This window comes from Arachis hypogaea, chromosome 9 (genome assembly GCF_003086295.3).
Source record: "Arachis hypogaea cultivar Tifrunner chromosome 9, arahy.Tifrunner.gnm2.J5K5, whole genome shotgun sequence".
Classification (NCBI taxonomy): Eukaryota; Viridiplantae; Streptophyta; class Magnoliopsida; order Fabales; family Fabaceae; genus Arachis; species Arachis hypogaea.
Window position 1 is genome coordinate 80,260,330 of NC_092044.1, and position 72,089 is coordinate 80,332,418.

The 72,089-nt window shown below is 37.1% G+C and overlaps 1 long non-coding RNA gene and 1 other non-coding gene across 2 annotated transcripts; both read left to right on the top strand.

Annotated features, from left to right (window-relative positions):
* Window positions 1–33,475: 33,475 nt before the first annotated feature.
* On the top strand, window positions 33,476–36,283 carry LOC140174981 (uncharacterized). Its single transcript, XR_011865145.1, has 2 exons — window positions 33,476–33,665; window positions 36,081–36,283. It is a non-coding gene; the product is annotated as an uncharacterized lncRNA (long non-coding RNA).
* Window positions 36,284–55,359: 19,076 nt separating this feature from the next.
* On the top strand, window positions 55,360–55,467 carry LOC112713554 (small nucleolar RNA R71). The gene has a single exon (XR_003158525.1). It is a non-coding gene; the product is annotated as a small nucleolar RNA R71 (small nucleolar RNA).
* The last annotated feature ends 16,622 nt before the right edge of the window (window positions 55,468–72,089 follow it).

Genomic DNA, 72,089 nt, shown 5'->3' on the forward strand with positions numbered 1-72,089 from the left:
GTATTGATTTTTGGGAATTTTATAACCTTTTACCCACATTTATTCAATGAAATAGCATGGTTTTATAACTTCTCCTTTAATTGTGCTTAAGAGTGAAAACATGCTTTTTAGGTCTTAAAATGAATAAATTTAATTCACCTTGATTCCATTAGATTCCTTGATATGTTTGTTAAATGATTTAAGGTTTAGGAGGCAAAGATTGGATCAAGGGAATGAAGAAAGAAGCATGAAAAGTTGGAGAACTCATGAAGAAATGAAAGAACCGGAAAGCTGTCAAGCCGACCTCTTCGCACTAAAATGACCATAACTTGAGCTACAGAGGTCCAAATGATTCGGTTCCAGTTGGGTTAGAAAGCTAACATCCGGGGCTTCAAAACGATATAAGATTTGTCATAGTTGCTACACGTATGGTGGCGCGCACGTGCAAAGTACGCGCACGTGCCGTTGGTGCACGTGATCACTTCATGCAAACTCGTGGCTAGCGAATTTACAAGCCTTGTGGGCCCAATCCAACTCATTTCTAATGATATTTAAGCCAAGGATTGAAGGGGGAATGAACATACTTTACCATATGTTAGTTACCATTAGTCATAGTTTAGTTTTAGAAGTAGTTAGAACTAGTTTCTAGAGAGAGAAGCTCTCACTTCTCTCTAGAATTAGGATTAGGATTAGGTTTAGTTCTTAGATCTAGATTTAGATTCATCTTCTTCTACTTCTATTCTCTCAATTCCTTGTAGTTACATTCATTCTTCTCCTACTCTTTTGGTGTAATCTCTTTTATGTTGCTCTTATATTTTGTTGTAGATCTAGTATTGTTCCTTCTACTTTCTTTCAATTCAATTCAAGGTAATTCATAATAATTGTGTTTCTTTTGATTGTTGTTGTTAATTTCTTTCAATAATTGTTGTTAGATTCTCTTCTTGTTGTCAATTTGCTTTGCTTTTCTTTTGTGCCTTCCAAGTGTTTGATGAAATGCTTGGTAGGATTTTAGTGTAGCTTTTGTTCCTCTTGGCTTTGGTTGAGTAATTGGTGACTCTTGAGTTATCTAATCCTTTTGTTGATTGATAATTAGAAGTTGCTAATTGATTTGAATATCTCTAAAGCTAGTCTTTCCTTTAGGAGTTGATTAGGACTTGAGGAATCAAATTGATTCATCCACTTGACTTTCCTCCATGGTTAGAGGTTAACTAAGTGGGAGTAATGGATAATTTATTATCACAATTGAGGAGGATAACTAGGATAGGACTTCTAGTTCTCATATTTTGCCAAGAGCTTTATTAGTTGTTAGGTTATTTCCCTTGCCATTTATAATTCTTGTCTATAATCTCAAAAACCCCAAAATAACTCACGACCAATAACAAGACACTTTATTGTAAATCCTAGGGAGAACGACCCGAGGTTTAAATACTTCGGTTATTGATTTTAGGGGTTTGTACTTGTGACAAACAAATTTTTGTATGAAAGGATTATTGCTTGGTTTAGAAACTATACTTTACAACGAGATTTCATTAGTGAAATTCTAAACCGTCAAAAATCCAAGCATCAATAATCCGAGACACCTCCACAAAGCAAGCTTTCAAGCCTTCCTTGCCACAATTCAGCGCCTCAAGTTTCCAATCAAGCCTCTAGTATATTCAATTCTTACTCCATCTCACATATACTTAAACACCTAACACAATGGTCATATATGCACATACCCAATTTAATTTCCAACTCACTAAATCCAAGAATTAACTAGGAGTTAATGATTCTTACCGTACCCAAGTGCCAAATAAGCAAGAGTGAGCGTTTTTCTCAAGCTAATCGGGTCCTATAACACAAGAGGACCAAAATCTCAACACTCAAATACATAATTTTGAAAGTCAATAAGGGCAGAGAATCTGAATTGAGAGAGAAGCTTACTAATAAAATTGATCGGATAGAATCGTAGAGCTTGACGCGCTGGATGCGTAGCCGCAAACGGTACCGCGATCGGAGCTCGGATGAAGAAGTTATGGTGGATGGAAGTGGGAGTTAGGGTTTTGGTCATTACCTTCCTCTCTCCATGGCTGCTGGAATGAAATGAAGAATGGAAGGAAGTGATGAGCTGAAGCTCATTTTATTTAATGAAACGATTGGGCCTACGGGCCCGGTTCGGGTCCGGTTCAACTAGTTCGGCCTGTTCGGCTCAATCTTGGGCCAAATTCTTTGAAATTGGTATCAAAATTCTCATTTTGAAGAGCTCTATCCTATTTCTATATTAGATTTACATTTTTTATTTTTTATTTAAAATTCGATTTATTGACTAATTATTTACTAATTTTACGGAGTTTACATAATACCATGAAATGTGTTGGTAGACTAACAGAGTTAATCAATAATCAGTGATGTGCATAAAGCTCTAACTCTTGTCATCCGGACAAGACCTACAACATGACAGATGCTCAAAGTATGCAACGAAGCATAGTTAGTCCATTCCTCAAGCTCTACAAAAAAGACTGCTCTAATAGCATAATGTAACACCCTCGCTATCAGAATGTCACGCTTCCAGATGCGCTACTCCGATAGCGAGGATATTACGACCACTCAATTATATATAACTATAATAAGTAGGAACCTTTACTTGAAATTCTTGTTGACTTTTCTTTTCCAATAAACCAGTATGTCTAATTTGTTTTTGTACAAACATGCATAAATATATACATAAAGACATCACAATTCATGACTACACTTTTACTTACAATAGTTCATACAAATAATATATAAACATATATAATTACAATTCCTATACCTCTTTATAAAATGAGAAATAACAACAACAAAGGCGAGGGAACATCTATCATAATAAAACAAATAAAGTACGTCCAATGCTTGCCTTATTCGTCTGTTTTCCTAAAAAATATTGGATGTAGAAAGTGAGAACCAAACCACACGGTCCTCCACAGGAGAAGGGAATGCCATAAATTTAATAGAAATAAATGCACCTGGTCAACGCTCATAAACTCCAGTGCACATATTTTCTAAACTTTTGAAATATTCCAAATTCGTAAAACAAATAACCCCTACCTCAATTAGTCGAAACTCAGAAATTAAACGCGACGAACCTCCTTTTATTTTTAATTCACAGCAGTGGAAGCAACCTCATGGTTTCTAGACAACAACACAGTGATAGAACTAGCAGTTCTAATAACCCCGCAGTACCAGCAGCTAACTCAACCTTACGACATCAACACCTCAAAATCCTTAATAAACTAATAGCTAAACACTAACAACAAGGACTTCAGAACAAGGATACTTACTATAATTAGAGAAAAACAGAAGAATGAAATAGTAGCAGCTCCAGTGACCCTCACCAGTGGGAATAGAACTGGCATGAACAGGGCAGAACTAGGGCGACTTGGCCGAGGTTTTGGTGGTGGCTTTTGGTGATGTCAGCGCTGTTCCAGATGACAAAGAGCTCCCTATTCTCTCTCGCATTCACGCTCCTCTCTACGGTGGACCCAATGGTGGTAGCGGCGATCGAAGCTTCAATAGCAACAAACTGTTTCTCCTTCTTTGTGTTCCTCTCTCTTTCTATGACCTGCTCTTTCTTCGAAGTCGCAGTCTGTAGCCGCAACCACAACCATGACAGCAACGATCTGCGACAATGACGACGACGAGCCATCCTTTATCACACTCTTGTTTCTTGCACCTTCATTCTCTCTATCTTTCTCTCTCTCACGCGCATTTTGCTCTCTCTCAATCTTTGGTTTTTGTGCTTAGCAGCGATGTGGTGGTGACGGCAGCGACAGTTTCCCTCCATCGGTGCCCTTTTCTTCCTCTTTTCCCTTTTCTTCTTTTCTTTGTTCTCTGCACCAGGGTTGTGAACATGAGTGGCGGCTGAGTGAAAGAGGCATGAGATAAGTGTGTTTGAAATTAGGGTTAGGGTTATTGCGAAGATTATGGATTTTAGGGTTTGGTAACAGGGATAAGGGTGGTGTAGTACTTTAAAACTAAATTTAACCCAATAAAATTATTTTAACAATATTATTTGTTTATCAACTTTCTAATTAGTTTTCAAATGAGTACTCTAATTTAATATTAGAACTAATATAATTAATTTTCTTTTATTCATATAATTAAATTCAAAATTTCAATATTCAAATTAAATATAAAATTATCATTATTTTTTAACTACTAAAACTTTAAATTTTAAATAAAAAAAACTCAATTATTAATTTCAATTAAGTAAAATATCTAATTAAATAGAATAAGATTCTTAATAAATATAAACTCATTATCATAAAAATTAATTTAAATACCTTCAATAAGAATAATTTTTATAATAAAAAATCAATTTTATAAAATAAAACCTAACCTATTCATGATTAAATTTTTCAAAAATTAAAAAAGTCTTCAGAACACTCTTCTCATGTGTATCACTCGAATGAGATCACTCGTGTTTGCACTTAATTTGTGAATTTCATCCTCTTTAGAACTCACCACTCTTATCTTTTTTTACTCTTAAATTGCTTTAACAAATTGCACTTCAAAAATAAAAAAAATAGAGAGACTAAACTAAAGCAATCTAAATAATATACACTTTTCAATTTGACAAAAAGATAGCCAGAGTATGTAATAAAGAAAAAAAAACAATGAGACATGAAAGTTCCAGGAACTAAATTTTTTTTAATCCCATTTGAAACTCAAAGTAAAGTGATACAATGCTAAAATTTATACTCTATAAAAATTGAAAATTTTGAATCCCAAGTTTCAAAATAATATTGAACAGATCTAGAATATGAATTTTGGAAAGTTAAAAACAAGAACCTTCTGATTCAAGAACACCTCTTCTTCTTTTTTATATAAATTTTTTATTTTGTTTTTAAAATTTTTCTTTTTTTTTTGTTGGTGTTTTTTCTTTTGGAATTTTTGAGTGTTTTATTTAATGCGATTATAAAATAAATTTGTAGAAACAGAAGAAAAAAAATAAAGAAACGAAATAAGAATCCGAGAACGTGTAGATAAATAAGAATTTACTTATGATCTATAACTGATACCAAATGATAAGAAGCTACAGATGAAATTAAAAGGAATAAGAAAAGACACAATGGAAATACAAAGAGATAGATAAAGGTTTTCTATTAGATTTCTAAAAAACCTTTCTTAGTAACCTAGGTTACTAGAGGAAATTTTTTCTGCTAGACCTTTAAAGAACATGTTCTTGACAACCTAGATTAAAGGGATAAAAATTGAAAGAACTAACACTAAGAATTACCTTAGACTAGATCATTCAAATTTTTTCATATAACAAGCAAAACAAATCACTCACCTCATTTGATCATACATAAAAAAGCGTGCATAAAGCAATTTATTCATAAAATAATGAGCCATAAAGAGGATTTAAATAGGCCTTTAACAGCCTAAAGTAGGCCAATATGATAAGATAGTTTATTGGATTAGATAAGATAACTTAATTTAAATCTCCTAAAAGATAGGATAATTTAATTTAGATAAGATTTGATTTTATTGGATTAGATCATATTAATTTAAATTTAAAATCACCAAAAATACTACTAAATAAATCAAAACTAAATCCAATCTTCTAAACACACTCTAACAACAAAATAAACTAAATATAGATCTAATAAATTCGAAAATAAATAATTTTGTGATTCCCACTTAACTTAAAAAGTATGGAAAAAGCTCTACATCCATGTAAAAAATACATGGATATTATCCAAGTAACTTCCTCCACACACACGTTCCCCCACCCCACAGTCGTTTGTTATACACGTGCCTTATATAACGTATCGCGTTTTCGTTCTTCTTCTTCTTCTTCTTCTTCTTCTTCTTCTTCTTCTTCTTCTTCTTCTTCTTCTTCTTCTTCAACCTAATAAAATTTGTCGTTTTCCTCTGTTTGCGTTTTTCTTCTCTGCTAGTATTCTTTATTATTGATCTGCATTGAATTCAATGTGATAAGCTCTGTCATTCTTCTTCTTCATTTTCTTCTTCGATCTACACTTCTGAATGGAAACAATGAATGATTTAACTTCAAATCAGTTGAATGAGGTTATTACGTTGAGACAGCTAGGGAATGATTGCTGCATGCTCTCATAATAATCTTAAACATTGAACAAAATAAAAGGAGGCCACCGAACCAAACAACATTCATTTGGTGAACCGAAATCACAAAGGCCACCGAACCGAACAATGTACATGTGGTGAATAAATGGTGATCAACTTTCAATCAACAAGAATAGTATTTCTTCTTCTTCTTCTTCTTCTTCTTCTTCTTCTTCTTGAACCTAATAAAATTTGTCATTTTCCTCTATTCGTATTTTTCTTCTCTGCTCGCATTCTTCATTATTAATCTGCATTGAATTCAACGAAATAAGCTCCGTCGTTCTTCTTCTTCTTCATTTTCTTCTTTGATCTACACTTCTGAATGGAAACAATGAATGATTCAACTTCAAATCAGTTGAATGAGATTATTACGTTGATTGAAAGTTGATCACCATTTATTCACCACATGTACATTGTTCAGTTCGGTAGCCTTTGTGATTTCGGTTCACCAAATGAATGTTGTTCGGTTCGGTGGCCTCTTTTTACTTTGTTCAATGTTTAAGATTATTGTGATGCATTTCGGAAGAATAATCTAAATCGCATTCATTCAATTGATTTTGAAGTTGATTCATTCATTGTTTCAATTCAAAAGTCCATATCGAAGAAGAAAACGAAGAAGAAGATGAACCACAAAGCTAATTACGTTGAAATCAATTCAGATCCATAACGAAGAACGCAAGTAGAGAAGAAGAAGAAGAAGAAAAAGAAGAAGAAGAAGTAATGTTTTTTTATAATGAGCGGATACGTATTTTCACTCTCATTAATGCGCGTGACTCTATTTGAGATTGAGCCAACTTGATTACATAAATGTGTAACGCTCCCCAAAAAAGTATTAATGAACTTTTTGCTGTCATAACTTAACCTAATAGATCTTATTTTTTTTTCCTTGATTAGCAATTGATGTATCTCCTCATGTATGAATGTTGCCAAATTTCCAAAATTCTTTTTATCTTTTTTGAACGTGCTCTAATAATAGACTTTCTAAAAAATGTAAAATCTTCATTTTGTCCTTTTATCTTAGAATGCCCAAATTATTCTCCCACACATATATCAACAACTATAAAAAATTATACAAGAAAAATATCCACCAACAAACCTAACAAACTTAAAAACTAACCAGAAAACTAACCACTACTGAACTAGCTCTAATTAACTAACCTTTACCACCCTTAATAAAGTATACAAAAATATTTTATAATTTTATTTTTACAATAAATTTTCTTTGAAGAGTCTTAGAAAAGTTGACTCTTAAATTATTAATATTGTTTGCATTCTATGACCAGGAATCTATTACCATGGGAACCATAGCACCCCAATTGTTGGCAAAGTTAAATATTGCAAACGCACTCCAAAATTATTATTATTATTAAACAAAAACTAATAAATTAAAGTTATGCTGAGAGACGGGTTACCCGTTGCCAATAATTAAATAAATCTCCCCATTTTCAATGAGTTTGTTTAATTTCTTCGTTTGAATTCGTATGACATTAAGTCCAGTGTACTAGATAGTTGATACAATGCGTAAAACACACAATTACATTAGGGTGTAGAGCCAATCAAATAGACAACTGAATCGAGATGATTACCGATAGCAATAATAGATGTACGATAAATAATAAATATTTAGGTGCGATCAAGGGGTACAACGTACGTAATATGAGTTTGTTCCTTTTATTTTTGGTATTTTGTTTTGTTTTATTTTGTTTCTTTGTTGCTCTACGTTTTGGTGTGTCCAGAATTTCTGAACCATAAAAATAAAAAAGATAAAAATAATGCTAAAAATAAGTGTATGTCACAGTGCTTTACAAGACGCTGCTGATAATAAGTTATATTTATGCCTCTCAAGTCTCAACATGTAATAAATTAAAGTACAACTTATTCCCTAAGCTTATTACTTAACCTGGATTTAGCATGGTTAGTATAAATGTTTAGTACAATTTTTAAAATTAATTTGTAGTTTTTTAAAAATTTATTTAAGTGTTTATAAAAAAATTAAAAATAAAAAATTCTCTCATAACAAAAATTTTTTTGTTATATTTCTTTTAAAATAAGTATTTTTAAAACTAAAAAATCAAATATAAAATAACTTATTTATAAGTTACTTTTAATATAAATATTTATTGTTTAAACTATTTTTTTTAAAAAAAGTTTAATTAAATTGTTTATCCAAACTAGACCTTAAGAATGAAACAACATACATCAATCTTCTAAGCCCTTTAATTAAATTCGTTTTAAAAAAAAATAGTGTATGTTCATATACTCTGTATGAAATAATACATAAAATTATATAAAAAGTTTTATTAAAAAATTAAATAAAAATATGTAGTAATTATTATTATAAATATTTTATAAAGTTATAATTAAAATTAAATTCTTAAAATTTTTAATATTAAAAATAATTAGTATTTGTCTTAATTAATTTGAGTTTGTTGAGTGATCATCTCACTCGTCCGCTTAAGCAACTATTAGAAGCTAGAATCTCACCTTGTGTGTATAGCAATTCATCGGCTAGCAGTAAACCCTTAATAAATGGAGCATCAATATATGATTAGACTTGGCAGGAGTACCCGAATATGTAGGTACCCGACCCGTCCATACCCGGTTGGGAAAGGGTAATAACTTGACTTGAGTCAGGCAGATTTTACTCATGACAAGGCATGGTCGAGTTTAGGGTGTACTCGACCCGGATGTATACATAGAAACACCTTTTAAGAATTAGGATTTGCCTCACATCACAGATTCAATGATTCACAGCTTCAGTCCATACTTTATAGTCATGCAAGAGAAACCCAATCATCCTTACCCAAAGTCTTCTTCTTCTCAGCTTATTCACAAAAAACCTCATAGCTCCCATCATCGTCGTTGCTGGGCCCATCGCCGCCTACCATTTCACAGCTCCCATCTTCCTTCACAGCTCATGTCACCATCGTTACTTATCCTGTTACTGTCGCTGTTGAGCCCGTCACCACCTTTCTCCTGTCGAGTATCTTTTCTCTAGGTAAATTCTTCTCTCTCTCTCTCTCTCTCTCTCTCTCTCTCTCTCTCTCTCTCTCTCTCTCTCTCTCTCTCTCTCTCTCTCTCTCTCTCTCTCTCTCTCTCTCTCTCTCTGAGTCTATTAATTTCTTCTCTTCTTCTTCCTTAGACTCATCACTTAGTCGCCGTCGGTATGAACCGGGGCGTTGCCGTTGCAGTTTCATTTGAGTCTGTCACCGAATAAAATAGAATTTTTATTCAACTTAGACCAGTTAAAAATAGGCATGCATGAGATCAATTTTTCATGTAATTTCTGAATTTTCTCATCCAAATTTGATATATATGGTTGAGTATTTTAGTATGGCGATCATTATGGTTTCATTGCGACACTAATGTGATAAAAGTTGTAGTAATTTCATAACTAATATATGAGACAGACCACATTATGAAAGTAATCAGAGAAATAACATTCAGATATGCGCATAAAATTTATAAGATGTGATTATCTCAGGAAAATATGTATGTATAGCTCAAGTGAAAGATTGTTAAAAAATTATTATTTCTTAATATATTTACGAGCAATACATATATTAATTATAATCTCAAACTGAGTAATTTCACATTAAATGACTTATAAAACGATGACCTCATTTATTGCCATAAATGATGAGTTAAATAAGTCATTATTATTTTTGATTTGGATAAATGAGATTAAAATCATAGATACTATTTTATTTGAGTTTTAGGGTTTAATAAGTGTCACACTCAAATATAAATAATGACTTCAAGATTTTGGTATCCGACACATCAAACTCGCCTCCGTAACTCTTTTTCCACAGTAGAGTTGTGATTCAGCCCTATTAGGGATACAGAAGGTTTTGGTTGACGAAGATTGCCAAAGAACCACAAGTGTCAAGTTCTCTTATCTCAATCATGCTCTTGAATGAAGGGACGCGTTCGCGCTCTCAGTTATATTTCTTAATGATTTAACATGGATGATCTTGTAGTTGAAAAATTCTAAAATTTTCTGATAAAATAGAATTTTTATTCAATCAAATGATGATAAATAATTTTATTGAATTAAATTATATTAATGTGATCACTGAATGATAAAGAATGCTAGCACAATAAATAAATAATATTTTAAGAGTATAAAAATATTAAATTGTCATTTAAATTTACTTTTTTTAATCAACGGTAATAAATATCTTGAATTAATTAAATTTTTATAAAATATTATATACCTAAAATTATTTTATTTCTTTAAAAATCTTTTGAACATACAATGGTTCAATGAGAGGTTAACTATTGAGAACTGAATATAATATTTTTAAATTCATATTTTCAATATTTTTAGTTTTATCCATCCTAAATAATTTTATATTCACTATTACTTATCCATCTAAATAATTCTAACATTGATAGAATATTATTTTTAGATGCAAAAAATTTAAAATATATTTATTCTATTTCAAAAATTAATATTCATTTCTTAGAATTTTAACAAATATGTCAAAAAATTACATTTTTCAGTTCAAAAAGTAAAATATCTCTAAATATATTTTTGTGCTTTAGCTTTAGATTTTTCAAAAAAATTAGACAAGTTAGTGGAATTAAATCATATTTCTATGACATATATAAGAATGTATATTATACATAAATAAAAAATATTAGGTGTAATACAAACAAATACATAAATTAAAATAAAATTAAGAAAAATAAAAACTAATAAAATATTGAAAGAAAAAAATATAAATAGAAGAAAAATAAAATTATTCGACGAAAGAGAAATAATTTAATAAATTTTATGTGTATATAAAAGAGGAATAAAAAAATATATAGTACCTTATTTAATTAAGAAAGATTTATGAGAGTAAATACATAGAATAAGGGAATAAAAAATAATAATAAAAAAATTAAATATCTGAATTAATATAAAAGATAAAAAATAATAAAATAATAATAATTCATCATAATCTTAATAGTTTAATATAATTAATTAATAACAATATAATTAGTCAACCATAATCTTAATATAATCTTTTAATATAATTAATTCTAATTTAATATTCAAATAATTAAATATAAATATGTCTAATATAATCGTATAAAAAAAGTAGATTTTTTACACACATGCACACATGCACATCCACTCGCGCACGCGCGCGCACGCATACGCACGCGTGCGTCCACACGCGCGGGCACCCACACATGCGCGTGCACGCGCATCCACCCACACACAATTAAATATTAAAATTGTATTAATGCATTAAGTGAAATGCATTATTAAAATAAAAAGTTGTAAGAATTAAAATAATTGAAATTTATTAACTTTAATTAGTTAAATTAGCATAAATTAAGAAATAGATTATTAATCAGATTAAATAAATTAAAAAATATTATTGAGTAAAACAAATGTCACAATAATTATATTACTAATTAAAAAAATCATAATTCAAATTTTTATTTAAAATAGATAATTAAAGATCAAAAATGAATAAAAATAAATGCGATATAATAAAGAATAATTTTGGTAGTATAAATAATAAAATTATTATATATAATTTTCATATTTTACCTTATTATAATTTAAGTTAATATTAATGGTAAAAAGCTAATTTTAAATAGTTCTAATTTGTATTTTACAACATAATTAAAGCAAAATTCATAATTTTTTATTTGTAATTAATTAACATTTTTTTAAATTTTTTGGTTAAGTTTTCTATATTTTATGATTGATAATTTTTTCTACAAAATACAAATTTGTGATGAATTATTACAATCATAATTAATTAAGAAAATCTAGAAAAAATTATAAAATAATCAATTTTGTTACTCACTTCAACTTTATTATCCATTTATATCCAAAAAAGTATATAATGTCACACTTATTTCAAAAAAAGATGAAACTCTTTAAATACATGGTATAATGTATAATTTAAGAATAATGAGATAAAAAATATCTAAAATTTTATAATAGTATTTAAAATTTTCAATAACTATAATACAAAGAGTTTAAATCTACTAAATAAATTATAGATCTCAATTCAATAGTTACCTTTTGCATATCTTATTTAAATTTTAAATTTTAAAATGTAATTTGTATCTTTTGTTTTTCTCCTAATATAAAATATTTTTGACAAGAAATAGAGAAAAAAATCTATTAGACCAAAAAGAATATTCTATCAAAGAATTATTATAAGAAAATTTATAATTAGAGATAAAAATAATAAAAACATTAATAATAATAAAAAAAGAAATGAAACTCATATTAAAGAATGTTAGAAAAGAAATAATAAAGTTCATATTAATAATAATAATGGTGAGGAATGATATTGTTGCTTTAGGCTTCTAGCTTCTGCCTTTGACCATCGTTTTTTTTTGCTTTTTTATTTAAATTATCAAGTCATAAAAAAAATAATTCAAAAAAAACAAAAACAGCAAGATCAATAGTAATTATACAAATCAAAATATATAGGAGAAAAATAAACTATTATATGATAGAATTAACATGAGTATATTTCATCGTTAAATAAACAAAGTTAACACACACACACACAGAGAAGACTATAAAACAACAAACTTTTAACTAAATTAAATTGTATTTATTATTATTAGAAAGGGTAAGATAGAGTAGTAGAGAAAATATTTGAGTGTATTTAAGTTGTGTAGAATGATACAATATAGAAGGGTATTTATAGGTGCTAAGAAAATCAAAATAATAAAGATGTAATATCCTATAATAAAATATTCAGATATGTTAAATAATGCTAATTGATATAATTGATCTAAATTATATTCTAACACCACTTGAGTTTGAAACTTATTTGAAATAACTAAATAAAAAAAATGCATTAAATAATAGAACAGGTGCAGACGGAACTGCCTGAAGAAAGTGCGGAAAGAACTGTTAGAATGAAATGCAGATGGAACTGTCGGAAAAAAGCGCAGACGGAATTGCCACAAGGAAACGCAAATAGAACTGCTCGAAGCGCAAATGAAACTGCCCAAAGGGAACCCCAGAAGGAAACGCAAACGGAACTACCGGAAGAGAACGCAGACGGAACTACCGCAAGACACTACTAGAAAATGGACTAATACAGACAGATTTACAGAAAGATTTAGTCTTTATTACAGACGGCTTTTTGGTTATCGACGGATTTTGTCCCTCTGTAAAAGCCTTGTCGAAAATTATTTACCGACGGATTTTTCCTCTGTAAATTCTCCATCCATTTCCCCTAGGCGACGAACTTTTCGATGGATTTTTCTTCTGTAATTACAAATGAATTTTCCATCGGTAATCACAGACAGATTTTTCGACATATTATCTATCTATAATTTGAATATTGAAAAATCATCTCACACTCTGATTATAGACAGAAAATCCGTCTGTAAATCTATCGGTAAGGTAAAATAGATTTTTTTTATTTTTCCAATTACAAAATAAACTTGTTTTCATACAAAATAAATATAAATTTAATACAAATTTTTATCTAATTTGTATTTGAATATTTATAATATTTCAAAAAATAAACAAATTCATCGTATTATCAAAACATAAACGAAGTGTATTGATACATCAACTATAATCCTCAGTGTATTGTCCAGTTGTACTAAATTTATCAGCTATACTTCATAACATTGTATTATATGAGAAAAATTACATTATGCAAATCTCTACAAGCCAATCAACTAGTATCCGGCACATGCTTTGAGTAATGTCGTGTTGTTTTATATCTCTTATTGCAATTGAAAAAGGGCTACACTTCTTGCCCGATATTTCAAAGTACTGTATGTCAGTAAAAGTACACAGCAGTAAAAGGTGCTGGGGATTTGAAACACGAGCAGAATCAACATTCCTTAACGAGCCACCCTGACACTCCATTCAATCTGCACAGAAGCAATTTCAGGTGCTCATGCTTCTTGCCACCAGTTGTGGGGTGCTTTTAGCAGCTTAAAGGGACCATATGAATGAACTAATTTGCCATGAAATGAAACTAGTAAATTATTTCTCAATTCAAAAGTTGAAAATACAAAAATCTGGCCTTCTATATATTTTAATTCATTTACTTCCAACAAAAATTTTTAGAAGTTGCAAAATTAATTTCTAGGACTAGGTCTAGGAACAATTCTAATATACAATGCAAGGAGTAATAATTTTCATAGCCCAACTAAGAACAATTAAGCTATTTTCAATCAGCCAATAAGCTATACAATGCACTAGTAGAAATGGGGCAACTCACTTCAGAGGAATTTAACAAAAGAATAAGGAGAGAACAAGAACATTACTTTCATATAATATATATAGAGAGAAAGAGAGAAGAGCGAGAGAGACAGACAAAAAAAAATAAACGTAGAAAGAACAAAGAAGCACCGTGAAATATATCTTAAAATAATAAATGAATAAGAAAGAATATATTCAACTACCTTCTGATGTAAGCCAGCCATTCATCATTACTTACTAGATATTATGAGCAAGACCTTCAAACACACAAATATCCAAGTTAGGCTTATACAGTATAAGGCGAAAGTGAATGTTTCGTAACCAGTTTTGGTTGTGCAGTTTCCTTCTCAATGGCTGTGGCAATGGCAGGTTCCGAGGGAGCCGGATCACTGACGGCTACAGCATCCGATTTCTGCATAATCACAATAAACAATGAATCATAAATTATAGCTTAGTATAGTTATAGCAGTGAGGTAAATTTTTTTCTTTGTCATAACTTGTAATGTAAGAAAGGACATACCTTTGGTGAAGAAATGTAAGGTCTTTGAGATGATATCTTTGCAAGAAGCTCCTCCGTGGGAGTCAATGGCGCAGTTGTCTCTGCTACTACCTCCACTATTTTACAATATGCAAGATCAGGGTTCTTGGCCATTACTTCCATAAGTTCTGCCACCTATCATGAAACAGAATTTGTTACTTTTGCTCTGTCATTCATAAGACTAGTTTTACAAAATTGGAAATCAGCACAAAAGTTTACATGTTAGGTTATGAGTTTGAACTTCTTGTTAAAATATGATAATATCAGAAAGAATTTCATTAATGCTCACTTGAGAATAGCTGCAGGTAAACCAAATTTATTTGTTCCCAATGAAGTAACCAATCTTCTTCCCTCCACTTGTTCCATCATCAAGCTTCATTTTCTCAACACTTTGCATATGTTCTATATCTTAATGCACATCCTTTTCATATCAAGCACCTTAGTCAGAGCTATGACATTAGCTTGATGAACAACATTTGCTAGACTTGCAAGTTGTAGATCATATTAGTGTTCTCAAAATATAGTTATGCATCAATTTAAGGAAATATCTGTAATAAGCTTATTAAGAGAATAAAACAATGAAACTATAAGAATGAAGTTGATTACCATAACTGAAATAGTCATATCTTTTTAATAGAAATTCTGGATGATTTTCATCATTAGTTCTATCCGATCCAATAACTTCATCCTGCAAGACAAGAAGCCGACTTTCAAGCACAAAACTGTCAAATCCAAAATTACTTGTAATTAAAAAAATTATTCACTACCCCTTTATCCATCAGTAGCTTTTACCCTTAAATCACTAAAAGCAATCCAATGAATGTTGTATATTGGCATTATTTCTCTAAATTTTGAACATCCTAGCATTTTTCAATTCTATAATGCAGCATGTAAAAGAAGCATACCTCTCCTTCAAATATGAAGTAAAGCCCATCTACAGGTTCTCCCTCACGAACAACATACTCTCCGGGCTCTACACAATGATAACCCATCATTCATCAATCAAAAGCATAAAATCAATGTATCTATTGGAACACCAACCAATTTCCTTCCAATGAAACATCCGTCCAAGTTCGAATGGATTATTGAAATTCAGTATTTCATAAATTTTCTTTGAATAATCCTTTTTTAAATAAATTTTGAAGTTGAGAGGTGAAAAGCCAACCATAAAATAGGCTCAACACTGTCAAGAATCTTAGTTGCATAAGTGGATATACATGACTAGATTAGGAATGAATTTTTTAGCTAGACAGCTGGTGTAGCACCTATTATGAAAATTTTGGCATGCATCGAAATGGCCTATAGAAGCCATTGTAATGAGAGTAAAGATGGAGGTAATTCAATAACTAGAAGATCTAAAAATCCATAAATGAACCCATTAAAGGAAATTTACATTTTAATAGTTTTAATATAAACATAATTTGTAAAAGAAGTTAACATAGCTTCAATAATGCAGAAACTATATTACAAAAAAAATCAATAATCAATTAAATGAGTGCCGGTCATGTTTATATTCATGCAATTCCTCGTTCAGGTTAATGAAAACAAAGTCAAGAGTTTGTTTTCATATTTCAATGTTTTCTAATTCTAGGATTTTGTGAAAGATAAATTAATAACAAAATATGACCAAGAGCGGGGCTTAGCAATAATATAATGTTCTCAAAAGAAATAAATCAATATCTTGTAGAACCTTGTGCAGTATAAGTAAATGAAATTATTATCAATAGCATGTGAGGATTGCTGGAAAACATGTAGCTAAAGTGGAAGAAGCATACCAAATTCAAAAAGCTGCAGATTAACAGGAAGATTTGAGGTGATGGGAGTGTTGAGTGAAGTGTGAAGTTTGGATTTTGTTTCCCATGAAAATCTTGAGAGGGCAGTTCTTGTGGTTAGTATATAAAACTCCCATTAAGTCACACTAATACAATATATGTCAAAAACGGGGAAAAATGATCTAGGAAGGTTAAAGCAATTGACCTTGTAATCAAAGTTGACCATCCCTTGAGACATGTGTGGCTCATTCATAAGCTGGAGAAGCAACAAGAAATAGTAGGTTATGGTTAGCCAAAAGGAGAATTAGTAATAAGAAACATGAGAATGGGAAGGGGGTTGTCATAGATCAAATATTGGATGAATAAAAATGAACATAATGCTCATTCAACAACTCTTGCACGTTATCAAGTTAAAGTTGAATCTGTACTCAACAAAACAAAATAGCACTAAATTCTTGTAAATATAAGGTGTAGCAGAATATCAAAGGCTCATAAACAACAGAAAAATTGTGGCATTTCCCTTATAATAGAAAAGGAGCACAAATACCTGAGCATTGGCTTTAAGAGTGAGATTTTCAGAGACGTCGCACTTGACTCTTGCACTGAGCCTTCCATCAGTCAATATTCTCCCCAACAGCATCAACTAAACCAAGAACAATAATATCATCGTCAATGAGTGTTGGAACTTACAACAACGAAACGAGACTAAGCAAAATTAGAGGGGGAAGCACCTTGGGATGATCAATGAAGGTTGCACCAAACTTATAGTTAGCGGTAGAGATCTTAATGGTCTCCGTTGACTGAGAAGGGATCTCAGTAGGCCCCATCGAAATGCTGGTCGTAATCAGATTCCAACCAAGAACCAAATAAACAAATTAGATAAATATTTTTGCATAATTTAATTTGAAGTCAGCTAAAAGATATGAAGAGGTACCTGTGATTGAGGGAGAACTTCTGGTTGAGCATCTTGGTGAAATCAAAGCGCATACCTTCGAAAAGTTTTGGCTTCAAAGATACTGAAAAGAGATTGAAGCAAGATGAATGAAGAGTGAGATGCAAAATGAAGAATCTGGAAGAGAGAGAGAGAGAGAGAGAGAGAGAGAGAGAGAGAGAGAGAGAGAGAGAGAGAGAGAGAGAGAGAGAGAGAGTGAGTGAGTGAATAGACTGAAAGCTTCACGGTGGAGCTCTTCGAAGGGAATAGGACATGGGAGGTTGAAGTAGTCGACCTTCTCATCGAGCTTGGTGTTGGTAGGAGGCGCCTGAGCCATTGTGGGTGTAGAATGAGAGTGAGGTGTGAGGTGTGAGGTCTGATGTATTGATAGAAAAGCAGTTCTAGGCATGAAGTTAGGCAAACCAATCAATTTAGCTTCCTGTAGCTCCCTAATCTCATCCATGAGAAAGTCTTCTGTGGCCTTTTTTTCAGAGAAACACTGAAGATCATTAGAGTATGAATCCAGCAAATCGACTAACCTTGCTGTGCAGTGCATATTCTTTTCTTCAGGGTACTCATCAAACTCCCCTCTCAGAAGAATCTTCCTCAATGACTCTTTCGATAAACCAATGATATGCATAAATGCAGTCATAGCATCAGAAACACAAGTAAGATTCACATGCAACTTATCCAACTCAGATAAATTGTAGGTTAGCTTCTCATTGACTTTCTTTACAATTTCGGAAAGAGTTTTGGATATGATCATGCCTTGAACTTGAACTAGCCTCTGTGCCAGAACAGGAACACCAACAATGGATTTGTCAATCTTTGAAAGCATTGGATGAGACTCAAAAAGCCTCTCTTCTTCAATCCTCGCCTCCTCATAAGATTCATCGCCAATCCTGTTCCTGGCACAGACATAACCAAGACCAATGTTAACATCATCAGCAGTTACCTTCTCCAACAAGCCTTCAGGAGACTTATCAACCTTTGTTACAACAGCCAAGGTTTTCAAACTAGTTTTATCCACAGATTGAGACATTCTTATGGATACACAAGTAGTAAATCAATGGTAGCAGAAAGAACATTCAGAATAATGCTCTCTTCAGGCCTAATATACTCCATGATAATATCCTTGATCTGATCATATATATTTTCAGGTTGGCCATGAATAGGAACCCTAGTTATACCAGGAAGATCCACCATTGTCAAGTTTCCTCCCAAACTAATACTGACAAAATATTGTACACAGTTATAATTCAGATTCAAACCAATCATAGTCCTCAATCAAAAGTTTGAATTAGAAACTAAAAAAGAAACTGAAAAAGCACATAGATCACAATAATCAATGATAAAGCACAGCAATTACGATAAGCAAAAAAAATCATATGAATTTTGAGTTGAAGTCTAGGAAAAATATAATGCTGCCATTACGAAGATCACATTGAATTTAGAATGCTTGAGAATAGGAGCATCGCCAGTGGCTCTCCGATGAACAACCACTGCCACAAAACCAAAACCCTAGTTCACACACCCTATCGGTTCGAATAGGGGGAAACAGAGAAGTAGAACCGCGGCTGACGGTGGAACCGATTTTGGTCGCCATGGAGCTAGGGCTTGGGCAAAGGTATGCGAGCCAGAACTGAGGGGGATAAAAAGAGAGAGAGGCGCGACAGTGGTGGAGCTTGAGCTTGCTTTGTTCTGCGAATGAGAAGGAACGAGAGAGACAGGGGCTATATTCTACTAGTTCAGTGTTTAAAGAAGAGGAGAAGAAGGAGAAGGTAGTTGCAGCGGTTAGAGTGGCCGGCGGTGGCTCTGTGGGTGGGGAAAGGAGAAGAAGAAGCTCGTCGGCGGTGGCGCTGTTGGGAATGCTAGGTTTGATTTGTGTGCTGTGAATGAATGGAGCGCGGGCATAAACTTAGCCCCAATGATCATAAACCTAAAATATCAACATTTCCGACGGAAAATTTTAAATTACAGATGGATTTTCTGTCTGTAATAATGTAATAAAACGCAATATTTTGTTTATTTAATTACAGACAGATTTTTCGTCTGTAACTATTTTTTACGAAAAAAATAATTTTTTCGACAGAATTATCGACAAATTCTATTTTCCGTCTGTAATTTATGCTAATTCATTTTTTTTTGTTTTCCGACAAAATATTTCCTGAAATTCCGTCTGTATTTTCGTGGGATAAAATCTGTCGGAAATATTCGTCTGTAATAATTAGTTTTCTAGTAGTGAGAGTGGTCAACTGCTAAAAAGATGGCAAATTGCTAAAAAACTGCTGAAAAGTGACAAAGTGTGAAGAGATGACAAACTATCGGAAGGTGATGAAAAATATATGGTTTCTCCATAAGAATAAGTAAGTAGTGGATGAGCTAATCAGTAAGGTAAGAAAAGCATCAAAGTATTGACAAAAGAGAAGAAAAATATGGTACAGAAGAAAAGTATGAAAAGTACGATAATTTCACCAGAAGAAAATTAACTTATCCTACTCAAAGATGATACCATGTCTCTGATACCATGTTTAAAGGAGAGAGAGAGAGAGTAATAGGGAAAAGGTTTGTGAGTATTCAAGTTGTGTAGAATGATACAATATAAAAGAATATTTATAGGTGATAAGAGAATCGAAATAATAAAGATGTAATATCCTATAATAAATATTCAGATATGTTGAATAATGCTAATTAATGTAATTAATCCTAATTATACTTTAATAATTATATTCAATTAATTGATATACATAATATTAAATTGTGTGATATTTAAATATCTAATCAAATTAATTAATTAGAAGAGAAAAGACCTAAAAATTGGACTTCTATGAGTTGGCGGGTTGAAATTACTTGGACCCGGGTAGGTTTTCTTCGTATTATCAATTCTATATCAATTCTTTATAATACTATGTAATAATATTATCATTAATACTATATGATACCAAAACACTTAAAAATGTACTGTTTTAAATTAAATATTATCTATACTTTTTAAAACACATTTAAATCTATTTTTCTGTGTGTATATAATTTAAAATAATTTACAATTTATTTGATTGAATATTATAATATAAAATAATTTATAAATTATCGTTAATTCATATATAATATATAATTAAATTTAATAAATTTAATTAGAATAAACAATAAATTATTTATTTTATTTTAGACTTCATAAATAAAAAATCAATTCGCTAATATAACGAATTATAATTAATGTAGTATAATTAATTAATAAGTAATATAAATTATAATAAATTATATTGATATTTAAATAATTAATCAAATCAATTAGTTGATATAATTAAGTCATTGTAATAAATTGTATTAAATGAGTTAAAATAATTAAATTGTAAAACACTCTTCAGAGCATGCCACGTCAGCTTTATTATTAAGTGCAGAAACTCGATTTTTATATAATAGAATAGAATAAATAGAATAGATAAATATGTAAATATTAAAGTGTCAATTTAATTTGTGGCATGAAATTTCCAATAATTACGAAATAACCAATGAACCTGGCCTTTTTTTTTTGGAAAAGGATTTTAGTTGATATATATACTAGTGTATTTATAAGTACTAAAAATTTATAAAAATGTGTATAAAAATAATAAAGATTGAATTAGCTTAGATGACAAATGATTTATAATTTAATTAAAATATTATGATAATTAAGTTGAATTGGTTTAGTAATTAACTCATTAGTCTAATTAAGATAGTCTTAGATGTTTGAATTCGAGAGAGAGATAGAGAGAGAGAAAGAGAGTTATAAACGTGCATGCAATTAGAATCCAAAACAAGAAAACAAAAAATATAAAAAGGACTAAAGGTGTGGAAAAATATTAGAACTGGAATTCCATTATTATGCCATTTTTTAATACATATTTTTGTTAATAAAATATGTTGGAGCTTTATTAGGTAATAGCCAATTAATTAAGATGGTGCGACTGAGATTTGCACTTGTTTATATTAATTAATTAGCTTCACATAAGGCACGTATCTCTCTTAAGTGGGGAATGACGCATCAGCATGATATATAATTATATATTGTTTGATCATATCGCAGTTTATTCTAGCTAACGCAAATATCCAAAAGTTAATTTATAGAAGAAAATAGAAAAGGATCTAAAAGTTTCAACTTATCCTAGTTTTAAGACTTCTTTTGATGTTTTTTTTTTTTTTTTTTTCTGTGTACTTGTTGGATGATTTAAACAAATGAATGTAATATTCAAATTTTGTTTTTTAATATAATTACAGTTTTATGTTTAACGTAATGATCTCATGCGTCATTCCAAAGTTTGTTGTGAACTTTTATGAAATGAGGAAAACTATTTTGTCAGTTTAATTTAAATAATTATAGTGTTAAAATGTTACATTTTAATTCAGTGTAATCAGGTATTTTTTTGTATTATTTTTTAGAGAGAAAATAAAAAATAAGTAATTTTTTTAAATTTTTTAAACAATTGATACATAAACGTAGATATTTAAATTAATTAAAGAGATAATGTTTAAAATGGTTTTTGAAATTCTCAACTCGCTTCGAATTATTTCTTTACTTTTTAAAATGACCAAATAAGTCCTTCACTCTCAGAATCGTGAATCTCCGTTAGTTCAAAAGTTACTAGACGTTTTAACGACGCTGAGGTATACAATTTTCATTTATAAAGTTCTAACCCCAAATGTTCATCTTTGTTTTTCGTGTTCATCTTTGTTCTTCGTCTCTACTTATCTCCTCCTCATTATTGTTGTTCTAGCCATAACAAACTTTACACATTAGAATCATAAGTAACAAAACACAAAAAGAAAGAAGAAAGAAAATTAAAAAAAATAAAAATATTAAAACAATTTTCTAATTTCTATGTTTGTGGAATTTGAATTATTCTGAACTTTCAAGTTTCTTCCCACACATACATCACCTTTGTAAGCAAGAAACAACATCAAAGAAAGAAAAATCAAACCTTGAAAATAAACTAATAATTAATAAAAACAAATCAAATGCACCCTTATTCCAATCAACGCAATAATGGATCCAAAAGTAGTATCACTATTTGGTTGATCCTAACCACCATCTTACTCTACATTCCATATTCTTCCAACTTTCTCCTCTTCAACAACAATGACTAGCAAGATTGCCCCCCATCACCACCACCACCAGATTCGACAACACCGCAACACAACAAATTCTTCAAATAAGTACTGACAACAACACATCTATAACCACATCAACTGAAGAAGAAGAAGCTTCCAATAAGAATACAAAGAAAGAACAACAACACAAAGCTTCCAATGACAAAAAAAAAACGAAGACGAAGAACAAGCGATTACATCGTCAGAAGAAGAGGTGAAAAATAACTACCCCATGGTGGTTCGGTTAACCCATAACAAATGGCACAAACAACCTAAACAAAATTGAAGCACGCTGTTTTTGGGATTGTCGCATCATCAAACTTGTGGGGAAAAGAATACATCAAGATATTGTGGAGACAAAAAAAACTAAAGGAGTTGTTTGCTTGGATCAGAAAGCAACAACAACAAAAAACAAAAGGTTATCGGAGATTGAATATCCTTTAGATTAGTGTCAAGATCAACAACATCAATAAGAATGAGAGGAGTGAAGACGAAGAACAAAGATGAACATTAGGGGGTTACAGTTTTATAAGTAAAAATTGGATCAATTTGGGCATTTTAATCAAATTTGGAACACCAATTTGAGTTGAATTCATTGTCTGTCCACATCAGCGTGCAGTTAAGTGCCAACTGTACACCTCAGCGCCGTTAAAATGTCTAGTAACTTTTGGACTAAAGGAGATTCACGATTCTGAGAGTGAGGGACTTATTTGGTCATTTTAAAAAGTGAGATACTAATATGAAGCGAGTTGGGAATTTCAGGAACGATTTTGGCATTATCTCATTAATTAAATAATACTAAATTCTTAAAAAACGCAGACTAACGACGGAAAGTTAAAGGACAACTAATATTTTTTATTTTTTAATTTTAATTCTTTGATATTGTAAAATATTTTACTCAGTTAATCAATTACATGCATTTTTTAGATGATCATTTATGCAGTCAATATAAAACGTAGTTATTTTTGTAAAGTGACATTATTAAATAATTAGATGAACATATAAAACTGTATTACATTGATAGTGTACCAAATTAAAGTTAAATTCTTTACAAAAGATATTTTTCATAGAACCTACCACATATCTCCCAAGACAATTGAATGTTTGAATAAAGAACGAAATCTTTCTAGTAAATCAAAGAGAGATGAAGAGAAGAAGAATAATAAAAATAATTAAATCCATCAAATAACAATAGAGATCTTTTTCCCAATAGAAAGAGTTAGTAATTCATAACTACAGTATTTACAAGTAAGAAAGGAAATGGAAGAGAAGAGAAGTGTCGAAGGGAGAAGAGAGAGTCCGAAGAACCCCCCAGTGGTGTTGTCTAGCCCTGAATTGTGTGTGAAACTAATACCTATTTAAAAGCTAGCCTAAATTACAAATTGAAATGAAATTGAAAACAAATTACAATCAAATGAAAATTAGCTAATTCTAGATGATTCTTGTGGCCTTGATTGGTTGACAATTGTAGGCTTGCTTGCTTGAACTTTGAAGTGGACTTGAGAGAGAAGTGAATCAGATTGAGGTCCAGGGTGACTTGGTGTTGCTGCTGGCATTAGCACTGGCGTTAGTCATACTAACGCTATGACTTGCTCCCAAGTTGGTGTTTTTGAGCTTAAAGATACCTATTGTTTGTTCTCCAAATTTATCCCCACTATAGACTATTATACACGGTTGGAAAGCTCTAAATGTCAGCTTTCTAATGCAATTAAAAGCACCTCAATTGAACTTCTATAACTCAAGTTATGCTCTTTTGAAGGGGACAAGGTTGCTGGCATTGTTGCTGGCGTTAGTGTGCTTAACGCTGGCGTTAATAACGCCAGGTTCTGAATCTCAAACATAATGTCCACCCCATACTATTATATATTTTTAGAAAGCCCTGAATGTCTAATTTCCAATTCCTTTGTAAGCGCATCATTTGGAGCTTTGTAACTCAAGTTATTCTTGTTTGAAAAGGACATGATCAGGCTGTCAGGTGTTAGCGTTAGCGCTGGCGTTAGTGGCACTAACGTGGCCACTAATGCAACCAATCTTGCCTTGTAACACATTGTCGCTGGTGTTAGTGGGCACCAACGCCACCATTAACTCCACCAATCCTCCCTTAGTCATGTTACCACTGGCGTTAGTGGCACTAACGTTGCGACTAACGCCACACCTTCCTTGATGCTATGACATCGCTGGCGTTAGTGGGTGGCTAACGCTGCCACTAACTCCACTTTTCCTTGCCTTGCCCATGTTAGCACTGGCGTTAGTGGCACTAACGTTGCCACTAACTCCACCTTTCCTTCCTTTGCTTCACATTGGTGATGGCGTTAGTGTGCCTAACTTGGCCACTAACGCCACCTTGTCCTCTGGTTCTTTTTTTCTCTGCTTCACCTTTTAAGCTTTTGTTCTTTCATGCTTGTTTTGTACTTTTTGCTTTTTTTTTTCTACCATTTTCTACAAAATTGATCAAATCAAATGGATCAAAGAAATATATGACTTAAGCACAAAAATACTCAATAATTAAGCATTATGAACTAATTTATTATATGAAAAAACATAGAAAAACACAACATGATGCGCACGTATCCCAACACCAAACTTAAACTTTGCTTGTCCTCAAGCAAATAAAGAATCATGCAATAAATTTTGACAAACCAATGTGAGAAGAGTAGCAATTTGATGTTCATGGTTTGGCTAGTTTCTTATGCATGCCACAATCACAAAGGAGATTCAAATGATTGATGCTTCTATCTAGCTCATTTTATGAAATCTTTTTCTTTATGTTTCTTCCTTGAAACAAGCTTTTCATTCTCTTCTTAGCTTATCCTTTTGGGTGCTTTGCACCATGAGTTGAAAGCTACAACTCTAAATGGTTTGTTTTCAAGTATTACCACTTGATACATAAGCACCACAAGCATTTAATTAGAGGATTCTTTTAGCTCATTTGTTTTTTTTTTACTTCTCTAATCATTGATGCTCAGAGCCTTGAGCTTTGAGGGAGTGTTTTGCACTTAGCCTAGCCTTGACTTTAAGTGTTTTGTTTTCAAACTTTTTGTTTGAAACATAAACACCACAAGTACTTGACAAATGAATTATCATTGGTACTCAGAGCCTTCAGCTTTCTCATTCTTTCTCTTTTCTTTTAATTGCCTTAATTGCATTTGTTTCTTCAAGGTTTTTATGATTTCAAAAATTTCATAAAATGTCCTAGATGAAAACTTCAGTTAAACAAGTTCAAATGTAATTGAGCAATAATAATTAATCTGGCTAGCCTCCCAATACTTATATGCTCATGCTAGTTTCTTCTTTAATTACCTTGTTTGTTTATGATCATGAAACTTAATTACTTTGACTCACAAAAGTTCAAGATGGTGATCATGATATCATAGCAACATGTTACAATTCAGCAATGAAGCTATGCTTGTTCACAACATACATGCATACAGAGAAAATAAGAGACACTCATGCAATTGAATATTCTGGGAACAAATAAGAGGAAAAAGAACTTGACTACCTTGTAGTTCATCTTCATTGTTATTGTCACTTTCCTCCTATTCTTCCCCTTCCCACACCAAACTTAGAATTCTTGCTTAAACAGTGTTGATGGAGGGTTTATGATGGGTCATAAGTGTCTTAAACAATGAAATGTGAGTAATTCATGTGCTTAAGTAAGCAAACTTAAAGATATAATAAAGGCACAAGAAAGGAAACAGAGGTAATATGATTGCATTAATAAGTGGTGTGCATGGTACTCTGCATGAAAGATAAGTGGTAACATCAAACTTAGTGTGACACTTTCATTTGAAATTGATGCAAGTGCCCAATAAAGATTGAAAATCAATTTGTTGCATGGCAACACCAAACTTAGAATGCAATCATATGCCAAATTATTGAAAGTAAATTAAGCAAGGAAAGAAAATGTTACCTACTATTGGGTTGTCTCCCAACAATCGCTCTTTTAATGTCATTAGCTTGACATGTTGTTCTTGACTTTCTTCCTCTTCTTCCAGTTGGTTAAGAGGAATGACCTCAAGGGGGAAGAAGAGCAAGTTGATGTCCCCTGTTTTGGCCTCTTCCCAGCAAGCTTTCTTTTGTTATTGGCTTGATTTGCTTTGCTTGTTAGGGTAGGGGTGGGATTGCTCTTGGTTGACCTTTTTTTCTTCATGGATATTGTCCTTCTTATCTTGGTCACAATCCTCCTTTTAGTGCTTGTCTTTATTGCCTTTACATTTTTTATATCAAGACTTGGGTGTTGTGTGATGGTTGGAGCATCATCTTCTTCATCAAGAGCTTCTTGAATTGGTGGTTCAATGAACCCACCCTCTATGCAACTCTCTGTTTCATTTTCTTGATTGATTTTCTCCCTTTCTTTTGTAAGATCATGCATTGCTTCCTTTGGGAGTGAGTTTGCCTGTTCCTTTTTCACCCTTAGTAGCCTCTATGGGTATGGAGCCCTAGGCTTATATACTCTCACAACCTCCTCATTCTTCATAGGAATCTCACTTGGTATGGGTGCCTCTTTTTCTTGTTCTTCCGATTCCTCCCTTGCACCCACCATTTGGTCCTCATCCTCCTTGCTAAGCACTACTTCACTCCCTGAGCTAATGACATTGGATTCTTTCCCTAGCCAAGGAAAGAGATCGGTTAATTCTCCAACAAAGGGTTGTGCTAATTGTTTCATTTTTCTTCATGGTCCCTTTTTGCTATTTTCTCTTTTTCTCTAGATATTTCGTTGACCTTTATGAGTTCTTCAAGGAGGAGTTCAATCCTAGCAAGTACATCTAAAGGAGGTTGCGTAGGATGTGATGGTTGGTTGGGGTTGGCTTGTGAATGGAATTGGTTGTTTTGTGGTTGCATGTTCTGGGAGTGGTATGAGCTTTGTGGGTGATAAAATGAGTTTGTTGGACTGTGAAAAGAATTTTGTGTGTAGTGGAATGAATTTTGTGAATGGTGAAATGAATTGTATGGATTTGAGAAGGAATTTTGTGCTGAGGCATGCTCAAGTGATGAAGAATTTGGACATGTAAAACTAGGAGGTGAGGTTGGATAATTAAGAGGTGATGGCTCTTGATGAATGGGGTATGAATGAGTGAAATCTCTTTGAGTTTGATCTTCCCAACCACAACTTGAGTAGTAATCAAATTCATCAAAATATGGACCATTTTGTGACCCTGAAAAAGATCTCCTCATTCCTTGTTCTTGATATTCCCAGCCACCATGATCATAGTAACTTGAATTATTTTGTGGTTGTAAGAAATACCCCATGTAATTCGCTTGATCAAAAGGTGATGGAAACTCTATTCTTCTTTAAAATGCTCTGTCTCAAACAACAATCACCAAAAAAAGTTGGAATCCCCCTTGTCACAAATGAGGGATTCTTAGTGGGGCAATAACACAAACACTTAATTGGCACAATAAAAGAAAATATTAAAAACAAAGAAATGACTAAAACAAAAAATGTCTAATCTAGGTAATCAATCAACCGGTAGTTTATTAATCACAATTAATCCCCGACAACGACGCTAAAAACTTGATATGGAAAAAAATTAATCTTCCGTAATTAACTACCGGCAAGTGCACCGGGTCGTATCAAGTAATAAAACTCATAAGAGTGAGGTTAATCCCACGAGGATTAAAGGATCAAGCAATCAATAGCTAATTGATTATTATAGTTAGACAAGCATAATTGGGTGATGAGCAACAAGAATAGTAAATGACATAAAGGTAAAGGAAAGTAATAAAATGCAAGGAAGTAAATGGCAAGAAAAATAAAGTGCTGGAAAATTAAAGAGCAAGAAAAGTAAAGTATGGGAAAGTAAAGTGCAAGAAAGAAAAGTACAAGAAAGTAAATAACTAGAAGTGAAAGAAAAGAAGAGCATTAGGATAGAAAGATATTGAATTCTCCGGATCAATTGTTTTCATCTCATCTTCAATCATGCAACTCATTGATCTCTTGGCAATCATGAGTGATTGAATCCCAATTCCTTGGCAAATCAATATCTCTAAACTTGGACGATTGCCAATTCCTTGATCAAATTGCTCATGAGAACAGATGAAGTTTGGTCACTGATTATACCACACACCTTCATAGATCCAAGTATTGGGAGAATTACATGTCACTATATCCGACCAACCCCAAACCTAATCCAATGTGAGAAAGATTTCAAGCACGGTTCTATGATTCCTTTTCCAAGGTAATCACAAAACCCAAGTACATTCAATTTCTTTTATAAGACAATTAAATGCTTGAATGAAGAACGAAATCTTTCTAGTAAATAAAAGAGAGATGAAGACAAGAAGAAGAATAAAAAAATTAAATCCATCAAATAACAATAGAGCTCTCTTTCCCAATGGAAAGAGTTAGTAATTCATAACTAGAATATTTACAAGTAGGAAAGGAAACGGAAGAGAAGAGAAGTGTGGAGGGGAGAAGAGATAGTCCGAATAACCCCCTGCCCCCAGTGGTGTTGTACAGCCGCAAATTGTGTGTAAAACTAATACCTATTTAGAAGCTAGCCTAAATTACAAATTGAAATGAAATTGAAAACAAATTACAATCAAATAAAAATTAGCAAATTCTAGATGATTCTTGTGGCCTTGATTGGTTGACAATTGTGGACTTGCTTGCTTGAATTTTGAAGTGCACTTGAGAGAGAAGTGAATCAAATTGAGGTCCAGGGAGACTTGGCATTGGTGCTGGTGTTTGGACTGGCGTTAGTCATACTAACGCTATGACTTGCTCCCAAGTTGGTGTTTTTGGGCTTAAATATACTTATTGTTTGTGCTACAATTTCATGCCCACTATAGACTATTATACGCCGTTGAAAAGCTCTGAATATCAGCTTTTTAACACAACTAGAAGCACCTCAATTGGATTTTTGTAACTCAAGTTTTGCTCCTTTGAAGAGGACAAGTTCACTGGCATTGTTGCTGGCGTTAGTGTACTTAACGCTGCCACTAACGCCAGCGTTAGCGGCGTTAATAACGCCAGGTTCTGAAGCTCAAACTTAATGTCCACTCTATACTATTAAATATTATTGGAAAGCTCTGAATGTCTACTTTCCAATGCCTTTTGAAGTGCATCATTTTGAGCTTTGTAGCTCAAGTTATTCTTGTTTGAAGAAGACATGATTAGGCTGCTAGGTGCTAGCATTAGCGCTGGCGTTAGTGGCACTAACGTGGCCACTAACGCCACCAATCTTGCCATGTAACACATTGTCGCTGGTGTTAGTGGGCACCAATGCCACCACTAACACCCCCAAGGCTCCCACGTTAGCACTGGCTTTAGTGGGTGGTTAATGCTGCCACTAACGCCACTTTTCCTTGCCTTGCCCATGTTAGCACTGGTGTTAGTGGCACTAACGTTGCCACTAACGCCACCTTTCCTTACTTTGCTTCACGTTGGTGCTGGTGTTAGTGTGCATAACTTGGCCACTAACGCTACCTTGTCCTCTGCTTCTTTCATGCTTGTTTTGTACTTTTTGCTTCTTTTTCTACCATTTTCTACAAAAATTGATCAAATCAAATGGATTAAAGAAATATACGACTTAAGCACAAAAATACTCAATAATTAAGCATTATGAACTAATTTATGATATGAAAAAGAATAGAAAAACACAACATGATGCGCACGCATCAACTGTACCTCTTGAAATTCAAAATTGATCTCTTCACTTGTGAATTTTTACTAACCCTTAGCTCTAAGCCCCACTAATGATCAATTTAAGGCCTCTAACACCAATCTACACTAATTTCACATAAACACTAGGGTTCATAAAGCATCATAAACACAAGGGAAGTGGTTCTTACCTTTTGTGCATCAAAATATATGATGAGACCGAGCTAGAACTCGCTCTAGAGTACCCCTAAACCATCAAAATCACAAGATTTCTCAATACCCAAAGCTTAAATTTGAATTTAACATGTACTGCAAAAATAGGGTAAGAGAATTAGAAAATATTATCAATCTATTTGAATAGAATTGTAGAGGATGAGATGGTGATGCATAGCCACAAACGGTGCGGCGATTGGAGCTCCGGAGAGAAAATTATGGCGGTTTAAATGTTTGGGGAGCTAGAGTTTCATTCTCATCTCCCCTCTCTTCTCAATTCAGCATGAAGCACCAAATGAATGGGTGTTGGTGCTGAAATGGTCTTAGTAAGAGCATATATATGTTGGGCTTCAACCCAACTTGGGCTCGGTTCACTTATATGGCCCGTTTGGCCCAATTTTGGACCAAAACCTTTAAGATTAACATTTTAATTCACGTTTTAAAATTTTTACTTTCTCAATTATAAAGTTTAATCTTTTAACCTTCGTTACTCATAATTAATTTCCTCAACTGCAGTATCAGACAGATTTATGCCGGTACTACTGGTTAAATTTTCACTACATGTTTTTACGCTGAAAACTATGCTTTTTCACTCAAAAAATTCTGACTCCAAATATTATTGTTAAATTTTCAAATTATGATTGCTTAATTTTTCAACCTTTCTTTCTCTTATTTAATTATGGTTTGATCGAATTTTACATCTTTCGCCAGAGAAACACCACTGGAGCTACTGCTACTTCGTTCCCTCACTCCTCCCTAATTATAGTAAGTTCTTCTTGTTCCTAAACCCTCACTGCTAATATCTTGTTATTAGTTTGTTATGGAATTTGAGGTTTTGGTATCGTAGGATTGAGTTACCATAATTGCATGTTGTGATTGTTGTTGTCGCTGCTGTGGAGAGTCATCGAAACTACTAGTACTGCCCCTGTTGTGATTATAATTGAGAAATTACCATTGGTTCAATCACGTAGTTAAGTTACTTTGAGGTAAGAGGCTTTTTCTTAAACTTATTTTACTTTAAGAAATTGTTATAAATCGATATCAATGTGAACATATATTTTTGTGATAGTGTGAGTCTTATTGAATTAAATTAGACTATTTTGGAGAAATAGAATTGGTTAAATGAGGATGGATATTAAAGTAATAAAATGGATTAGAAACAACGGCTGAAGCCTCTGGGTGGGTGGTTAGGATTTGGACAAATTGTTTGTTGCCCTAATGTGTAAGAATTTAATAACTTAAAGATAAATTAAAATAAGAAAATAAATACATTGGTTTTGGAAATTTGATTTGTATATGTTAAGGAATTGTTTGGTATTGGAAAGGTTGAGAATGGTTTGAGAGATGTTTGGTTTGGATAGAACCCTTGAAGGGTGGAAAAGTAAGAATTTTAGGGGAGGATCTGCCAAAATTTTTTTAAGATTTGAATTAAATTAATAATAAAAATGATAAGAGATTTTGTCTTTGAGTTTAATTTGATTAATCCTAATTAAAGGATTATGTTTTGGGGTGCTTTAACGAATTTAAAGTAATGAAAGTAATTGTTTAACGATAAATGATTATGTTCCAATTAAGATTATGATTGGAAAATAAAATTATTTATGAGTCTTTTGGAAAAGTTTTAAACTTAAAATGAAGTTGGAGTTTGTAAGACCCAAAGCTTTTGAAAAGTCTTATTATGATCAAGCCTCAAATCATATGGTTATTTATAGCCTTAATTTCAGAAATTATTTTATTAAAGATAATTAAGGCAAGTTTTGATTTATTGGATTTGAGATAAGTTATGATTATTATCTAATTTCACAAATTATGGATTATTTTCTATATTCAGAGTATAAAGTTGGTAGTTGTGAAATAATAAGGATTTCTATATGATTTGGATTAAATAATTAATATTTTAAATATTAAAATTGCTACTTTGGAAAATAAAGGATTTAATTATATTATTTCTAATTATTTTGATTTGGGCATTTTATGGAAAATAATTTGTGAAATTGATGAGCAAATAGTATTTTCTATATATATAATTACTATTGGATTTAATTTGGGTTTCAACTACTATATTGTCCACAATTTTATCGGAAATTACCATAATGCCCCTAACCCTAGCTTTTGAAAATAAAACCCTAAGTCTTCCCCAAACTTAGCCGCCGCAGCCCATTCCCCCAAATGAGGCAGCAGCCTCATCCTCCCTCAGCCTAGCAACACACTCGAGCTGCAGCAGAAGCCTCCAACCCCTTTCTCCCCCCAAAACGCAAACACACACCCACAGAGGAAAGTGCGTCGGCCAGGAGGGTTGCTGTCGCTGCCAACCGGTCACGGTCGATGCCATCACTGGCGTCGTTGCCAGCCGTGCCACCCGAGGAAGCGATCGGGCAGAAAGGGGGAAACAAGGGAAGGGACCGCGGAGAAGAGGAAGAGAGGGAGAAGGACTTGGCGCCGCCGCTGTTTCTGTGTTCCCCGATGGCGCTGCTGCACACGAGCCGGAGAAGCTCGTCCCTGTTGAACCACCGCCACCACCACAAGGGTTTTTGTCGCCGTCACTTGCGCCACCGTCAGCAAGCACGAAGAGAGAGGGAGCATGACAGGGGAAGCCATTGCCGCTTGTCACCGTCGCGTGTCTCTGCTGCGTCACCACCGTGCTGTTGCCGCTCCTGGTTGCTACTGATGAAATCGCTCCCGCCGCCGCTGTTACTAGGGCTGTCGTTGTCCTCACCAGCTTCCGAGAGGAAGTCACGATGGCGCTCTGCTTCTGTTTCTCTTGCCCACCGAGAGAGGAGCTCATGGGTGGGGTAAACGCCTCTGCTGTGTTTCTCGATCACTAGTGATGGAGCTCGCATCACCGTCAGCCATGGCCGCTGTGCCTCTGATTGCCGAGAAACGCCACCGCTGCCGCTGCCGGGAACCGCCACTGGAATCGGTGTCGTTTGGTAAGCTTTAACTTGTCTTCAGTTTCCTTCTCCATTAAAGTTCATCTTTACCATGAGAATTGTGATGCGGCTGTGTGCTAGGAGTTGCTGCAAGTTGCCGCTGCTGGAATCACTACCAGGGCTGCCGCTTCATGGTTCAGTCACTTCTTATTTGCGAGTTGATGTGGTTACTGCAAAAGTGAGCAAAGCTGTGGTTCAAGCTGCCGGTGATTTCGAGATGAGGCGGAAAGGACTCTGTGAGACGTTTGGGTTATGGTTTTGCGTGTTGAGGTAGGGGCGCTTTCCAAAAACTATGCTTTATGTATTGGAATTATTACATATGGATACTGTTGTGAGAAAATGTGTATTTGGTGATTGTATCGGCCTTATGTATAATTTGATTGTATCAAATGATTATGAATGTTTGTTTGGCTGAATTGTTGTGCGGCTTTGTGAAATGTAATCTTTGGAAGTTGATTCTTTAAAGATTTGAAATGAGTTTAATCCGTTGAGGATTGGTTTGAATTGAGTCAATTATTTGGATGATGTGAAAGATAGAACACTCTTGAAATTCAGCCTGGTTTACTTTAATTGACTTGGTTTTGGACAAATGATTTGTTATTGAGCCATTTCCTTAAAGCTTTGGAAATGAGTTAAAACAGTTAATATTGAGTTGATTTTTGAAATGGTTTCCCTGAGATATGCCACTGAGGCAACTGTTGGATTTAGGTTGCTTTTGAATTAATTTCTGGTTTTGAGATGTTGAAAAGGAATGAGAAACGGTTTAGTTGGGACCCGAACTGGGTGGCAAAAGTCCAAGTTTTAGGAGAGGTGCTACCGAAATTTCTACAAAATCCTAGTCTTGTTTGAAAAGTCATTTAAAAAGGGTTGGATTTGAGAAATTGTATTATTTGATTTATTAAAAGAATATTTATGTTTTCAAGCTTAATTTATTTAATGAACTTTATGCGTTGAGTTCGGCTTATTTAGAAATGAACTATTTTTACCGTTTGAATCACTAAAGGAAAGAATGATGCTCTAATATTGATTTCAATATAAAAAGGAGCTTTTAGTGATTTTAAAGGAATCTAGACTTTTGATTGAGTAATTAAGTTTGAGGCAATTTGGAAGAGTTAGAAAAATGGGTTCCAAAAAGAAACTTGAAAGTGGTTTGATTCAAATAAACCGGTTCTATTTCAAATGAGTTGATTTTTGGACCGGGTTGGAACTTGTGATTTGGTATGGCCGGTTTTACAGTAAATTCAGTTTTATTTACTTGAACCGAGAATCTATGATTTTAAGAGTTTCAATGAATTTTAAGAAATTGATATAGGTTGACCTTCCCTAAAAACTTGGGACTCTGCCGAGAAACTTTTGTTATAAAATCCCATTGTTGGATGGGTGATTTTGAATGCTTTGAAATAAATCCTTAACTTGCCATGGTTTTGGAAGTTTTGGAAAGAGAATGCCGAGAGTGGCTTTGTTTTAAAAAGGGAACTTACTTCGAGTAAATTTGGCTTATGAGCCTGAGATGATTTGAAAATGAGATCTTCAAAGCCAAGGCTGAAAAGAGTTAAAACTTGATTTCAAGGTAAGATGATTTGAGAAAAAGTGATTTATGGCTTAAATGCCGATTTTATGAATTGATGATGTTGAATGTGGAAGTGTTGTTTTGTTGTGAGCCGGAATGGCTGTGTATGATTATAAATATTGGTTGGTTCTGGATTGAACCGTGAGCCGGAATGGCTGTGTATGATATGAATATTGGCTGGTTCTGGACTGAACCGTGAGCCGGATGGCTGATATGGATGTTGATCCATGGATGAGAATTAATGCATGTATATGCTGAATTATTGATAATTGTGATTTGCACTTCCACTATCTGAGATACGAGTTTCCCTGGGTAGTAGCGGTGGCTAGCCACCACGTGCTCCAAGTTGAGACTTGATACTCTATTGACCCTATGTCGTAAGTGTGGCCGGGCACTGTGAAAGTCCCGGATGAGCTCGCCCCCGTAAATATTCACCAGTGAGGGTGATGGATATGGATCATGTTTATGATCAAGTTTATGATGAGTATAACTCGAGTTGGGGATGCGCGACAGAGGGACAGTCTAATGGTTAGCTACCAGGACTTGTCGGGTTGGCTCTATAACCGACAGATGATATCATCAGCCACTAGGGACAGGCATGCATCATATGCATCTATGTGAAATTGTTTGGGTGTGCATATTGTATTTGGTTTGCCTTTATGATTAACTGCTAATTGTTCTACTTGCAATAATTGTTTGTTTGTGCTTGCATCTTCTTATTTGTGTTTGCTACTGGGATTCTGTTGGACTGTGGTGATTGGTTGATGGTTGGATTGTTTGGGCCTAAAGCCGTGGTTGGAATGAGATGAACCGATGGTTGATTTCGGTTTGTATTTTTGGTTTGGAATAAGATATGAAAAGCTATTTTGTTTTAACGTAGATAAACCGCCTTGAAAGGCTTTTGAGTTTTTGAGAATTGAATGGTTCCTCTTTCAGAAAAGATTTCCGACTTTACTTTTATTGTAAACTGTTGTTTTTGAAAAGAGGCATAGGACGGTTATTAATCACTGGTACGATTTATCTTCATGTATCCTATTACAGTAATTCCTAAAAACCCTCTACTGAGAACCCTTTCGAGGATGATGTTCTCACCCCTTACATTTTTCTCCTTTCAGGATATGGACGCAGAAGTTACGAAGAATTTATTTAGTTATTGTTGTGATGCTTTGTATGGCCTTAGTTATTATTTATTGTACCCTCGCCTTTATCTTGATATATTCTACAAGAGGGATAGGAATTGTATTGGTTAATGTTTGTAATATTACTTATATATATGTATGTATATATATATGGATGTATCTTTTAAGAGTTTTTGTAAGTTGTATGGTATCTATGGATGTACTTTGTCGAACGAAAGTATTCTTGGGAGAGGTTTTGCGGTTTAAAGTTTTTAAACATGCTCATATTTTAGTATTAAATAGTACAAGTGTCGTCGTAATATCTGAGCTATCATAGTTGCGCAGCCGGAAGCGTGAGCTTTGGTAGTTAGGGTGTTACATTATGGTATCAGAGCAGTCCTTCCTGTAGAGCCTGAGGAATGGACCAACTATGCTTCAGTTGCATACTCTGAACGTTTGTCATGTATTAGGTCTTGTCGAATGACGATAATTAGAGCCTTATGCACATGACGATCTATTGAATAACGCTCTTAGTCTTGCATTGCATAATTCTTGGTATTAAGTTTGGCCGGCTTAATACTAGTGAACTATGTACATGAAAGCACTAATGGGTTATCATAGATAATATGCGAGTTTTGAGCAAAGCGAATCGCGGGTTTTGGGAATGTTGGAAACTATTTCTCGAGGCTATTCAGTTGTGTGTTTTGGATTTTGTTCGAGTCGACCTGTTCTTTCATAGCCTAACTTGAAGTTCTTGTTTGCTAATCCCCTTGAAAAGTAATTTGATGTTTCTGCTCTGTTTCTCTATTCATATGCAATCTTGTTTGATCTTAAGTGCATATGCTTGCTTAAAATCCTTGTTGCATCTATCTTCCTCTATTTGAATTCTTCTTGATTCATGTATTCTTCGATATGGCTTTGAACTTGTCCTAATGCGCTGTGCATTTTTAACTACGTGATTTCGAGTCCATTCTTAGAGAAATTGTTGATTCGGTTTTTCTCTTATTTGACAGTGATTACAGCCAGTTTTGAGACTTTTATGAAAATTGCTGTTGAATAGATGTATACTTATCTATATATGAAACTTTGAAGATTTCTTACACAGTTTGACAACTATTTATTTCTAATACCTCGCCTGTATTTTACTGGTTTACGGAACTGCATTTACTTTAAAATTACAATTTGACTTTCTAGTAAATTTTACTATAGTTCCAAGGCGCATCTTCATTTGATTATGTATTTGGGTATTTTTCAAATTTTGAAAGAAAGGATTTTTCACTTTTATTCCTGTTGAGTTTCAGTTGATAAGCTTTACTTAACTTATTTTGAATTGAGTTTGATTTAGCATGCTATATGGTTTATGCCATTGTTGTTCTTTTTGAAAATGTTGGACTCATAGCTTTCTTCTTATGAAAGGACTAAATTCTTTATTAAACCTTTCATCTCTATGAATGTCATGCTTGACTTTATTTTTAACTAATCTTTTACAATTTGTGAACATTACCATTGATCTTGGTTTTTTTTCCAATCTTGTGAATTTCATTTTTATATGAGTCAGTTTGATTCGTTTCAAAATAGTGCATCGTTTATCTTCTCATTGTCTCTAACAGAGTGTTTAGTAAAAAATTTATCCCTGAGAAATTACTAATGATTGAGTTGTCTTTTTCTATGACTTTTGTATTCTTTGGACCAATTGAACGCTTGTTGATGACTCAAGCCTAGTGGATCTTGTTTGAACTATTTTGGTTTAAGATCTTTTCTTGTATGGCTTGACTCCTTTTTAGTACATCTTAAACTTCTTGCATGTTCTTTTAAGATGGTGATTTCAAAAACACTTTTGGAGTCTTGTTTTGAACTTTTAAAGAAGTTTTGAATTCTCTTTGAAGAAATTCTAAGTTGAATCTATTCCCTGTTACTTGATTGAGAGTGAAACCATTATTCGATTTTGACGAAATTGTTCTTAAAGTTGGCATGCGCTATTTTAAATGAGGTTTTGAAAAGTTTCCTTGTTTAGTGGAAACCGATTCGTTTGTAACGCACCACTTATTTCCTTTACCAAATTGTAAACAAATTTTTACTTCGGAGTTTCTTTTCTAAAAAGAGTTTAACTTCCTCTTTTGTACTTGCTATAAATGTTATACACGCTTGTTTGAATATGAAATTTTGAGAATTATGAACAAGTATTTGATTACTTCCGAGTTTTTATGAACTGCCTTTGGTTAAGTTGTACACCTAATTATCTTTCTAAAATATTTGAGGAGATATTTTAGCCTTTAGCCAAACTTGTGTGCACTTTGTTTTTTTTTTAAATTCTACATGATCTGTTTCAACATGAAATTGTATTACAGTAAAGCCACGTTTATGCTTTTGTTACTCTATTGAAGAATGTTTATTACTTGACTTTCTTCTAAACTGCGAAGTGATTTTTCCGCAAGTTTTCGATTCTTTTATGAACAATGTGTTCGGGAGTATTTCTAATCGTGCTCTTGAGTTATGTGAGCTTTGTCTTGGGTCCGAGATATTCTTTTCATTAGACCTCACACTTCTTTGACTCAGCTTGAATTTGTTTCAAACTAATGCGCTGAACCTTATCCTTATTGATCCTATTGGATTTCTTTGATTCAAGGGTTATCTTTGAGGTTGTCAATTGAATTGTGTCTAGCAAACTTCATTGCTTAAGTATCCTTGGTTATCTGGGATTGGATACATTCTCTCAAATCTATTATTGTTATCCTTGACATTGTCTCTCCTTTCTAAATCTGGTATCCTTCTGAGTAGACTCGAGAATTGTTTTGATGTCACGTGCAACTTGTAGACGTAGTAGCGTGATGCGTTAGTTCTTTAAGACTTGATACGTGTATACGAAAGTTGAATCGGTAGGTGTGCAACGTTATGAGTTGTGGATGTTTTGTTCCTTGCGAACGGGTTTGCGGTTGCTAGGCTTATGATCGGATATGGGGATTGAAAGGTGCTTAATGGAGTTGGGAAGTTGAAGCTTTGAGGTTGAGATGAGATTAGTGTGCGGATGTTGAGCACGTCGTTATAACCTCATCCTATTTTATAACCTTCAATGCCTTGCTTTACTACCACATGCTTGAACCATGACATCTTTTGCAGTTGAGCCTACCTTGTAATGTTTGCTTTGCACTCACACTTCTACCTTTGCATCCTTATGCATATGACAATCAAAGTATTTGAAAACCGTATATATGTTTATATGTTGAGATATTTTTTCTTATTCCTTAAATGTGTTCAAGAATGAACTGTTATGAAATTTCTTTCGTTTTGTATCAATTTTTGAGGGCGAAAATTTTTATAAGGTGGGTAGAATGTAAGACCCAAGGCTTTTGAAAAGTCTTATTATGATCAAGCCTCAAATCATATGGTTATTTATAGCCTTAATTTCAGAAATTATTTTATTAAAGATAATTAAGGCAAGTTTTGATTTATTGGATTTGAGATAAGTTATGATTATTATCTAATTTCACAAATTATGGATTATTTTCTATATTCAGAGTATAAAGTTGGTAGTTGTGAAATAATAAGGATTTCTATATGATTTGGATTAAATAATTAATATTTTAAATATTAAAATTGCTACTTTGGAAAATAAAGGATTTAATTATATTATTTCTAATTATTTTGATTTGGGCATTTTATGGAAAATAATTTGTGAAATTGATGAGCAAATAGTATTTTCTATATATATAATTAGTGATGGATTTAATTTGGGTTTCAACTACTATATTGTCCACAATTTTATCGAAAATTACCATAATGCCCCTAACCCTAGCTTTTGAAAATAAAACCCTAAGTCTTCCCCAAACTTAGCCGCCGCAGCCCATTCCCCCAAATGAGGCAGCAGCCTCATCCTCCCTCAGCCTAGCAACACACTCGAGCTGCAGCAGAAGCCTCCAACCCCTTTCTCCCCCCAAAACGCAAACACACACCCACAGAGGAAAGTGCGTCGGCCAGGAGGGTTGCTGTCGCCGCCAACCGGTCACGGTCGATGCCATCACTGGCGTCGTTGCCAGCCGTGCCACCCGAGGAAGCGATCGGGCAGAAAGGGGGAAACAAGGGAAGGGACCGCGGAGAAGAGGAAGAGAGGGAGAAGGACTTGGCGCCGCCGCTGTTTCTGTGTTCCCCGATGGCGCTGCTGCACACGAGCCGGAGAAGCTCGTCCCTGTTGAACCACCGCCACCACCACAAGGGTTTTTGTCGCCGTCACTTGCGCCACCGTCGGCAAGCACGAAGAGAGAGGGAGCACGACAGGGGAAGCTGATGAGCGGATAATTTATACGCTTTTTGGCATTGTTTTAGTATGTTTTTAGTATGATCTAGTTAGTTTTTAGTATATTTTTATTAGTTTTTAGTTAAAATTCACTTTTCTAGACTTTACTATGAGTTTGTGTGTTTTTCTGTGATTTCAGGTATTTTCTGGCTGAAATTGAGGGACCTGAGCAAAAATCTGATTCAGAGACTAAAAAGGACTGCATATGCTGTTGGATTCTGACCTCCCTGCACTCGAAGTGGATTTTCTGGAGCTACAGAAGCCCAATTGGCGCGCTCTCAACGGTGTTGGAAAGTAGACATCCTGGGCTTTCCAGCAATATATGATAGTCACCCTCAGAATTCCCAAGATTTGATGGCCCAAACCGGCGTTCAAAGTCACCCTCAGAATTCCCAGCGTTAAACGCCGGAACTGGCACAAGAATGGGAGTTAAACGCCCAAACTGGCATAAAAGCTGGCGTTTAACTCCAAGAAGAGTCTCTACACGAAAATGCTTCAATGCTCAGCCCAAGCACACACCAAGTGGGCCCGGAAGTGGATTTTTATGTCATTTACTCATCTCTGTAAACCCTAGGCTACTAGTTCTCTATATATAGGACCTTTTACTATTGTATTTTCATCTTGGTTCTTCTGGTTCCCTCTCTGGGGCCGAAGCCAATGATCACACTATCACTTATGTATTTTCAATGGTGGAGTTTCTACACACCATAGATTAAGGTGTGGAGCTCTGCTGTACCTCGAGTATTAATGCAATTACTATTGTTCTTCTATTCAATTCCGCTTGTTCTTGTTCTAAGATATCACTTGTTCTTCAACTTGATGAATGTGATGATCCGTGACACTCATCATCATTCTCACCTACGAACGTGTGCCTGACAACCACCTCCGTTCTACCTTAGATTGGGTGAATATCTCTTGGATTCTTGATACACGATGCATGGTTGATCGCCTGACAACCGAGTGCTCGCCTGACAACCGAGCCAGCCATTCCGTGAGATCAGAGTCTTCATGGTATAGGCTAGAACTGATGGCGGCATTCAAGAGAATCCAGAAGGTCTAACCTTGTCTGTGGTATTCTGAGTAGGATTCAATGATTGAATGACTGTGACGAGCTTCAAACTCCTGAAGGCGGGGCGTTAGTGACAGACGCAAAAGAATCACTGGATTCTATTCCGGCCTGATTGAGAACCGACAGATGGATAGCCGTGCCGTGACAGGGTGCGTTGAACATTTCCACTGAGAGGATGGGAGGTAGCCACTGACAACGGTGAAACCCTTGCATAAGCTTGCCATGGAAAGGAGTAAGAAGGATTGGATGAAGACAGTAGGAAAGCAGAGAGACGGAAGGGACAAAGCATCTTCATACGCTTATCTGAAATTCCCACCAATGAATTACATAAGTATCTCTATCTTTATCTTTATGTTTTATTCGTATATCACCCATATCCATTTGAGTTTGCCTGACTAAGATTTACAAGGTGACCATAGCTTGCTTCATACCAACAATCTCTGTGGGATCGACCCTTACTCGCGTAAGGTTTATTACTTGGACGACCCAGTACACTTGCTGGTTAGTTGTGCGAAGTTGTGTTTATGCCATGGTAATGAACACCAAGTTTTTGGATTCATTACCGGGGATTATTTGAGTTGTGAAAAGTATTGATCACAATTTCGTGCACCAAGTTTTTGGCGCCGTTGCCGGGGATTGTTCGAGTATGGACAACTGACGGTTCATCTTGTTGCTTAGATTAGGTATTTTTTTCCAGAGTTCTTAAGAATGAATTCTAGTGTTTCAAGGTGATGTTCTTATCATCACCAAAGCTGATTGATTTTCATCAATTTAGCTCTTGAATGCAATGTCCTGCTGAAGCTTGTTCAGCCATGTCTAATTTCTTTAGACTAAAGCTTTAGACTAACATTGCATGATTCCTGGAATTCTCATTAAGAATTTTGATACCTTCATTTTTTTTCCACTTAATTTTCGAAAAAGCACAAAAAAATTTAGAAAATCATAAAATCCAAAAATTTCTTGTTTGAGTCTAGAAGTCTCATTTTAAGTTTGGTGTCAATTGCATGTTTCTGTTTTTCTTGCATTCATTCATGTGTCTTAGTGATCTTCAAGATGTTCTTGATGATTTCATTACTCTGATCTTTAATTCCTCTTGACTTGAGTGTTTATGTGTCTCATATGCATTCTCACTAGTGTCAGTAGTATACAAATTGCTAAGTTTGGTGTCTTGCATGCATTATTATTTGATTTTAGTTGCATTTTGATTATTCCTCACTATTAAAAATCCAAAAATATTTTTAATTTGTGTCTTTTCAAGTCAATAATACAGAGAATTGAAGATTCAGAACATTCAGCAGAGGAATTGCACAGAAAAAGCTGGGCGTTCAAAACGCCCAGTGAAGAAGGACAGACTGGCGTTTAAACGCCAGCCAGGGTGCCTGGCTGGGCGTTTAACGCCCAAAAGGGTAGAGTTTTGGGCGTTAAACGCCAGAATGTGCACCATTCTGGGCGTTTAACGTCAGGGTGGCACAAGAGGGAAGATTTTGTTTTCAATGCAAATTTTTTTCAAGTTTTCAAAATTTTTCAAAATCAAATCTTTTTCAAATCAAATCTTTTCAATCAAATCTTTTTCAAATTCAATTTCTTTCCATTTTCAAGGATACTTGCTATCAATTGATGACTTGATTCAACATATCAAGTATGTTACCTTTTCTGTTGAGAAAGGTTTAATGTTTGAATCATATCTTTTCTTGATAGCCAAGTCATTAATTTTCAAAATCAAATCTTTTAAATGTTTTTCAAATCATATCTTCTCAATCACATCTTTTTAAAACCAATCATATCTTCTTAACCACATCTTTTTCAAAATAACTTTCAATCAAATCTTTTTGATTTCTAATTTCAAATTCTTTTTCAAAAATCACTTGATTTCTTTCCCACTTTTATTTTCGAAAATCAATTAGTGTTTTTCAAAATGTTTTCAAAATCTTCTACTCAATTTTCGAAAATTACTTCCCTTCTTCTCACATCCTTCTATTTATGGACTAACACTATTCCTTAATGCACAAATTCGAACTCCATCTTCTCTGATAAGTTCGAATTTTCTACCTCTGTCTTCCATTTTTCTTTTCCTCTGACACCTCAAGGAATCTCTATACTGTGACATAGAGGATTCCATATTTCCTTGTTCTCTTCTCTTTCATATGAGCAGGAGCAAAGACAAAAGCATTCTTGTTGAGGCTGATCCTGAAACTGAAAGGACCTTGAAGCGAAAGCTAAGAGAAGCCAAGGCACAACTCTCTGTAGAGGACCTAACAGAAATCTTCAAGGAAGAAGAACCCATGGCAGCCGAAAACAACAACAATGCCAACAATGCAAGGAAGGTGCTGGGTGACTTTACTGCACCTACTCCCGACTTCTATGGGAGAAGCATCTCTATCCCTGCCATTGGAGCAAACAACTTTGAGCTTAAGCCTCAATTAGTTTCTCTAATGCAACAGAATTGCAAGTTCCATGGACTTCCATTGGAAGATCCTCATCAGTTTTTAGCTGAGTTCTTGCAAATCTGTGACACTGTCAAGACTAATGGGGTTGACCCTGAGGTCTACAGACTTATGCTATTCCCTTTTGCTGTAAGAGACAGAGCTAGAACATGGTTGGATTCACAACCTAAAGAAAGCCTGAACTCTTGGGAAAAGCTAGTCAATGCCTTTTTGGCAAAGTTCTTTCCACCTCAAAAATTGAGTAAGCTTAGAGTGGAAGTCCAAACCTTCAGACAGAAGGAGGGAGAATCCCTCTATGAAGTTTGGGAAAGATACAAACAATTAATCAGAAAGTGTCCCTCTGATATGCTTTCTGAATGGAGCATCATAGGTATTTTCTATGATGGTCTCTCTGAACTATCCAAGATGTCTTTGGATAGCTCTGCTGGAGGATCTCTTCATCTGAAGAAGACGCCTACAGAAGCTCAAGAGCTGATTGAAATGGTTGCAAATAACCAATTCATGTACACTTCTGAAAGGAATTCTGTGAACAATGGGACCAATCAGAAGAAAGGAGTTCTTGAGATTGACACTCTGAATGCCATACTGGCTCAGAATAAAATATTGACTCAACAAGTCAATATGATTTCTCAAAGTCTGTCTGGAATGCAAAATGCACCAAGCAGTACTAAGGAAGCTTCATCTGAAGAAGAAGCTTATGATCCTGAGAACCCTTCAATAGAAGAGGTGAATTACATGGGAGAACCCTATGGAAACACCTATAATCCTTCATGGAGTAATCATCCAAATCTCTCATGGAAGGATCAACAGAGACCTCAACAAGGTTTCAACAACAATAATGGTGGAAGAAATAGGTTTAGCAATAGCAAGCCTTTTCCATCATCTTCTCAGCAACAGACAGAGAGTTCTAAGCAGAATGCCTCTGACTTAGCAACCATGGTCTCTGATCTAATCAAAACCACTCAAAGTTTCATGACTGAAACAAGGTCCTCCATTAGAAATTTGGAGGCACAAGTAGGTCAGTTGAGCAAGAAAATTACTGAACCCCCTCCTAGTACTCTTCCAAGCAATACAGAAGAAAATCCAAAAGGAGAGTGCAAAGCCATCATCATGGTCGAATTTGGAAAGGAGGAAGAGGCAGTGAACGCCACTGAGGAAGACCTCAATGGACGTCCACTGGCCTCCAATGAGTTCCCCAATGAGGAACTATGGGAATCTGAGGCTCAAAATGAGACCATAGAGATTCCATTGGACTTACTTCTGCCATTCATGAGCTCTGATAAGTATTCTTCCTCTGAAGAGGATGAGTATGTCACTGAAGAGCAAGTTGCTAAATACCTTGGAGCAATCATGAAGCTAAATGACAAGTTATTTGGGAATGAGACATGGGAAGATGAACCCCCTTTGCTCACCAAGGAACTGGATGACTTGTCTAGGCAGAAATTACCTCAAAAGAGACAGGATCCTGGGAAGTTTTCATTACCTTGTACCATAGGCACCATGACCTTCAAGAAGGCCTTGTGTGACTTAGGGTCAAGTGTAAACCTCATGCCTCTCTCTGTAATGGAGAAGCTAGGGATTTTTGAGGTGCAAGCTGCAAAAATCTCACTAGAGATGGCAGACAATTCACGAAAACAAGCTCATGGACTTGTAGAGGATGTTCTGGTAAAGGTTGAAGACCATTACATCCCTGCTGATTTCATAGTCCTAGAGACTGGGAAGTGCATGGATGAATCCATCATCCTTGGCATACCCTTCCTAGCCACAGCAAAATCTGTGATTGATGTTGATAGAGGAGAGTTGATCATTCAAGTGAATGAAGAATCCTTGGTGTTTAAGGCTCAAGGATATCCCTCTGTCACCATGGAGAGGAAGCATGAAGAGCTTCTCTCAAAACAGAGCCAAACAGAGCCACAACCAAACTCTAAGTTTAGTGTTGAACCCCTACATTCAAACTCTAAGTTTGGTGTTGGGAGGTTCCAACATTGCTCTGAGCACCTGTGAGGCTCCATGAGAGTCCTCTGTCAAGCTACTGACATTAAAGAAGCGCTTGTTGGGAGGCAACCCAATGTTATATTTTATCTATTCTCTTTTGTTATTTTATGTTTTCTGTAGGTTGATGATCATGAGAAGTCACAAAATCAATGAAAAAAGCAAAAACAGAAAGAAAAATAGCACACCCTGGAGGAAGAACCTGCTGGTGTTTAAACGCCAGTGAGGCTAGCAGATGGGCGTTTAACGCCCAGTCTGGCACCATTCTGGGCGTTTAACGCCAGAAATGGGCACCAGACTGGCGTTAAACGCCAGAAAAGGGCAAGCTCTTGGCGTTAAACGCCAGAAATGGGCACCAGCCCGGCGTTTAACGCCAGAATTGGCTCAAAACGCATTTTTGCATGCCATTTGGTGCAAGGATGACTTTTCCTTGACACCTCAGGATCTGTGGACCCCACAGGATCCCCACCTACCCTACCACTCTCTCTCTTCTTCACCCATTCACCAATCACCTCAACACCTCTTCCCCAAAAACCACTTTCCCTCCCAAACCCACCCATACATGACCGAACCATGAGCCCCCCCACTCCTATATAAACCCTTCTTCACTCCTTCATTTTCACACAACCTAAACACCACTTCTCCCCCTTTTTGGCCGAACACAAAGCCATTCCCTTCTTTCTCACTTCTTCCTCTTCTACTCTCTTCTTTCTTCTTTTGCTCGAGGACGAGCAAACCTTTTAAGTTTGGTGTGGTAAAAGCATTGCTTTTTGTTTTTCCATAACCATTTATGGCATCCAAAGCCGGAAAAACCTCTAGAAAGAGGAAAGGGAAGGCAAAAGCTTTCACCTCCGAGTCATGGGAGATGGAGAGATTCATCTCAAGGGTGCATCAAGACCACTTCTATGAAGTTGTGGCCTTGAAGAAAGTGATCCCCGAGATCCCTTTCAAACTCAAAAAGGGTCAACTTTGATCAAAGGTTGGACCAAGTCCTCACAGTCATTTGTGAAGAAGGCGCTCAATGGAAGAGAAACTCAAGAAGGAAGCCAATTCAACTAAAAAGGCATGACCTCAAGCCCATCACTAAGAAAAGGATGGAGCAAACAAGAGACCCCTCTCATCATCAAATCCCTGAGATGCCTCAAGGGATGCACTTTCCTCCACAAAACTATTGGGAGCAACTAAACACCTCCCTAGGAGAATTGAGTTCCAACATGGGACAACTAAGGGTGGAGCATCAAGAACATTCCATCCTCCTCCATGAAATTAGAGAAGATCAAAGAATCATGAGAGAGGAGCAACAAAGACAAGGAAGAGACATTGAGGAGCTCAAGCACTCCATAGGATCTTCAAGAGGAAGAACAAGCCGCCATCACTAAGGTGGACCCGTTCTTTAATTTCCTTGTTCTTTACTTTCCTGTTTTTCGAATTTTAGTGCTTATGTTTATCTATGTTTGTGTCTTGTGATCATTAGTGTCTTAGTGTCTATGCCTTAAAGTTATGAATGTCCTATGAATCCATCACCTCTCTTAAATGAAAAATGTTTTTATTACAAAAGAACAAGAAGTACAGGATTTCGAATTCATCTTTAAAACTAGCTTAATTATTTTGATGTGGTGACAATACTTTTTGTTTTTTGAATGTATGCTTGAACAGTGCATATGTCTTTTGAATTTGTTGTTCATGAATGTTAAAATTGTTGGCTCTTGAAAGAATGATGAAAAAGGAGACATGTTACTGAGGATCTGAAAAATCATAAAAATGATTCTTGAAGCAAGAAAAAGCAGTGAATACAAAAAAAAATCGAAAAAAAAGAGAAAGAGAAAGAAAGAAAAGAAAAAAAAAGAGGGAGAAAGAAAAAAAAAAGAGTTGTGATCCAAGGCAAAAAGAGTGTGCTTAAGAACCCTGGACACCTCTAATTGGGGACTCTAGAAAAGCTGAGTCACAATCCGAAAAGGTTCACCCAATTATGTGTCTGTGGCATGTATGTATCCGTTGGTAATACTGGAAGATAGAGTGCTTTGGGCCACGGCCAAGACTCATGAAGTAGCTGTGTTCAAGAATCATCATACTTAACTAGGAGAATCAATAACACTATCTGGATTCTGAGTTCCTAAAAGAAGCCAATCATTCTGAATTTCAAAGGATAAAGTGAGATGCCGAAACTGTTCAGAGGCAAAAAGCTACTAGTCCCGCTCATCTAATTAGAGCTAAGTTTCATTGATAATTTGGAGTCTATAGTATATTCTCTTCTTTTTATCTTATTTGATTTTCAGTTGCTTGGGGACAAGCAACAATTTAAGTTTGGTGTTGTGATGAGCGGATAATTTATACGCTTTTTGGCATTGTTTTTAGTATGTTTTTAGTATGATCTAGTTAGTTTTTAGTATATTTTTATTAGTTTTTAGTTAAAATTCACTTTTCTTGACTTTACTATGAGTTTGTGTGTTTTTCTGTGATTTCAGGTATTTTCTGGCTGAAATTGAGGGACCTGAGCAAAAATCTGATTCAGAGACTAAAAAGGACTGCAGATGCTGTTGGATTCTGACCTCCCTGCACTCGAAGTGACTTTTCTGGAGCTACAGAAGCCCAATTGGCGCGCTCTCAATGGATTTGGAAAGTAGACATCCTGGGCTTTCCAGCAATATATGATAGTCCATACTTTGCCCAAGATTTGATGGCCCAAACCGGCGTTCAAAGTCACCCTCAGAATTCCCAGCGTTAAACGCCGGAACTGGCACAAGAATGGGAGTTAAACGCCCAAACTGGCATAAAAGCTGGCGTTTAACTCCAAGAAGAGTCTCTACACGAAAATGCTTCAATGCTCAGCCCAAGCACACACCAAGTGGGCCCGGAAGTGGATTTTTATGTCATTTACTCATCTCTGTAAACCCTAAGCTACTAGTTCTCTATATATAGGACCTTTTACTATTGTATTTTCATCTTGGTTCTTCTGGTTCCCTCTCTGGGGCCGAAGCCAATGATCACACTATCACTTATGTATTTTCAACGGTGGAGTTTCTACACACCATAGATTAAGGTGTGGAGCTCTGCTGTACCTCGAGTATTAATGCAATTACTATTGTTCTTCTATTCAATTCCGCTTGTTCTTGTTCTAAGATATCACTTGTTCTTCAACTTGATGAATGTGATGATCCGTGACACTCATCATCATTCTCACCTATGAACATGTGCCTGACAACCACCTCCGTTCTACCTTAGATTGGGTGAATATCTCTTGGATTCCTGATACACGATGCATGGTTGATCGCCTGACAACCGAGTGCTCGCCTGACAACCGATCCAGCCATTCCGTGAGATCAGAGTCTTCGTGGTATAGGCTAGAACTGATGGCGGCATTCAAGAGAATCCGGAAGGTCTAACCTTGTCTGTGGTATTCTGAGTAGGATTCAATGATTGAATGACTGTGACGAGCTTCAAACTCCTGAAGGCGGGGCGTTAGTGACAGACGCAAAAGAATCACTGGATTCTATTCCGGCCTGATTGAGAACCGACAGATGGATAGCCGTGCCGTGACAGGGTGCGTTGAACATTTCCACTGAGAGGATGGGAGGTAGCCACTGACAACGGTGAAACCCTTGCATAAGCTTGCCATGGAAAGGAGTAAGAAGGATTGGATGAAGACAGTAGGAAAGCAGAGAGACGGAAGGGACCAAGCATCTTCATACGCTTATCTGAAATTTCCACCAATGAATTACATAAGTATCTCTATCTTTATCTTTATGTTTTATTCGTATATCACCCATATCCATTTGAGTTTGCCTGACTAAGATTTACAAGGTGACCATAGCTTGCTTCATACCAACAATCTCTGTGGGATCGACCCTTACTCGCGTAAGGTTTATTACTTGGACGACCCAGTACACTTGCTGGTTAGTTGTGCGAAGTTGTGTTTATGCCATGGTAATGAACACCAAGTTTTTGGATTCATTACCGGGGATTATTTGAGTTGTGAAAAGTATTGATCACAATTTCGCGCACCAGAAGCCATTGCCGCCTGTTACCGTCGCGTGTCTCTGCTGCGTCACCACCGTGCCGTTGCCGCTCCTGGTTGCTACTGATGAAATCGCTCCCGCTGCCGCTGTTACTAGGGCTGTCGTTGTCCTCACCAGCTTCCGAGAGGAAGTCACGATGGCGCTCTGCTTCTGTTTCTCTTGCCCGCCGAGAGAGGAGCTCATGGGTGGGGAACGCCTCTGCTGTGTTTCTCGATCACTAGTGATGGAGCTCGCATTGCCGTCAGCCATGGCCGCTGTGCCTCTGATTGCCGAGAAACGCCACCGCTGCCGCTGCCGGGAACCGTCACTGGAATCGGTGTCATTTGGTAAGCTTTAACTTGTCTTCAGTTTCCTTCTCCATTAAAGTTCATCTTTACCATGAGAATTGTGATGCGGCTGTGTGCTAGGAATTGCTGCAAGTTGCCGCTGCTGGAATCACTACCAGGGCTGCCGCTTCATGGTTCAGTCACTTCTTATTTGCGAGTTGATGTGGTTACTGCAAAAGTGAGCAAAGCTGTGGTTCAAGCTGCCAGTGATTTCGAGATGAGGCGGAAAGGACTCTGTGAGACGTTTGGGTTATGGTTTTGCATGTTGAGGTAGGGGCGCTTTCCAAAAACTATGCTTTATGTATTGGAATTATTACATATGGATACTGTTGTGAGAAAATGTGTATTTGGTGATTGTATCGGCCTTATGTATAATTTGATTGTATCGAATGATTCTGAATGTTTGTTTGGCTGAATTGTTGTGCGGCTTTGTGAAATGTAATCTTTGGAAGTTGATTCTTTAAAGATTTGAAATGAGTTTAATCCGTTGAGGATTGGTTTGAATTGAGTCAATTATTTGGATGATGTGAAAGATAGAACACTCTTGAAATTCAGCCTGGTTTACTTTAATTGACTTGGTTTTGGACAAATGATTTGTTATTGAGCCATTTCCTTAAAGCTTTGGAAATGAGTTAAAACAGTTAATATTGAGTTGATTTTTGAAATGGTTTCCCTGAGATATGCCACTGAGGCGACTGTTGGATTTAGCTTGCTTTTGAATTAATTTCTGGTTTTGAGCTGTTGGAAAGGAATGAGAAACGATTTAGTTGGGACCCGAACTGGGTGGCAAAAGTCCAAGTTTTAGGAGAGGTGCTGCCGAAATTTCTACAAAATCCTAGTCTTGTTTGAAAAGTCATTTAAAAAGGGTTGGATTTGAGAAATTGTATTATTTGATTTATTAAGAGAATATTTATGTTTTCAAGCTTAATTTATTTAATGAACTTTATGCGTTGAGTTCGGCTTATTTAGAAATGAACTATTTTTACCGTTTGAATCACTAAAGGAAAGAATGATGCTCTAATATTGATTTCAATATAAAAAGGAGCTTTTAGTGATTTTAAAGGAATCTAGACTTTTGATTGAGTAATTAAGTTTGAGGCAATTTGGAAGAGTTAGAAAAATGGGTTCCAAAAAGAAACTTGAAAGTGGTTTGATTCAAATAAACCGGTTCTATTTCAAATGAGTTGATTTTTGGACCGGGTTGGAACTTGTGATTTGGTATGGCCGGTTTTACAGTAAATTCAGTTTTATTTACTTGAACCGAGAATCTATGATTTTAAGAGTTTCAATGAATTTTAAGAAATTGATATAGGTTGACCTTCCCTAAAAACTTGGGACTCTGCCGAGAAACTTTTGTTATAAAATCCCATTGTTGGATGGGTGATTTTGAATGCTTTGAAATAAATCCTTAACTTGCCATAGTTTTGGAAGTTTTGGAAAGAGAATGCCGAGAGTGGCTTTGTTTTAAAAAGGGAACTTACTTCGAGTAAATTTGGCTTATGAGCCTGAGATGATTTGAAAATGAGATCTTCAAAGCCAAGGCTGAAAAGAGTTGAAACTTGATTTCAAGGTGAGATGATTTGAGAAAAAGTGATTTATGGCTTAAATGCCGATTTTATGAATTGATGATGTTGAATGTGGAAGTGCTGTTTTGTTGTGAGCCGGAATGGCTGTGTATGATTATAAATATTGGTTGGTTCTGGATTGAACCGTGACGTGCATGATATGCATAATTACAGAAGTCGCTGGTAGAGATTCTGGGCCGCATTTCAACCCAGTTTTTGGCCCAGAAATACAAATTAAAGTCAAGGAACATGCAGAGACTCAAGACATCACTGGAGATCTCCAGTTATTCACTTTTCATAATTTAGATGTAGTTTTTAGAGAGAGAGGTTCTCTCCTCTCTCTTAGGTTTTAGGATTAGGATTTCTTTTAGTCATTAGGATTGCTTCTTCGTACCAGGTTCAATAATTTATGTTTCTCTTCTATTTTTGTTTACTCTGAAGCTTTTATTTGTATTTGATTTATGTTGCCCAATTGTCTTATGAACTTTTCCATGTTTGAATTGACATCTCCATTCAATATAATTTGAGGTATTCCAGATATTTATGTTTTTGATTTAGCTTTCCATATTCTTAGTTGTCCCATGTTGGAACTCAATTCTCCTAGGGAGGTGTTTAGTTGCTCCCAATGGTTTTGTGGAGGAAAGTGCATCCCTTGAGGCATCTCAGGGATTTTATGAGGAGGAATTTCCTCATGCTTGCTCCATCCTTTTCTTAGTGATGGGCTTGAGGTCATGCCTTCTCAGTTGAACCGGCTTCCCTCTTGAGTTTCTCTTCCATTGAGCGCCCTCTTCACAAATGTTTATGAGGACTTGGTCCAACCATTGATCAAAGTTGACCCTTTTTGAGTTTGAAAGGGATCTTGGGGATCACCTTCTTCAAGGCCACAACTTCATAGAAGTGGTCTTGATGCACCCTTGAGATGAATCTTTCCATCTCCCATGACTCAGAGGTGGAAGCTTTTGCCTTCCCTTCCTCTTTCTAGAGGTTTCTCCGGCCTTGGATGCCATAAATGGTTATGGAAAAACAAAAAGCAATGCTTTTACCACACCAAACTTAAAAGGTTTGCTCGTCCTCGAGCAAAAGAAGAAAGAAGAGAGTAGAAGAAGAAGAAACGAGGAAGAAGGGAATGGCTTTGTGTTCGGCCAAAAAGGGGGAGAAGTGGTGGTTTGGTTGTGTGAAAATGAAAGAGTGAAGATGGGTTTATATAGGAGTGGGGGGGCTCATGGTTCGGTCATGTATGGGTGGGTTTGGGAGGGGAAGTGGTTTGAATTTGAAGGGTGAGGTAGGTGGGGTTTTATGAAGGATGGATGTGAGTGGTGAAGAGAAAGATGGAATTTGATAGGTGAAGGGTTTTTGGGGAAGAGGTGTTGAGGTGATTGGTGAATGGGTGAAGAAGAGAGAGAGTGGTAGGGTAGGTGGGGATCCTGTGGGGTCCACAGATCCTGAGGTGTCAAGGAAAAGTCATCCCTGCACCAAATGGCAAGAAAAAATGCGTTTTGAGCCAATTCTGGCGTTAAACGCCGGGCTGGTGCCCATTTCTGGCGTTTAACGCCAGCTTCTTGCCCTTTTCTGGCGTTTAACGCCAGTCTGGTGCCCCTTTCTGGCGTTAAACGCCCAGAATGGTGCCAGACTGGGCGTTAAACGCCCATCTGCTAGCCTTACTGGCGTTTAAACGCCAGTAGGTTCTTCCTCCAGGGTGTGCTATTTTTCTTCCTGTTTTTCTTTCTGTTTTTGCTTTTTCAATTGATTTTTTGACTTCTCATGATCATCAACCTACAGAAAACATAAAATAACAAAAGAAAATAGATAAAATATAACATTGGGTTGCCTCCCAACAAGCGCTTCTTTAATGTCAGTAGCTTGACAGAGGACTCTCATGGAGCCTCACGGGTGCTCAGAGCAATGTTGGAACCTCCCAACACCAAACTTAGAGTTTGAATGTGGGGGTTCAACACCAAACTTAGAGTTTGGTTGTGGCCTCCCAACACCAAACTTAGAGTTTGACTGTGGGGGCTCTGTTTGGCTCTGTTTTGAGAGAAGCTCTTCATGCTTCCTCTCTATGATGATAGAGGGATATCCTTGAGCCTCAAACACAAAGGATTCCTCATTCACTTGAATGATCAATTCTCCTCTATCAACATCAATCACAGCCTTTGCTGTGGCTAGGAAGGGTCTGCCAAGGATGATGGATTTATCCATGCACTTCCCAGTCTCTAGGACTATGAAATCAGCAGGGATGTAATGGTCTTCAACTTTTACCAGAACATCCTCTACAAGTCCATAGGCTTGTTTTCTTGAATTGTCTGCCATCTCTAGTGAGATTTTTGCAGCTTGCACCTCAAAGATCCCTAACTTCTCCATTACAGAGAGAGGCATGAGGTTTACACTTGACCCTAAGTCACACAAGGCCTTCTTGAAGGTTATGGTGCCTATGGTACAAGGTATTGAAAACTTCCCAGGATCCTGTCTCTTTTGAGGTAGTTTCTGCCTAGACAAGTTATCCAGTTCTTTGGTGAGCAAAGGGGGTTCATCCTCCCAAGTCTCATTTCCAAATAACTTGTCATTTAGCTTCATGATTGCTCCAAGGTATTTAGCAACTTGCTCTTCAGTGACATACTCATCCTCTTCAGAGGAAGAATACTCATCAGAGCTCATGAATGGCAGAAGTAAATTCAATGGAATCTCTATGGTCTCATTTTGAGCCTCAGATTCCCATGGTTCCTCATTGGGGAACTCATTGGAGGCCAGTGGACGTCCATTGAGGTCTTCCTCAGTGGCGTTCACTGCCTCTTCCTCCTCTCCAAATTCGGCCATGTTGATGGCTTTGCACTCTCCTTTTGGATTTTCTTCTGTATTGCTTGGAAGAGTACTAGGAGGGAGTTCCGTGATTTTCTTGCTCAGCTGACCCACTTGTGCCTCCAAATTTCTAATGGAGGACCTTGTTTCAGTCATGAAACTTTGAGTGGTTTTGATTAGATCAGAGATCATGGTTGCTAAGTCAGAGGTATCTTGCTTAGAACTCTCTGTCTGTTGCTGAGAAGATGATGGAAAAGGCTTGCTATTGCTAAACCTATTTCTTCCACCATTATTGTTGTTGAAACCTTGTTGAGGTCTCTGTTGATCCTTCCATGAGAGATTTGGATGATTTCTCCATGAAGGATTATATGTGTTTCCATAGGGTTCTCCCATGTAATACACCTCTTCTATTGAAGGGTTCTCAGGATCATAAGCTTCTTCTTCAGATGAAGCTTCCTTAGTACTGCTTGGTGCATTTTGCATTCCAGACAGACTTTGAGAAATCATATTGACTTGTTGAGTCAATATTTTATTCTGAGCCAGTATGGCATTCAGAGTGTCAATCTCAAGAACTCCTTTCTTCTGATTGGTCCCATTGTTCACAGAATTCCTTTCAGAAGTGTACATGAATTGGTTATTTGCAACCATTTCAATCAGCTCTTGAGCTTCCGTAGGCGTCTTCTTCAGATGAAGAGATCCTCCAGCAGAGCTATCCAAAGACATCTTGGATAGTTCAGAGAGACCATCATAGAAAATTCCAATGATGCTCCATTCAGAAAGCATATCAGTGGGACACTTTCTGATTAATTGTTTGTATCTTTCCCAAGCTTCATAGAGGGATTCTCCTTCCTTCTGTCTGAAGGTTTGGACTTCCACTCTAAGCTTACTCAATTTTTGAGGTGGAAAGAACTTTGCCAAGAAGGCATTGACTAGCTTTTCCCAAGAGTTCAGGCTTTCTTTAGGTTGAGAATCCAACCATGTCCTAGCTCTGTCTCTTACAGCAAAAGGGAATAGCATAAGTCTGTAGACCTCAGGGTCAACCCCATTAGTCTTGACAGTGTCACAGATTTGCAAGAACTCAGCTAAGAACTGATGAGGATCTTCCAATGGAAGTCCATGGAACTTGCAATTCTGTTGCATTAGAGAAACTAATTGAGGCTTAAGCTCAAAGTTGTTTGCTCCAATGGCAGGGATAGAGATGCTTCTCCCATAGAAGTCGGGAGTAGGTGCAGTAAAGTCACCCAGCACCTTCCTTGCATTGTTGGCATTGTTGTTGTTTTCGGCTGCCATGGGTTCTTTTTCTTTGAAGATTTCTGTTAGGTCCTCTACAGAGAGTTGTGCCTTGGCTTCTCTTAGCTTTCGCTTCAAGGTCCTTTCAGGTTCAGGATCAGCCTCAACAAGAATGCTTTTGTCCTTGCTCCTGCTCATAAGAAAGAGAAGAGAACAAGAAAATGTGGAATCCTCTATGTCACAGTATAGAGATTCCTTGAGGTGTCAGAGGAAAAGAAAAATAGAAGGCAGAAGTAGAAAATTCGAACTTATCAAAGAAGATGGAGTTCGAATTTTGCATTAAGGAATAATGTTAGTCCATAAATAGAAGGATGTGAGAAGAGGGGAAGTAATTTTCGAAAATCAAGTAAAAGATTTTGAAAACATTTTGAAAAATAGTCTTTAATTTTCGAAAACTAAGTAAAAAAAAATGATTTTTGAAAAAGATTTTGAAATTAGAAATTAAAAAGATTTGATTGAAAGTTATTTTGAAAAAGATGTGGTTAAGAAGATATGATTGGTTTTAAAAAGATGTGATTGAGAAGATATGATTTGAAAAACATTTTTAAAAAAAATGTGATTTTGAAAATTAATGACTTGGCTATCAAGAAAAGATATGATTCAAACATTAAACCTTTCTCAACAGAAAAGGCAACATACTTAAAATGTTGAATCAAATCATTAATTGATAGCAAGTATCTTTGAAAATAGAAAGAAATTGAACTTGAAAAAGATTTGATTGAAAAGATATGATTTGAAAAGATTTGATTTTGAAAAGATTTTGAAAACTTGAAAAAAATTTGCATTGAAAACAAAATCTTCCCTCTTGTGCCATCCTGGCGTTAAACGCCCAGAATGGTGCACATTCTGGCGTTTAACGCCCAAAACTCTACCCTTTTGGGCGTTAAACGCCCAGCCAGGCACCCTGGCTGGCGTTTAAACGCCAGTCTGTCCTTCTTCACTGGGCGTTTTGAACGCCCAGCTTTTTCTGTGCAATTCCTCTGCTGAATGTTCTGAATCTTCAATTCTCTGTATTATTGACTTGAAAAGACACAAATTAAAATATTTTTGGATTTTTAATAATCAAAATGCAACTAAATAATAATGCATGCAAGACACCAAACTTAGCAGTTTGTATACTACTAACAAAATGAGAATGCACATGAGACACATAAACACTCAAGTCAAGAGAATTCAAAGATCAGAGTAAGAAATCATCAAGAATTACTTGAAGATCCTTAAGACACATGAATGAATGCATGCAATTGACACCAAACTTAAAATGAGACACTAGACTCAAACAAGAAACATACAATATTTTTGGTTTTTATGATTTTGTAATTTTTTGGATTTTTTCGAAAATTAAGTGGAAAAAGAAAATAAAGGTATCAAAATTCTTAATGGGAATCCCAGGAATCATGCAATGTTTAGTCTAAGACTCCGGTCCAGGAATTAGACATGGCTTCACAGCCAGCCAAGCTTTCAAAGAAAGTTTCGGTCCAAAACACTAGACATGGCCAAAGGCCAGCCAAGCCTTAGCAGATCACTGCTCCAAAAGCAAGATTGATAGAAATCAACAAGCTCTTGTGATGATAAGTTGAAACCTCGGTCCAATAGAATTAGACATGGCTTCACAGCCAGCCAGACTTCAACAGATCATCATGAAACACTAGAATTCATTCTTAAGAACTCTGAAGAAAAATACCTAATCTAAGCAACAAGATGAACCGTTAGTTGTCCATACTCGAACAATCCCCGGCAACGGCGCCAAAAACTTGGTGCACGAAATTGTGATCACTACAACTTCGTACAACTAACCAGCAAGTGTACTGGGTCGTCCAAGTAATAAACCTTACGCGAGTAAGGGTCGATCCCACAGAGATTGTTGGTATGAAGCAAGCTATGGTCACCTTGTAAATCTTAGTCAGGCAAACTCAATGGATAATGGTGATATACGAATAAAACATAAAGATAAAGATAGGGATACTTATGTAATTCATTGGTAGGAATTTCAGATAAGCGTATGAAGATGCTTATCCCTTCCGTCTCTCTGCTTTCCTACTGTCTTCATCCAATCCTTCTTACTCCTTTCCATGGCAAGCTTATGCAAGGGTTTCACCGTTGTCAGTGGCTACCTCCCATCCTCTCAGTGGAAATGTTCAACGCACCCTGTCACGTCACGGCTATCCATCTGTCGGTTCTCAATCAGGCCGGAATAGAATCCAGTGATTCTTTTGCGTCTGTCACTAACGCCCCGCCTTCAGGAGTTTGAAGCTCGTCACAGTCATTCAATCATTGAATCCTACTCAGAATACCACAGACAAGGTTAGACCTTCCAGATTCTCTTGAATGCCGCCATCAGTTCTAGCCTATACCACGAAGACTCTGATCTCACGGAATGGCTGGCTCGGTTGTCAGGCGAGCACTCGGTTGTCAGGCGATCAACCATGCATCGTGTATCAGGAATCCAAGAGATATTCACCCAATCTAAGGTAGAACGGAGGTGGTTGTCAGGCACACGTTCATAGGTGAGAATGATGATGAGTGTCACGGATCATCACATTCATCAAGTTAAAGAACAAGTGATATCTTGGAACAAGAACAAGCGGAATTGAATAGAAGAACAATAGTAATTGCATTAATACTCGAGGTACAACAGAGCTCCACACCTTAATCTATGGTGTGTAGAAACTCCACCATTGAAAATACATAAGAACAAGGTCTAGGCATGGCCGTGAGGCCAGCCTCCCAATGATCTAAGAACTAGATGTCCAAAGATGAAAATACAATAGTAAAAGGTCCTACTTATAGAGAACTAGTAGCCTAGGGTGTACAGAGATGAGTAAATGACATAAAAATCCACTTCCGGGCCCACTTGGTGTGTGCTTGGGCTGAGCATTGAAGCATTTTCGTGTAGAGACTCTTCTTGGAATTAAACGCCAGCTTTTATGCCAGTTTGGGCGTTTAACTCCCATTCTTGTGCCAGTTCCGGCGTTTAACGCTGGGAATTCTGAGGGTGACTTTGAACGCCGGTTTGGGCCATCAAATCTTGGGCAAAGTATGGAATATCGTATATTGCTGGAAAGCCCAGGATGTCTACTTTCCAACGCCGTTGAGAAAGCGCCAATTGGGCTTCTGTAGCTCCAGAAAATCCGCTTCAAGTGCAGGGAGGTCAGAATCCAACAGCATCTGCAGTCCTTTTTAGTCTCTGAATCAGATTTTTGCTCAGGTCCCTCAATTTCAGCCAGAAAGTACCTGAAATCACAGAAAAACACACAAACTCATAGTAAAGTCCAGAAAAGTGAATTTTAACTAAAAAATAATAAAAATATACTAAAAACTAACTAGATCATACTAAAAACATACTAAAAACAATGCCAAAAAGCGTACAAATTATCCGCTCATCAACAGACATGTGTGCGTATGCACACAAGGTGAAAATGGGGAGGTGTGCGTCCACACAGGGCGTGCGTACACTCTGGACAGAGAGGGAATTAAGAAGTTTGTGTACGTTCAAGGGTGTGTGCACGCACAAAAGACTCTCTTTTTTTTGTTAGGTTGAGTATTATGTGTCCATGCGAACACCGGTCCGTGCGCGCACAAGAGTGAAAAATAGCAGGGGTTCATGTGCAAAGGCTATGCCAACGCTCCCATCAGAATGGGTGTAAGTTGGTGTGCAGACGCACATGCCTGTGCGCTCGCACAGAGTGTGTGAAAAGAGGAGTGTGTGCGTATGCACAAGCAGGTGCGCACACACAGGTCAAGGAAAAATAGGGGAGCGCCCACGCACAAGCTGTGCTGGCACTGCGAACAGAGGGCATAATAGCTGGTGTGCATACGTACAGGGTTGTGCGTACGCACAGGATGCGAAACATAGAGGTTTTGTGCGCACGCACAAGTGTTTGCACACGCACAGATGTCCTGTTTCTCAAAAATGTTTTTCACAATTACTAAGGTACTCAACCTTAGCTCAATCCATATCTCAACCCCCAAACATTCAAAACTTCACAAAATCATGATCCATACCAAAATCAACCTATCTAAACTCACTATTAAACTAATCCTAAGCTAACCAGGATAGGCTAAAATGCAAGAAAACAAGACTAGACAAAGAAAAGGTTGGAACAATATTACCATGGTGGGGTGTCTCCCACCTAGTACTTTGGTTTATAGTCCTAAGTTTGACTTTTTGAGGAGACTCTTGCAAGGGTGGCTTGTGTTTCCACTCCTCCTTGAACCTCCATCCATGCTTGGTCCTTAAAGCTCCTTTGGGATCCAATATTCTAGTTTCCCGTTCTCCTTCTTATTGATCTTTATTCTTCATGCCGGATGGGCAAGCTTTCAAATGACCCTTGAAGCAACCCAACATTCTCCAGAAACCACTCCATTGTGCTTCACACCATGCTTGAATCCCAAAGCTTGCATTGGCTTTCTTGAAAGGCTTTGGACTCCTTTGGCAACCCACACTCCTTTCTCCACCATGTACCAACCCAAGAAGTACCTTGAGTTGGTAGTTAATCTCCAAGATAGCATATTGGTGGGGCAAATGAAGCTCAATGGTGAAATTACCAACCACTCAATGTGCTCTTGAAACAGAGTTACTTCCTCTTTCCCATCACTCAAATCATAATAAGGAGGTCATGAGAAGTCTACCTCCATGTCTCTCTCAAACTCAAAGGAAAGAGGCTCATTAGGATCATTAAGGGGATTGACCAACGAGGACAAAAAATAATCAATAATAGAATCCTCATCTTAATCAATCTCCCTCAATTCTCCCTTTCTCTCCTCCAATTCCAATACTCCACTTTCTCCCTCTTCTTTATGCTCTAACTCTTCTTCTTTATCTTGTGGCTCCATGCTCTCCCCTTTACTACACCCTTTAGTTGACCCTCCACACTCCTCAAGAGAAGTGTCTTGATCGGATGAGCAAAGTAGGACTAGGTGGTCCACTACTTCGGCTATGGTAGACATGAGTTGTCCTTGCATTCTTCGGATCCTTCTTGCTCTTCTAGAAAAGTTTGAAGGTATTGATGGCCTTGGGCCAAGGGTGGAAAAGCTTTACATTGGTGTGAAAATTGAGTCTCATTGTTTGGAAGGAAGGTTGTTGTTCATACCCTAGGTCGAGCTATGCGACCTGGGTTGATTGAAGACAAAACGACCGACCTCCTTAGGCCAGGCTCCCCGACCTCTTGACAAAGAGTTCGGCCAAATTGCCAGAAGAGCCCAAAGTAAGCCCAAACGAAGGAACACAAACCTAATCTAAAGGCAGCCAAAGTCTAGAAAGATAAAGGCAGTTCCCTTTAAAGATAAGATGACTTCACTCAAAGATAAGATAAGATAACTATCTTATCTCAAAAGAGGGTCACTTCACACTACTATAAATACATTGGAGCACCCAAGTATAACTCATTCTCCGATTCTATAAAAAACCTGCATAAAGCACGTGCTAACTTAAGCATCAGAGTCTCTTGCAGGTACCACCACCCTTTGGTGACAAAGGATCAGCAACACCCCCAACTCCAACAAGTCAGCCACGACAGCGCCGACCACCACCACAGATCTCATCTGAAATCGACCTACAGTTTCAGGTAACCCTGGGAACATTGGCGCCATTGCCGGGGAACCTGGAAGTCATTTGATGAGCGGATAATTTATACGCTTTTTGGCATTATTTTTACATGGTTTTTAGTATGATTTAGTTAGTTTTTGGTATATTTTTATTAGTTTTTAAGCAAAATTCATATTTCTGGACTTTACTATGAGTTTGTGTGTTTTTTTGCGATTTCAGGTATTTTCTGGCTGAAATTGAGGGATCTGAGCAAAAATCTGATTCAGAGGCTGAATAAGGACTGCTGATGCTGTTGGATTCTGACCTCCCTGCACTCGAAATGGAATTTTTGGAGCTACAGGAGTTCAAATGGTGCGCTCTTAATTGCGTTGAAAAGTAGACATCTAGGGCTTTCCAGCAAGATATAATAGTCCATACTTTGCCTGAGTTTAGACGATGCAAACCGGCGTTTAACGCCAGATTTCTGCCTTATTCTAGCGTAAACGCCAGAAACAGGTTGCAAGCTAGAGTCAAATGCCAGAAACAAGTTACAAACTGGCGTTTAACTCCAAGAAAGACCTCTACACATGAAAGCTTCAATGCTCAGCCCAAGCACACACCAAGTGGGCCCGGAAGTGGATTTCTGCATCATTTACTTATTTCTGTAACCCTAGTAACTAGTTTAGTATAAATAGAACTTTTTACTATTGTATTTGAGGGATCTTTGGACGAGCTTTTGGAACATCTTTGATCATTGTTAGTCCTTAGACATTGGGGGTTGGCCTCACAGCCATGCCTACCTTATTTTCACTTATATATTTTCAACGGTGGAGTTTCTACACACAATAGATTAAGGTGTGGAACTTTGCTGTTCCTCGAGTATTAATGCAAAGTACTATTGTTCTTCTATTCAATTCATGCTTATTTTATTCTAAGATATTCATTCGCACACAAGAACATGATGAATGTGATGATTATGTGACACCCATCACCATTCTCACTCATGAACGCGTGATTGACAACCACTTCCGTTCTACATGAAAACAAGCTTGAATGTATACCTCTTGGGTTTCTAATCAATGATTCACATCGACTCCCCTCTAACAATGGGGCATTTGAATCTGAGATTAGAGTCTTCGTGGTATAAGCTAGAATCAATTGGCAGCATTCTTGAGATCCAGAAAGTCTAAACCTTGTCTATGGTATTCCGAGTAGGATCCAAGAAGGGATGACTGTGACGAGCTTCAAACTCGCGACTGTAGGGCGTGGTGACAGACGCAAAAGGATAGTAAATCCTATTCCTACACGATCGAAAACCAACAGCTGATTAGCCATATGATCTCTGTGCATGGTATTTTTTATCCGAGACGAGAAATCCAACAGTTGATTAGCCGTACAAAAATCGTAGAGGACCATTTTTACTGAGAGGACGGGAAGTAGCCATTGACAACGGTGACACATACAACTTGCTATGGAAAGGAGTATAAAGGATTGGATGAAGACAATAGGAAAGCAGAGATTCAGAAGGAACAACACATCTCCATACGCTTATCTGAAATTCCCACCAATGAATTACATAAGTATCTCTATCTTTATTTTATGTTTATTTATCTTTTAAATTATTAAAACTCCATAACCATTTGAATCCACCTGACTGAGATTTACAAGATGACCATAGCTTGCTTCAAGCCGACAATCTCCATGGGATCGACCCTTACTCACGTAAGGTTTATTACTTGGACGACCCAATGCACTTGCTGGTTAGTTGTGCGAAGTTATGAAAAAGAGTTGAGATTACAATTGTGCGTACCAAGTTGTTGGCGCCATTGAGATCTCAATTTCATGCACCATCATCCCATCACCATGGCGGACGACCATGACAATGATCACAACTCTGGTTTGGTGGACAGAACGCCAAACAAAAACACGGACGTCACCTCCAAACACACACCTAAAAAAGGGAGGATAAGCAACCCCCAAACACAGAAATATTAGATGCTCTCCGAGAGCAACAGGATCATCTCAAACAGCTCGAAAAAGAGGCTGAGCATCAGCGCGAAGCCGAAAGAAACCTTCGGAGAGAAACTAGGCGACACCGAGAGTTGGAGGACAAGCTCTTAAAACTCGAAGCCGACCTTAAAACCAAAACCATTCAGCCTGGTCACAATGACAGCTCTCACAAGGATCAAGATCCCTTCACCAAAGAGATCATGAAAGCTAAAGTTCCAAAGGATTTTAAAGCTCTCGACATGACCCCATACGACGGTACCTCCGCTCCAAGCCATCATCTTAAAAATTTCAGAAGTAGAATGTATATCACTGACGCCTCGTATGCTATTTGATGCAAAGCCTTCCCGACTACCCTAACAAAGACATCAATTAAGTGGTTTGACAGTTTTCCTCCTAGATCCATCACAAGTTTTGACGACTTAGCCAAAAAGTTTCTTGCCAGATTCTCCATCCAGAAGGACAAAGCGGAACATGCCCCAAGCCTATTAAGAATCAAGCAAGGAGCTCGGGAGAGTCTTCGCAACTACATGGAAAGATTCAACAAAGCATGTCTAGACATACAAAGTCTACCAATAGAAGTAGCTATCATGGGTCTCATCAATAGCCTACGAGAAGGACCTTTCAGTCACTCCGTATCAAAAAAGCACCTAACATCTCTGAACGAGGTACAAGAGCGGGCAGAAAAGTACATTAACATGGAGGAGAATTCGCGATTAGGAGGGACATCAAAACCCGAATTCTCCTACCCCTCTCGGGACAAGGATATAGAGTCCAAAAAGAAAGAAGATCAACCCGGAGAGAAGCCTAGAAAATACCACAATTACACCCTTCTTCGGGTGTCTCTTGTGGATGTTTACCGAAAAGTATGCCACGCTGAGAAGATCCCACCGCCTCGCCCAATCAAAAGTAAAAAAATGAGGGGAAGTCGGAAAAAATACTACGAATAGCCTCGAATCTACGGACACCCTACCAACGAGTGCTTCGACTTGAAGAATGTTATAGAGAAATTGGTAAGAGAAGGGCGACTAGATCGGTACTTAGCCAACAAAGCGGATGAACCTAGAAAAAGAAGAAGGGACGAACAGGTCGAAAGAGCTGAACGACCACCTCATACCCTGGAAAGACATGTTCATATGATAAATGGAGGATTTGCAGGAGGAGGGATCTCTAGATCATCTCGTAAATGGCACCTTAAAGAAGTATATCATGTTGGGGAAGGAGAATGGTCATCCGACCTCCCCACTATTACCTTCACTCAAGAAGACGCGGCTGGCATCATCCCGGGACATGATGATCCCATGGTCATTACTATTATATTGGCCAACGCAATTCCCCACAGAACACTGATAGACCAAGGAAGCTTCGCGGACATCTTGTTTAATTTCGCCTTCGACAAGCTCGGCCTACAAGATAAAGAGCTAAGAGCATATCCGAACAGCCTATTTGGACTCGGAGACACTCCAATTCAACCACTTGGATATATCTCACTGTACATGACCTTTGGAAAGGGAACTCGATCAAGGACATTCGACATAGACTACATGTAGTCGACGTAAGCTCGGCTTACAACGCCCTAATAGGTCGGACAACATTGAACCAGCTCGCCGCAGTAGTCTCAACTCCACATCTATGCATGAAGTTCCCAACTCTAGAAGGGATCGCCACGATAAAAGGAGACCAGAAAATTGCACGACGCTGTTACAATGAAAGTCTAAACCTTAGAGGTAAAGGAGAAGAAATCAACACTATCGAACTCGGGGGAATTCGAGGTCGCGGAGAACACCGTCCACAACCTGAAGGCGAGATTGAAGAAGTCCGGATCGAAGATGCTCTGGATAAAATAATAAATATTGGAGCAACCATAAAAGGAAATATAAAGGAGCCTCTAGTATAGTTCTTAAAGGATAATGCCGACCTCTTTGAATGGAAGGCCGCTGTTCATACCCTGGGTCGAGCTGTTCGACCCGGGATGTTTTACAAACAAAGCGACTAACCTCTGTAGGTCAGGACAACCCGACCACTTCTCAAATAGCTCGGCCAAATCACCAGGAAGAGCCCAAAAAAGGGCCCAACAGAGGAACACGACCCAAATCCTAAGGCAGTCCAAGCCTATAGAGATAAGGGCGGTTCCCTTGAAGATAAGATGACCTCACTCAAAGATACGATAAGATAAGATAAGATAACTATCTTATCTCCAGAAAGGTCACTCCACACCATTATAAATAACTGGAGCACTCAGGTATAACTCATACTCTGATTCTACTCAATACCTGCTTAATATCCTTGCTAACTTAAGCATCGGAGTCCATTGCAGGTACCACTCACCCTCCGGGGATGAAGGAATCAGCACCACCACCAAGTCCAACAAGTCAGACACAACCATTCCGACCAGCACAGAAGATCTCGTCCGAGATCGACCTATAGTTTCAGGTAACCCTCGGAACATTGGCACCGTTGCCGGAAAATCTGGAAGTCATCCCATCATTATGGCGGACGACCGTGACAATGATCACAATTCATATCTAGAGGATAGAATGCCGCACAAAAATTCAGACACTACCCTAAAGGATACTCCTCAACTTAACAACAAAAAGAATTCAAATGTGGGATCCATGGAGATGCTTCAAGATCGTTTAAAACAACTTGAAGAAGACGCCCTACGTCAACGAGAGGCGGAGAAAGACCTACAGAAGGAAATAAGGCGACGCCGGAAATTAGAGGACAAACTCCTAAAACTCGAAGCAGATCTCAAAACAAAAGCCAACCGATCCCCTCATGAGGACAGCTCCCGCAAGGAACAATATCCATTCACCAAGCAGATCATGAAGACCAAAATCCCTAAAGACTTTAAAATCCTAGATATGACTCTGTACGACGGCACTACAGATCCCGGCCATCATCTCAGCAATTTCAGAAGTAGAATGTACCTCACCGACGCCTCAGATGCAGTTTGTTGCAAATCCTTTCCGACTACCTTAACAAAGACGACAATTAGATGGTTCGACAATCTACCTCTTAGGTCCATTTTGAGTTTCATTGACTTGGCCAAGAAGTTTTTGGCCAGATTCTCCATCCAAAAAGACAAGGCTAAGCACGCTCTAAGTCTATTAGGAATCAGGCAAGGAGAAGGGGAAACTCTCCGCAACTACATGGAAAGATTCAACAAAACATGCCTAGACATACAAAACCTACCAACAGAGGCTGCCATTATGGGCCTCATTAATGGCTTGCGAGAGGGACCTTTTAGCTAATCTATATAAAAAAAATACCCCACATCTCTGAACAAAGTACAAGAACGAGCAGAAAAATACATCAACATGGAGGAAAACTCTCGACTAGGAGAAACCTCGAAATTTGGATTCACCTCCCAGGATAAAGACAAAGAATCTAGAAAGAAGGAAGATCAGCATGGAGAAAAAATAAAAATATCACAATTACACCCCCCTTCGGGTGTCTCTCGTAGATGTCTACAAAGAAGTATGTAACACTGAAAGAATACCCCCAGCTCGACCACTCAAAGGCAAAAAAGGAGGAGGAAATTGGGCTGAATATTGTGAATACCATCGAATCTGCGGACATTCCACCAATGAATGTTTTGACTTAAAAAACGTCATCGAAAAGCTAGTAAGAGAAGGGAAGCTAGATCATGTTTCTGGCCACCCAAGATGATGAGCAAAGAAAAAGAAGAAGGGAAGAAGATGTTGGATGAACTGAAAAGTCACCTCGTACACCAGAAAGGCACATCTACATGATACACGGCAGATTCACAGGAGGAGGAGTCTCCAAATCATCTCGTAAAAGATATCTTAAAGAGGTATATCATGTCGAGGGGAAGGGGGAAGCGCCCGACATCCCCCCGATTACTTTCACTATAGAGATGCATCCGGAGTAATCTCAGGACACGACGATCCCGTGGTCATCACAGTTATATTGGCGAATACAAACCTCCACCGCACACTAATAGACCAGGGGAGCTCCGCCGACATCTTGTTCAAAACTTCCTTCGACAAGCTCAGTTTGGAAGAAAAGGAACTCAGAGCATATCCGAACAGCCTATTCAGACTAGGAGACACCCTGGTTCAACCGCTGGGATACATCTCATTGCACACAACCTTTAGAAAAGGAAACCAATCAAGAACACTCAAGATAGATTACATCGTGGTTGACGTAGGTTTAGCCTATAACGCCTTAATAGGCCGGACAACATTAAATCAGCTTGGTGCAATAGTCTCAACTCCACATCTATGCATGAAATTTCCAACTCCAGAAGGGATAGCTACAATAAAAGCAGATCAGAAGACAGCACGCCACTGTTATAATGAAAGTCTAGACCTCAGAAGCAGAGGAAAAGAATTCCACACAATCGAGCTCGGTGGAGTTCAGAGGCGGGAAGAACTCCAGCCACAACCTGAAGGTGGAATAGAGAAAGTCCAGATTGGGGATACCCCAGACCAAACGACCAGTATCGGCACAATCCTACATGGAGACATAAAGGAATCACTCATACAGTTTTTACGAGATAACGTTGACCTCTTTGCATGGAAGACCGCAGACATGCCAAGCATAGACCCCAAGTTAATGTGCCACAAGCTAGCAGTCTACCCAGGATCTCGGCCAGTGCAATAGAGGCGTAGGAAGCTCGGACCAGAACGCTCTCAAGCTGTGGAAGAGCAGGTACAAGCTCTACTGGAGGCAGGATTCATAAGAGAAGTCAAATACCCATTATGGCTGGCTAACATCGTCTTGGTGAAAAAGTCAAATGGGAAGTGGCGAATGTGCACCGACTACACTGATCTCAATAAAGCCTGCCCAAAAGATCCTTATCCACTCCCAAGTATCGATGCACTGGTCGATGCCTCCTCCGGATATAAATACCTCTCATTTATGGACGCATACTCGGGATACAATCAAATCCTAATGTATCCACCCGACCAAGAAAAAACTTCATTCTTAACCCCAAAAGCAAACTACTGCTACATCGTCATGCCTTTTGATCTTAAAAATGCAGGAGCAACTTATCAGAGATTAATGAATAAGGTCTTCTCGGATCATATTGGAAAAATCATGGAAGTCTACGTGGACGACATGCTCATAAAGACACAAAATGAAGAGATGCTATTGTCCAACCTGACCCAAGTATTCGACACTATAAGATGACATGGCATGCGACTCAATCCCGCAAAATGCACATTCACAGTGGAAGCTGGCAAATTCTTGGGCTTTCTGCTCACACAGAGAGGAATCGAGGCAAACCCGGATAAATGCCGGGCCATACTCGACATGAAGAGTCCGACTTGTGTCAAAGAGGTACAACAACTCAACAGGAGGTTGGCAGCCTTGTCCAGATTTCTAGCCGGATCGGCAATAAGATCTCTTCCCTTCTACGCTACTCTAAGGAAGGGAAAGAAGTTCGAATGGACAATGGAGTGCGAGCAGGCCTTCCAAGATTTCAAAAGATTCCTGGGACAACCACATATCCTAACTCGGCCAAGGGAAGGAGAACCACTCATATTGTACCTTGCCGTAGGAAGTCGGGCAGTAGCCTCAGCACTAGTTCGAGAAGACGACAATGGGCAGCAACCCATATACTTCATCAGTAAAGCGCTACAGGGAGCCGAGCTGAACTACCAAAAAATAGAGAAGTTTGCCTATGCTCTAATACTAACATCTCGACGACTCTGTCCATACTTCCAAGCACACACCATCAGGGTCCGAACCAACCAGCCCATAAAAGGGATCTTACAGAAAACAGAACTGGCAGGCAGAATCTTGCAATGGGCAGTCGAGTTGTCCGAATTTGATCTTAAATACGAAGCACAGACAGCCATCAAGTCACAAGACCTGGCCGACTTCATCGCAGAATTTACAGATACACCAGAAACACCCACAGAATGGAATCTCTACGTCGACGGGTCCTCAAACAAAACTGGAAGCGGCGCGGGTGTGATAATTAAAAGCGACCAAGGAACCCAAATCGAACTCTCCTTCAAATTCGGATTCCCTGCCTCAAACAACCAAGCGGAATATGAGGCACTGCTAGCTGGTTTGAAGCTGGCTAGGGAAGTTGGAGCTCAAAAGCTTATCATCTTCAGTGACTCACAGGTAGTCACTTTGCAAATAGCAGGAAGCTATCAAGCCAAAGACCCCACTATGAAAAAATACTTGGACAAAACCAGGGAATAGCTCGGACAACTCGGAGAATATGAGATCCGTCACATACCTCGAGAAAAGAATGTCCGAGCTGACGCACTCTCAAAACTAGCCAGCACCAAACCAGGGGGCAACAATAGAAGCCTCATCCAAGAAATTCTACAAAATTCATCAATCTCAGAAGAAGAAAAAGTCTTGATCATAACAGGTCAGGATCAGGGATGGATGACTTTTATAATTAACTACCTCAAAACAGAAGCACTCCCCACAGAAGAAAATGAGGCAAAGAGGTTGAAATGGGAGGCACAATACTACACTATCATAAACTACTCTATACAAAAGAGGGATTTCAGTACCATTGTTAAAATGTGTACCGACTTCTAACACAAAGAAAGTCCTAGAAGAAGTACACAGTGGCATTTGTGGCAATCACCTAGGAGCACAGGCACTTACCAAAAAAGTACTTCACGCAGGGTTCTATTGGCCAACTCTACAAAAGGAAGCCACAGAGTTCATAAAGACGTGTCCATCATGTCAGAAACATGCCAACTTTCACATCGCCCCACCAGAGGAGCTCATCAGCGTAAACTCACCTTGGCCATTCGCAAAATGGGGACTCGACCTTCTCGGACCCTTCCCTCAAGGATCGGGACAAGTCAAATTCCTCATAGTGGAGATAGACTATTTCACAAAGTGGATCGAGGCAGAACCCCTAGCTAATACCACTGCTCAAAGAAGTCAAAAATTCCTATATAGGAACATTGTCACGAGGTTTGGGGTTCCATACTCCATCACCACAGACAATGGTACCCAGTTCACAGATGCAGGCTTCAAAAAGCTAGCGGCCGACTTGAATATAAAACAGTAATTCACTTCTGTAGAACATCCCCAAGCCAATAGACAAGCTGAAGCTGGCAACAATGTCATACTGGCTGGGTTAAAACAAAGATTACAGGACGCAAAAGGAGCCTGGGCCGAGGAGCTCCCACAAGTATTATGGGCATATCGAACAACACCACATTGCACCACAAAGGAATCACCCTTCTGATTAGCGTATGGAATGGATCCCAGTGGAGATCGAAGAAAGGTCGCCTAGAGTGATCCGCTATAGCGAAGAAGCCAACTCCTAACTTCAAAGGGAAGAGCTCGACCTACTTCCGGAAGTCCGAGAAGGAGTCCGAATGGCTTCCAGATATAATCAAAAGGTAATACAGCGAGCTTTTGCTGAGAACGACCTCATCCTAATCCGAAATGACATCGGAACAACTCGACCTGGAAAAGGAAAGCTGGTAGCAAACTGGAAAGGACCCTACCGAGTCATAGAAGTACTTGGGAAGGGCTACTACAGACTGTCCGAACTCGATGGGCGGGAGCTTCCTAGGTCATGGCACGCCTGCAACCTAGGAAGGTACTATAGTTAGGGATGATAAAGGATCTTAGGATAAGGCGTACTCTTTTTCCTGAAAGGGTTTTTTAACGAGGCTCCAAGCCAAGACCTACAAATCACCCGACTTAGGGAATTGACCCCCCGCAAGTATATATTTGCATTCTTTCTTTTTTTTTTAATAAAATCTGTTCAGATCTTCTACAAATGCTCAAGCCGCATTAATCTGAAACATTCATCGTTCGATTATAAAGCTACAGATCGACAGAAAGTAAAAGTCAAATTCACTACGCGATCACGATAAAGACCAAAAATAAAAACCAAATTCATTAAAAGGTCGACCAAACGAGGGTTAAAACCCAATCTTTACAAAATCGACAAAGATGAAAACAGAATAATGCAAGAAGTTATAGAAAGTGATCCATAGAAAGGACCTAACGAGGTCCTAATAAAATGGATTGCTATAAAATAACTTAAAGGCTGACCGACATAAAGAAGTCAGACCAGTCACAAAAACCAAAGTTATAAGTAAAGCCCTGGAAAGAGGTCTGGCCAGCCCTATAAAAGAGGATTACTATAACTTAGAAGAGCCTGACATGATGAAGTCGGACTCCCACAAAACAAGTTATAAAAGTAATCCCTGAAAGAGACCTGAACAAGGTCCAAGAAAGAGGATTACAAAATAACTTAGAAGGACCCGGCATGATGAAGTCAGCCCAAAGTATACAAGTTATAAAAGTAATCCCTGAAAGAGATCTGAACAAGGTCCAAGAAAGAGGATTACAAAATAACTTAGAAGGACCCGACATGATGAAGTCGACCCAAAACATAAAGCTACAAAAGTAACCCCTGAAAGAGACCGAAACGAAGTCCAAAAAAGAGGGTTACAAACAAACAACTCGGACACTAACTGAACTGAAGAAATCGGCAACCTCAGCGTTATAATTCCTAACAAAGACCTGAACAAAGTTCAAATAAAATTAATTGCTGAAAACAGCATCAGGCAAAGGAATCAAGCCGATCATGTCAGACAAAATTCCAACACTCCCAAAGCCTACGAAGATACCAAGACAAGCGCAGACAGACATGATATAAAACACAAAGTTATAATAATAGCCAGTTTCAGAGGCCACCAAGTTCAGCCCA